This window comes from Capsicum annuum, chromosome 11 (genome assembly GCF_002878395.1).
Source record: "Capsicum annuum cultivar UCD-10X-F1 chromosome 11, UCD10Xv1.1, whole genome shotgun sequence".
In the NCBI taxonomy this organism is placed as follows: Eukaryota; Viridiplantae; Streptophyta; class Magnoliopsida; order Solanales; family Solanaceae; genus Capsicum; species Capsicum annuum.
Window position 1 is genome coordinate 190544814 of NC_061121.1, and position 72089 is coordinate 190616902.

Consider the following 72089-nt stretch of genomic DNA (forward strand, 5'->3'; position numbering starts at 1 on the left):
AAGAAAGTTTTACACCCTAGTGATGCATTTTAAATCCATACAGGCCTGGGCCCAAAGCGAACACTATCACTAGTAGGTTAGGGATTTATAGGGGTATCTCGGGCCTTCATAGTGCGAAATGCCCATCGCGGCCAGGGCCCCATCTAGGGTCATGGTAGAATGGTATCAGACCCGCTCCTGTGTCAGCCCATTTAATATAGGCTAGAGTTCAAACTGATTGTAGGCAAATCCCGGTAAGGCAGGGCAAACCTTAGTCCTAAGTATAGGCAAATCCCATTCGATGGGTCAAACCTCAGTGAGGACACTGAGTCCATAAGGGGAGTGTATGTAACACCTCAACTTAGGAAGGAGTCCTATATTATAAAAACATAATAGGGATTCTGGGTATATAAGTAAGAAAGCCTTACTTCCTAGTGACGCATTTTAAAGCCGTACGAGCCTGGGCCTAAAGCGAATAATATCACTAATGGGTTGGGAATTTATAGGAGCATCTCAAGCCTTCGTAGTATGATATGTCCGTCGCGGCCAGGGCCCCAACTCGGGTTATGACAACTCTACATAGAGGACTAGCTAAAACAGCCTCTCCAAAGCCTAAAAGTTATGATAATGTAGAGGATTATCAGACTGATGGTTCTAAACCAGCTTAGGCCCCTTAGGGTTTGATTACTACCCAATGTTATAAAATTTGTTGATTCATCTTTTTGGCCATCTGGATGACATTACTTAGATAGGTATTTCACTAAGTTTTTTGGGATTTCTCAAAAGTAGGAGGTATTTAGCTGTCAGGAAGGGTTCTTACTTATGGTTTTCTGGCTCTAGGGGTACAACTAACTTCTGTGGTAACCCCTCATATTGACACCTTGTCTAATAGATTTGTTGTTCCTTTTATTATTTTTGGTCTTGTGATACATTTTGATGATCAAAAGAGATCTATGAAATTAACTTGAATGGTTTCTCCTAAGTTCAGTAGCTCCATTTGAGAGGCTGCCTATGAGTTTTTGCTTATTTTCTAGAAGTAGTTGTATAACCTTAGATCCCTTGAGCCCTATAGTGTTGCCTAAACTACCTACTAGTTGACTGATCTAGCTAATCAATGGTAAATTACTATTGTTAGTTGAGACCATTGGGTTCTGTTAAATAAACATGGTTCTAGGTTTTTGAGGTTTTTTGGAGAGACTTGTTCTCTATAGTTTGAGGGATCAGATGTGAGAAGAATTCAATCATCTAAAGCATAACACCATGACTATTGCCTAGTATGAGGTATTCTTTCATGCACTATCTAGATATGCCACTACTAGTATCTCCATTGAGTTTGAGAGAAGTAGAAAGTTTGTCAAGGGTTTTATAGGTTCTTATCAATTGGCAATAACTCAGCTTGTTGTTTTGGGTGGTTCATTCTAGTGTATTATAGAGCCTTCTAAGTTGAATGAGTCGATTCATTATGGTACTTAGGGTGGTACTAAGAGGATACACTAACATGGTATGTTCAATAGATATGTGTACTGAGGTAAGGATTTTTTTTATAGAGGTTCTCATAGTTACCATGGTAGACCAATTCAGATAGCACTATAGGATTCAGGTAGTAAGTCTGTAGTTTTTGAGGCTTCAGGCATCTAGGTATCAGGTCATGTGGGTATAGGCTTTAATTTAGTTCATTGGGACAAAAAGGGTATTTTGGTACTTTTGGGACCTCACAATACATTTTAGGAAATAGAGAGTATTTTGTATGTCTTAAGTCTATTTATTACATGAAGGTGTGTCCATAGTGTTTATTAGGTCCTGTACAGTAAGGTTGTCACAGTCAACTTTGCCCTACTTCTATATCTGTAGTTAGAGGTGGTTCATAGAGCGGCAAAGGTAATTCAAGAGGTGTGCAAGGTGGAGCTCATAGTAATAGACACAGAGTTGCACAGATTTGGAGTGGGTATTTTTAGCGATATACTGTACTTAGGAAACCTAAGACAGAGGCCTCTGATGCAGTTATTAAGTTTTTGTCTTAATTAGCCATTATCCTACCTTAGTATTATTTGAGCTTGGTTATATATTCTCTTATTTTTCTACCTATTTTTCTATAGGATTTGATACTGCTTGTGGGTCCTTTCTATGCATATTTATATTTTATGTGTAGTGACCTTTGTTGGGCATGAGACCTAGTAGACATGATAGATTTTTAGATTATCTTGGGTCTGTATTGGTTAGCTCCTTATCATAAAATTTATTATTATTTTTCAAGGATGTGACTTTAGGTGCTCTCGATATGCCAATGTTAGCATGGAAGGGTACTACTAGTTCTGTTTCAAAGGGGATTGTATCTTTTTCTATGTGCTCATAGCTTAGTCGAGAATGGGTGTCTTTCTTATTTGGCCTTTATTTGTGATACTAGTGTTTCTTTACCACACCCTTGGATTTTTCTTGAGTTGTTAGCGAGTTGCAGGGCATGTGTCCTACAAACTTACCCAATATTCCTTTAGATTAAGATATTGATTTTTTTACTAATGTTGAGTTGGTAACCAATCTGATCTGAATTCTTGCTTATAGAATGGCCTAGTTGAGTTAAATATATTGAAGGAGCGATTGTAAGATTTGCCAGGTAAGGGTTTCATTACTTATCGTCAAGAACAAATATCATCTTCCATGCATTGATGATTTCTTTTATCAACTTCAGTGTTCTTTTACATTTCATATGTTTTACTTGAGATATCATTAGATTAGAGCTTTATATGTTCCAAAGATGACTTTATAACTTGATATGGTCATTATGAGTTCTTGGTCATGTTTTGTGGGATGACTAATTCTTCAACAACATTTATAGAGTTTATGAAATGAGTATTTTGGCCTTATCTTTATTGCTCCATGATTGTATTCATAAATGATATTTTGGTTTATTCCAAAAAATGAGGTTGACCATGTGAGGCACTTGAAGACTATACTTCAAAGGTTGCAAGATTAGAAGTTATATTCTAAGTTCTATAAGTGCTAGTTTTGGTTAGATTTTGTTCTTTCTTGGGTCATGGAGTGACCATAAAAGGCATTAAGGTTGATCTAACCAAGGTAACAACAGTTTGTAAATTGTGCTAAACCAACTTCTCTAATCAAGATTTGGAGTTTTAGTGGGGTAGCTTCCTATTATTGATTTATTGTGCATGGTTTCTCTCTGTTATAGCTTCATTAACCAAGTTTACTTAAAATAAAATTGGTTTTTAAATGTCGGGTGCTTGTAAGGAGAGCTTTCAAATGTTTAAGGAGTTGTTGACATTATCTCATATCTTGACATTACTAAGAAGGGCTTGGGATTTATTGTGTTTGTGATAATTTTATAGTAGGCTTTAGTTGTGTATTGATGCAGGAGGGTAAAGTTATTGCCAACTCTTCTCAACAGTTGAAACTTCCTAAGAAGAATTATCCTTCCAAAGATTTGGAGTTGGTTGCAGTTGTCTTTGTGTTGACGTTATTGCAAAAATACTTGTATGGAGTTCTTTGTGAGATTTTATTCGATAATTTATCCATCAATACTTATTCACCTGGCATTACCTTAATATGAGACAACGATAATGACTTGAATTACTTAAAGACTATGATCTCACAATCCTATATCATAATGGCAAGGCAAGAGTGGCAGCGGATACTGTGATCTAGAAAGCAACAAGTATGGGTAGTTTAGCTTATCTTTTGACTTAAAAGCGATCTCTGGCCTTAGTTCAACATTTGGCTAACCAGTTGGTTAGGATTAATATTTAATAACCTGAGTATTTTTTGGCTTTTGTTGAGGCTAGGTCTTCTTTGATAGAGTGGATTCAAGCTCATCAGTTTGATGATGAGAGATTGAGGGTGATTTAGGACAATGTGATCGTAGTGGGAGAAAATCACCATGGATTTTATAATTGACCTACCTCTAACCTTGGGTAAGTTCGACTCTATTTGATTCTTCATGTATAGATTAACCAAATCAACTCATTTCATACCTATGAAGTTGAATTATAATGCATAAAAGTTGGCCAAGATCTATATTATAGAGATGGTTCAATTTCATGATGTGCCTATCTCCATTATTTCTAATAGAGATACTCAGTTTACCATAAACTCCTGAAGTACTCTGCAGAGTGATTTGGGAACTAAACTTGATTTGAGCATATCTTTTCATCCTCAGATGAATGGTCAATTCAAGAAAACAATGCAATTGTTAGAGGTCATGAGTCAATTATGTGTTATAGATTTTGGTGGGTATTGGGACCAGTACTTGCCCTTAGCAGACTTTGTCTACAACAATAGTTACAATTTTGACATTTAGATGGCACCTAAGGCTTTGTATGAGAGGAGGTATAGGTCCCTTGTGGTATGGTTTGATTTATTTGAGGCGAGACCTTTGTGCATAGATTTGTTGAGAGATTCAGTGGATCAAGACTGATTCAGGAGAGGCTTGTGTCTCGCCAAAGTGGGCAAAAGATTTATGTTTATTGTTGAGTCCATAATGTTAAATTCACAATTAGAGAGCAGGTGTTGTTAAAGGTTTCACTCGTTAAGGTTGTGATGATGTTTAGAATTAAAGGGGAACTTAATCCAAGGTTCATTGGCCATTTCGAGATCTTTGAGAAGTACGGAGATGTGGTATTTAGGCTAGTTTTTCCTCCACATTTGGCAGTTGTCCATAAGTTAATCCATGTTTCAATGATGAAGAAATACGGTCTAGATGATGACCACATCATCTGATGAGATTTGATTGGATTAGACCACGATTTATCCTTCAAGAGGATCCCATTGCTATCCTAGACAAGTAGACTAGAAAGTTAAGGTCTAAGCATATGGATTCAGTAGAGGTCTATTAGAAACTTCACCCTATTGATGAGGCTACTTGACAGGTCCAGTCTAATATGTCACGTAGATACCCATTTACCACTTTAGGTACTTTATCTGCTTTTAGTTTGAGGATGAACTTATGTTTTAGTGGTGGATGATGTTACAAATATAGTTCTGAATACCACTATTTCTATGTTTTGAACATTTAGCCTTTTCTCATAGTTATTAAAGGCTATTTTTAAGTTGTAGGGTTGGTTGTTACAGTCTCTAATGCGTTCAAGAGTAATTTGAGCAAATGAAGACCCTTAGAGGCTTTCAAAAGAGGTTAGTTTGATTTTGGTGAATATTTTGTGATCCAACTGTCGGGCGGTGATTTGGTCAGTTCTATTAGATTCAAAATGTCAATTTTGGGTTTGTTGCGTAGTTAGTTTACCATTGAGCCTTGGATAATTTTTTATAAATGACCTCTTTTCATAAATCTGATGGTTCTGGATCATAATAATTAGCCTTGCAACATATCTGGTTTATTTTTGTAGGATGGAAAATGAGCTTCGTGGGTCCATTAAGACGTTTTGGAATCATCCATTTTCAACTAAGTTTCTGAAATCTGGTGTTATCAAGCCCTTCATTAAGATCACATGGACTCGTGTTGCAGTCATGGGCCTAAAAATATTATTTATTATGATTTCATGGTGGGGAACCGTGATCGTGAAGAGCAATTCTAGTGGATCATGTCAGGTTTGACCATCATGGTCGTTAGGGCGTCTAACCACGATCGCCATGAGTTACCTTTTGCTAATCACCATCAACCCTCGTGATTGCGAGGTGTGGACTGCGATCACAAAGTAATTCTCGCTCAGATAGTATAAGATCCTCATTTTCATGATTTTCACCATTTTTGCAATTAGAAACGTAGGGAAACATGACTTCAAGAAAGGTTTTTCATCAATCTTGCTTGGGTAACCTCTAAACTCTTATTTTCATCTCTTCCTATTGATTTTATCTTCAAAATATCTTTAAGAACTTAAATTCAAAATCTATGTTTTATGATTTTTGCTCGATAAAGTATAAAATTGGGTTTTCTTTGATTTACTGTCAAAATCTATTATGACCTGAGACTACCCCCTAGTTGTATCATGATTCTTAAAGACACAAGTGACTCCAAGCTAACCCATGGCATGAACTTATACTATGAATAATGAAATAAATATTGTAAAACACTAAGCGAAAGCTTAACTTAATGATAAAATAATGAATAAGCCAATAATAATGTGTGGGTTTAAAACCATAAAAGCCAAACATCTAAATGTATCTCTCAGAGCATCTAATAAGATGAGTTGTTGGGACAAGCCCCCAACCAACTCTAATTGTCTGAAACTAAAATGCAATAAAATAAAACACTGATACTAGTCCTTGAATGATAAGGAATCACCAAAGTATTATTGCTCGTATAATAGGAGATGCTATTATGCGTGATTTGAATGTTAAACATCAGAACCTTTATTATAAGATAATATAGCATAAAAGAAAGTATGCGATCAATACATTGAATACAATGAGTATGTGAGAGAGGAAATAACTGATATAGGATAAACATGATGCAAGTAACATGGCAAAATGATGCAAGACAAAGAAATAAACATGTACTGTATGATAAGTTGAATAAGTAAAAATAAGGTCATTCAAGTCTCTGAGTCTGAACTGTGGGTTGTGGATTGTGGGAGATATTGTTAACCTACATACCCTAACCTAAGCTACATGGGTCTAAACTATAATCCCACCTAGAAGGGTATCTGTAACTTGCCAATTGCCAAAGGCACGAACACTGACTGGCATGGATCCACTAAACTAATATCCAAAGGACTAAGTTATCAAGCCTTTTTTAACACATAACCCTTTCTAGATTATGATGGCATTGTAGTTCTAGGACCTAGGGACTTCTACTAAAGGTCTCAACCTATTGACGGGTGAGCCATCATCCCTACTTTCGCTCGGTGCTAAGTACTACTCCCAACTGAATGACACTGATTACTAAAATGATCAATAATAGTAAGATTATGAAAATTGAAAATAAATGCACTATCTGAGAGTAATCAAAAAATTTAAAATAGAGGAGATAATACTCATAAGCATATGCATGAAATCCTAGGTCATTGAGTATGCATAACCCATTATATCTGAAGAATGCAACTATCAGGTCAATGTCATAAACTAAGTGAATTAAGAAATTTTAAAACTCAAGTAAAACAATCATGAATTTATTACTATAATTAGAGTTTATAATTTTAAACATGTAATGGTACTAAAATTCATGTTAAAACATGGGTTTATAATTCAAGGAGATCAAGAACTGGAAGATCAAAAAACTCACCTTCATGCACCCTAAGCTTTGAGGAAGGAATTAAACTAAGAAATTGAGTAAACTTTGAGACTCAATGGGTGAAATAAGACCCATTGATGGAAATCCTACAAATTATAGATAAGAATCCTAAAGAAATCTTCGAAATCAGAATCTTGAAAAAGATGAACCCTAGTTGCCTTAAAGAGGAGAAATTGCCAATTTCTTTCTCTGTGATCCTAAATGTCGAGTGTTTTTGGAGTAATGAGGACTTAGGGTATTATAAACATTAATACTCAGCTTTGGGGTGACTTAAACAACATAGTTTTGAAGTTAAAAGAGTTGTAAAAAACTACAAATCCCCTTATAATATGAAACTGAACGTCTAAAGAATTGAGTCGTACAGACCATACCATAATTATGGGACCCACCTATGATCGTGGGTGGTAGTCGTGGTTTGGAGGATGAAATTTGGGTCTTTTAACTCCACCAAAGGAGAATTGGCATGATTGTGGGGCCCACCTATCATTATACCTTGGTTTGTAGGTTCTAAGTCCAAGTTGGATCAACTTTAAGAGTCATAATCTTACCTAAGATCATGGTTTCTAAAATGGGCATGGTTGTCTATCGTGTTTGAAAGGTATATTTGTCAATTTTTAGATATTTAGGAATGTTTTGATCAGATAGGAGAATTGTATGGTCATAAAATCTCACCACAATAGTACGTATGCTCATAGGTTCTCATTGGTACATAGTGCTTCACTAAAATGTCCATCAGTTCTTACCCGATATTACATGAAGGAAAAACTGAATGCGTTAGAAAAATAATTCAAATATCTATCATTTTGTATCTTTTAATATCAAAATACTTCAGAATCTAGGAGTTATTCTCATTTGAAGTTTGTGTATATATATATAGAACTTAATCTAGGAGTTATGCTTATTACGTATAGTTTTCTTAATAGAACTTTCATTTCATTATCTAATATAAGTTTGGTCGGTTAACCGTAGTTAGTAGATCCATTAGGGTTCTTGATTCCTTCCCTTTAGGATAATTACAACCCTTACCTAGGATCACTTAAGTTAAGTAGACCTTAAAATGAAGTATTTATTTATTTTAATCACATAATTTATAATGGCTATCCTAATTCATCGTAGAACTAATTAGGTGGCGACTTCCTGAACTTATTTAGAGATTTTCAATGTGTTGTAACTTAATTTAACCCTTGTTAAAATGGGGTATAACATATCTAATTTCCTTCTTACTCCATTCTTTATTTTCCTGTTTTGTAGTTTCAGCTTACCAACGCTAAGGTTAAATCGAGGTAGGTGTCATCGTAACTGCAACTTTTGAGTATTGCCAATTTATAAAAGATCCAAACTAATTCAAAGGAACCAATCTTAGAATTTAGGATGTCTCTGGGACAAGATCAACTCTTGGTCAAATCAAAGCGACCGCCATTAGGTCAAACATGGTTTTAGTTCATACTCCATGTTCTTAGAAAGATTTATCATTTGAAAAGAGGAAAGTATGGAGTTTTTATCTTTAGGAATGCATTGTGAAAGAGAGGATGTAGATAACCTTTCATCGAGATAGTGTTTTTTTTATCTCTTTTAATATGGGATCCATTTCAAACATATATGTCATTGTTCCTTACTTAGACGGGGTACAAGTATCTGAATCTGATATTTTAAAATACTTTTTCAGATCTATTACAAATATTAAGTAGTAGTCAAAAATTTATATTCATTTTTTCAAATGCTATGCATGAATCATGTATATCATGACAAATTCTTTACAAAAATCATGTCACCCACAGTTAAATCTATAAGTTAGACCAAACATTAAGTCAATAATCCAAACTTTGAAATTGATTACATGGACAAGTTACCCATTATAGGCAACAAAATTCAATAAAGTAACCCAAATCTTATTTTGAAATTATTAAGTCATAACTTTCTATTCTTATAATATTCAAACCCAATTTGAGAGAAATTTTCTTGGGTCAAAGATGTAAAACAATCATTTTACTTTAAAAATAGTGGATAAGATTACCATACATACTACTCATCCATATCCCACTTATTAAATTATACTGCGTATGTTACTCTTTTTGATAACAAATACCAAAGTCAAATTATTGATGTTCAAACTTTAGGTTTTGGTGTGAAAATATTCCAACTTTAGCCTCCTAAATCTCATGATTATGCATATAAAATTTGATGAAATTTTTATATACTAAATAGAATAATGTAAGGAACCCATACCATAAATTTGAGGATGAAACTCCATGTTTTCATGATTTTAAATTGTGAGCTCCTTTCTCTAAAATTATAAAATACCTGTTGGACTATGACTCAAGTTAATATACTGCTCATGCCTTCATCGAAAATGTAATGCCCCTTGCGCGATTGTAATCTTGATAAAACATTGCCTTCATGGTTGTGCTACGTACCACGATAATGCTAAACAATTGACTAAGGTTGGCCCACCTAATTCCTCTTTGCAATGGTGGCACCTTGTGCACTCAATTTTTCTTTGAACCATGATTGTGGTAGCCTGTGTGGTATCGTGATAAAGGCAACAACATTAGAAAAATATGCAATTTCACTTTGGGGTCCAATGGTGCTGAATCACCTCCAGACACTCGGATCCCTAAGTAGATATTTCTGAGAAGCTTCAAATGGTTAACTTATATACGCTCAAAAGGAGGTTGCCCTATCCATGACACTATCTTGACATTCAAAAAATGAGACAATTCAAACTGCATGAAATTTTCCTAACTCCAACACATTCTTTTTGGAATTTTTCATGTTTAAACTAGAGTTTATATATATATATATATATATATATATATATATATATATTCATTTTAAAGTGACCAAAATTTGGATAACTTTAAAAGTTAGCTAAAACTTAATTATCAGTCCAAAAAAGCGGGTGCACATTGGCCAGTTCGATTCAGTTTTTGTATTAATGGTTAAGTTTATCTATTTGTAAATGCTAAATTGATAACCAAACTAATAAGATATTCATTATCAATTTTTGGTTAATTGATTTTGGTCCGTAATGGTTCGATTTTCAATTTAACTAATAAAAAAATGATACTACAAGTTTCTTTTCTTTCTCACATTTACGTTTGTTCATATATACTCTACCTTCATGTATAAAAGTCTTAAATGTGTTATTACTAAGACGTTATTACAAAAACAAACTTATTTTTTATTAAATAGAAAACATAAATGAACTAACAATGGTAGCAATCTCTCAAAAAGAAAAATAAGGTCAATTCATAGTTTTGCAATGATGGATAGAACTTTACCAAGTCAACAACTTAAGAAAGAATGTAGCACCGGAACAACAATTATAAAATGCAAAATAATAATGGAGTATGATTTAAAATTTAAAGTCACCATATATAATTTGGAATAAGGATATAAATTAATATAATTTTACTGGATTATCAGTTTAACCATCAACTAAAGTCTTAAAATCAGAAACTGAACAGATAGTACAATGAAAAAATTTATAAAAAATTTACAGAACCACTTAAATAATGTAAATCTAATAACTTGATACCAATAAGTAAATTAAATTTGTTTATTCAGTGTATTTGTCAAACTAGTGTCTACATATTCCTAAAATGTCCCTAAGTCAATATCATTAATAGGTAGAAAACAGTATGATTGACACGTGAATGTTTGCAAATTTTAATTGATCAGTACCCAACGTGAAAATATATCCAAATATGACAAATATAGAAACTAATTATTCCATCTCCCACAACTTTTTAGTATTACATAAAATTCTAATAAAAAGTAGGTAGATACATTATGGAGAGTCGGACAGATTGTGGTTCCTAATACATAGAACAAGTAATTTGTAAAATTTAAACTAACCAAATCTCTTAATATAAGTCGAAAATCAAGAAATGTATTTGCGTTTGATTTTTTTATTATATTATTCTTTAAAATAATAAATTTATTAATTTCATTAGTATAAGACGAAAAAATGTATATCTTGTTTATATAATTTGATAGATTTTTTTTTTATTCTTTAAAATAATAAATTTATTAATGTATCTATTATCAATTTGATGTATCCAACAAACTAAACACTTAGATACATGTGTATACATTTAATTATCCAACTGATTGTTATAACATTGCATGTGGTTTAAGAGTTTGGATAGATTTGTCTCGAGGATAAGAGTTATGAAAGTTTCAATTTTGGGTGAATTTAGATGAAATTTGAGTATCGTGTAGTGTAGAGACCCTTTGTATCTTGTGGTGGTTGATACTTTGTTTCATGAGTGTGATGTGATTGATAAGGTGTTTAGTGATCTATCAAAATTTTTGGGATAAAATTTAGGCGTGTAGAACTTAAATTATAGTGTTAGCTATGATATCAGAAATCCTATTGTTCAAAAACAAAGTTTGTGTTATAAAAAGAGGAAAAACTAGAAGTTCCATCAAACTACTATTTAAGCTCTATAGTAGTGGTCGGGTGGACCACTCTAGCGGTCAACAAATTACTACAAGGGATCACTATAGCAGATTGGGGACCGTTATAGAGGAGGTCAGGCAGTTTATTGCCCGAACTTTCATTTTTTGAGGTTATTTTCTCCCAAAATATCCAAAAATTCATCCTAGGGTTGTTTGAGGTGATATTCTTTAATTTTGGATGATTTTCTTTATTGAGGCAAGTTTATTTCACCATTCTATCATAGATTAACTCCTTTAATCTCTTGAATAAGTAGAATCATGAGTTAGGAAGAAGTTCATGGATGAAGCCCTAAAAGCAATAAACTATAGAGAATTATCCAGGGGTAGGATTAAAATTAATTGTAAAAGTTTCTAGGTTGCTAGACTTTACTTTCTAATGTAGATATTTTCCCCTTTAACTTAAGTTATGGAGAAATTGTATGGAATAATGGGTGAAAACCAAGAATTGATGGTTTAGGTTGTGAACTGGGTTAAAAACTATGTATTTTAGTTCTGAATTCTTATAAATGGTGAATAAGTTATTAATTTCTCCTTATTATTTTTAAACTGAGAGTAGTTAGAAAAGGCGAGAAAAGGAAATGCTTAATCTAATTAAAGCATTTCAGACTTCGTTTGAGGTAGGTTATGATTTAAATTATAGTTGTAGATTCAATTTAATTTTCATACCTATCCATAAATTGAATAATTATGAACTACCTTCGACCGTACTTATGATTATTTAATTGACTTGGTAATTGATTTCATTCATGAAATGTTGAACATTGAATTTGACTAAGTGTCAAGATAAACTATTCCATGAAATATTTGGTGTACTTCATCATATTGTTATTGATATTGGTTGAGATATTAGCATATTATGATACTCAAAGGGTCGTGTACGACGTTCGTACGTGATACTTAGAGCTTGATATTTGAAAGGTCGGGTACCACACCAGCATGATACTAGACAAAGCTCTACTCTGCAAGTAATCACTATTGGACATGTAAGGACCCTTGGTATGCATGTACACTTTTCTTGATTGAGTTAATAGTCATGATGATTGTTTTGTATCATTCATTCACTAATTTTATAGTTGTTTTCTTTAAGTGTTGCATCAAATAGAAGTAGCAAGAGACAAATTATAAAATGGTTATATGAGTGTGACTTGATATGATACACTTGTTATAATTAGAGACTCATAGGCTTTCCTATTGTGATTTAACTTAACTTGATATGGTAGTATAATGGTCTTAATAGTCTATTAACTACATATTGTGTTATTGAATTATGTAAGAGGTTATTCTATGGATATTATTATTTTTGGTGTAATTACTTGTTATATACCGATTGTTAGGTTCTCTTATTTGATTTTTATTTGTCTACTGTTTTTAAATTAAGTTGGTCAATGTACCTACCTGTATATAGGGTTTGTATTGATACTATATGTTTTCTTCTTTTTATTAAGTGTTGAAAGAGTCAAGCAATTGAAATGAAATCTCAGATTTAGTGGTGACCAACAACTTATCATTCAAGGTTGATCACCTACCTTCAGGCCGTCATAGGATCTTCTTATTGTTCATGTCCATCCTTTCAAACAATAATACTCCTTACTTATTATTTGAGATATTTATTTCAGACATTGATTTTGTATTTTAGAATCCTCTTGTAAGGCGATTTCTTGGTCCTTAGGATAATATAATCAATAATTATTTTCACACTATTATTGATTTATCAAATTATGGAGATCAAATATTTGTTTATACAAAATTACTATTTATCATTTCTTAAAATGGATAAATGACTAGGTTGGTAACTTTGGTTAAATGGTTCTCCCATCAAAGGGTTAAGGTAGGTGTTATTCACGACTATTTGTATCACGACAATGATGGTATCAGAGCTCTAGGTTTGTCGATCTCTCCATACAAGAATGACTCTAATATAATATTTTGTAATGGTACAAAGGCGTTTGTGCTTTTCTTCGAGAGGCTATAAGACTTTAGTATATTTTGCTATTCTTTTTTATATCTTGCTAGTGATTTATCCCAATTGGCATTTTGTGATACAAATTGGTATGACTTCTATCATTCTTGTCTCCTAGATGGTGAATACACATGCAAACTAGAAACAACAATAGTAGAATTGTGCCCAAGACGGCCACTAGGGTCGTGTTTCGGGTTAGAGTCAAAGTAAGAGAGAGAGAGGAATAGGAATAGGTAAGGGTCCGACACCTGTTAGGGGTAGAGCCCATGCTACCGGAGGCCCGAGTAGGTAGAGATCACAGTTTACTCCCCTAAGTGAGGATTCTTTGGATATAGTTTAGAATAAGGAGATGGTATTAGAGAATGGAGAGGTACAAGGAGATGTTGTGCCCATGTAGGGAGGTGTAATACAAGTCTAGATAGTGATGTACAAGCTATAATACCGTCATTGCCAAATATAGTAACCCAACAAAGATTGGGGTCAAATCCCAAGGGAAAACATGGATTCGTGGCTCTCAATTATTTTAATCAGCGGGCTCAACTGCAAAAGTAAATAAGGGGTTTTTCAGTATCCGTCTCGAACAAGTAACGAGTATTAACTTTTGGTGGTAATCAGTATTAGTGAACACAAGCATTGTATTCCCCCTGGCTTCTCAACTCCATAGTCTTATTGTCATATATTAAACTAACCCGATACCTTGCATGCAGAATTGATAAGATATATACCTTCTACAGTCTTTTGGATGAGTAGAAGGATTTCACCCTTTACCTTTTGAGTCTCGGAATGTCGCCTTATTAACCCTTGTCTTAATCTTAGTTAACTATTACCTTTTGAGTCTCTAGTTTTTAGATAAAATCTTACAATCTTACTGAGATAAAACCTAGAAGTGTGGATCGACAATTAAACTCCAAATTACTGTTGTCTTTATCTTTTCCTAATCATAACTCCTCTTTTGGAGTAAGTGGCAATAATCTAGGCGAGATCCTAATGTGTGTACCCATTATGAAAACTATTATAATGAAGATAAAACAAATATGCATTGGTATCAGTTCAGAACAACAATAGCACATCCCCTACTGACCCGACCCGACCTGGGGCCTTGTTGCAATAGGCATCCCAAGTTCGACGGAGAATAGAGACCACCTTTGTCACCCAACCCAACCTCCAGCCTCCTGCCCTAGGTTGGCAGAATTTTGAGCATAAAACAAGATAGCATAACTATCCAATTTAAAAACTCAGGGATAGGTCCATTACTGAGACCGACCCAACTGAGTCCAACCGCCCGAACCCAACCAATTGTCAAACCAACGAAACCATAACCACATGAGTTCCATAATAATTATATAAAATCTCCAAAATAAAAATGAATGGAACAACCAACAATAATGTCAACCGGTATAAGCCTTAATACCAATGCCAATACTAAGGCTAACACTCCTACCGATACCCTCCCCCCATTACAACCCATAGTAGTTCCACAAAAGCCTCTAACAAAAAGAAAACCAAAATCTAGTTGGTATATGCCCCCTACCATAGACAAAACCAATATTCCTAAATAAACAGAAATATAAAATAACGTCCATGGAATGGAGCCTTTCGAAAAGGTGAAAGCTCACCAATTCAATCCAGTAGCTGATCCTGAATGTCCGATAGCTAAGCAGAAGGAGTAGAACGGTTGGTTCCTACATCTCATGGGGATAAAGCCACCCGAAGATGGGTTAGTGGATGAATGATAGCATGTGCTCAAGATAAGGAGAAAATAATACCAACTAGTAAAACCAAGTAAGCCAACCATATGTATACAAACCATACATATATATATATAACCATGCCGGGAAAGGGAATTTGGTTTAGTACACATTTAAAACCATTAACCTAGGTATGTGAAGTTTAACCATCCTTAACCACACAAAACCTATTTAGGTCCAGTGTAACCCTCTGAATAGGCCCCGATGCGTGTAGCGACATGAACTGGAGATACCATAAGAGCAAGGGATTCCCAAGTGCCCTGACCCTTCATGATACATATGTACAATATACTTAGAGGATTCCTGCGCACTTCATAGTATCATAAAAGAGTCGCCATTCCCTTCCCCTCATGTCATCAAACATTAGTTTCTAGTTTGTTCATGGAACTCACACTTTCACAGTTAGCTATCGCACCCTGCCATTATTGCATAATTAAAACCATTTCCAAATAACCAATCTATTATTCCATTCATTATTTACCAAGGCTATGAGTAGTGCTATCATCATACCAACTATAACTTGAAAGTATTGTCCTTAGCCAAGACTTTTAAGGTAATGAAATTCCCGTGTACCCCTTTACCAAGTTAACTTGGGGGAGTCCTATGTACCCCACAAGTTTTCCATTATTAAGTTGCTTGGGGGAGTCCCATGTACTCAAAGTTTTTCATTAGCATGTTTGCTTGGGGATTCCATTGTACCACACAAGGATTCCAATTAACCATAAACATGACCACCAAACCATATTATTTAAACCATTCCAAACCATTTAACCATTTAGGAATTCATTACAAAGTTTAAACCATGCATAAGTTCCATTAAAATCCAACAATGTAGTGAAAACATTGACATAGCCATTTTATCAAACACATTGTGGGCATAGTATTTCCAAAACCAAACCCAATTACCAAATAACCATTCCCATTCAACCAATTACCCAAAAACACCATTAAATTATATAAAAGTATAATTAAAACATGAAAAAACTATAACCAAGCATTTATAACCAAATCCCCCAAATTATATTTGAGAATCCAAAATCATACAATAATCAAACCATGAAAACATTTTATGAAACCATGCCTTTAGTTGGAACTAACAATGAGGGAAGAGAACATGCCTTAAAACAAGAAGATGATTGAGATAAATCACCAACACAAGACCCAAATTAATCTTTAAGATTAAACCCTAGCCTTTCCTTACCCAAAAGCTTTAGAGAGAATTGTAGAGTGTTTAAAAAAAATTTCGAAGTGTTAATGAATAGAATAATAGAGCAAATAACCTCCCAATAGGAATATAAGTAGTGGGGCCTTATTAGGTTAAGTGAGGAAATGTCCAGATTGCCCTCACTTTAACACCCAAAAATCTCTTCATATGGGTACGACTATCCATACCAGTCGTACCCTCCAATACGAGTAGTACCCACCACTCGCACCCAAGTCCATCTCCTTTGGACCCAATACTATCCAAGGTATGAATCATCCTTAACCATGTCATATCCAAGTATACAACTAGTACCCATGATCCGTACCCTTGATAGAATAGAATCCGAAGAGAATTAAACACTAACCACCACACGAACTCGTACCTTGGCTTATGGCTCATGGTGAGCCACTCATACTCAGATCCAACTTAAGTTATCAAGTCTAAGACTAAGTGAAGTAACAAAAAAACCTGTATCCATCGATACGACTCATACTACCTAAGTTGTACCCATTCCAAAAACCAAATCCAACCCAGCAACCAACACTGGTTAGCATATGACTAAACTATGCCACTTATATCCTAGTTTATGAGTCATTTCCCTAGTTGTATCCTTTACAGACACTAGAAATCCAAGAAATTTTCCAAGGGCCTAAAACCCAAGGTGTTTCACCTACTTTGTCAATCTGCCAGAAACCCTAGCTATGCGTTTGACCCATTCATACTTGTGAAGAAATGAATAACATTTATAATTGAAAGAATATATTAAATCACCATAATAAGAAATAGAAAACAAACAATCATAACTAAAATAATCTACCAAAGTCTATACAAGAGAATCCCACGATCAAAATCTAATCTTGGAATCAAAATATGTTTGTGAGTATCAAAAGTGTGTAACTTTTACTAAAAATGCATAAAGGTATCGATAGTACATGAGGAAACCCTAAAATCAAAGCTAGAACAAAAAAGGAAAAGCTAAGTCAGTGGCCACTTGTGTCATACACTTGCGGCCTACCCTTGGCTACAAGTACTACTTGTGGTCTGTAGGGTAGGCACAAATACAGACCGCAGGTACAGATCCTACAGCCTAACTCTAGGGATTTTGGATTTCTAGCATTTTCTTTTCCTACTTATGGTCCATATGTTGACTTAGCAAGTGCTGGGAGTCATCTTTTCAGCTTTTCTTCAAGTCTCGAACATGTTTTGACCACGAACAAGCCAGAAAGTTTGTTGAACATTCATAATCCTCTAATAAGTAGCCAAAAACACCATTTTCACCTTTTTTACAAACTTCGCAACCAAAACATGATTACCTGCAAAACATACCCAAAACACATTATATCAATCAAAACAACCTCAAAAACTTGTATATTTTCATCGTTTTAAGCGTCAAAAGTGCTATATTTCCATAGCACATCAACACCCTCAACTTAGAACGTTTGCATGTCCTCAGGAAACAAAATAATAATGATGCTTAACTAGGAGAATCCAACATATTCAAGGTAGTCAATCAAGACTCTAAGATCAATACACAACACTCCCTCCTAACTTATTTTTCAAAACCAATTATGTATGAACATGAAGTAAAACAATGTGGCATAATGGGATCATGTTATGGAAATTATATTAGAAACAGACAACCACTCATATGTACTAGTTACACTAGCCAAAATAAGCAAATAGCTAGCAATATAACTCAAGTGCCCTCATAACAAAGAAGTCCCACTCACTAGTATGAAATAATGCATGTCAATGTAGGGATAGTAAAGAGACTCATACTCAGAAGATATTTTCCAATCAATATACATCAAATATCATAGTCTTGCCCTTATTTTCTCTACAGTAGTTTTTAAACATCAAGTTAGGATCATTATAGGAATTTTATCAGCTTGTAATATAGGCTTGGAGGGCTAGTATGGTACATATGGACATATCAAGTGCCTAAGACTCCTTGGAGCTACACTAACTTGGAGTCTCACATATTAGCCAATTACTTTTTTATTCCATCTTTAAATCTCTATTATTATTTTACTGCACATTTAGGTTGGGTATGGTCTTTTATTCTTTCTCACAAATTTTTTATTTTTTCTTTTTCTTTTCTTTTGTTACCAAACCTAACCCTACTATCTTTTATATTTTTTTGCCCTTTCTCATATATATTTTACACTATGAACCCCTATGATAACCACCATTAACTTAGGCATTTTGCCTGATTTAAGGTACACAATGTCCAAAGTGGACTAGGGCCAAAATAGGTACATTGTAATTTAAATGGAAGGTGAATAGGAAAAACAAGAAAAATAGGCTACAAGGCTCAAAATAGGAATCAAGGGATACAATAGCCACATGGAAGGTCATTTAGGCTAAAAATGGACTAAAATTAGAAACGGCCTATGATCATTTCCTAATCGACTATCTTTCAACCTATCCAAGACTAATCGGGTAAGTTCTAAATTTAACACACAAATGGAACTAAGTAGTATCTCTTTCACACATAGCACAGATTCAATGTTACAAGCTACTATATATCTGGTTCATGCAATTATTTAGCAAGTGATTATCATATCCCTAATCCTAATGCCATAACAAGATACATAAAGTTCACACACATATATATATATTCATATAGTTCTATAACACAAATTTGTAGGGGTATGACAAATCAATAAAAACATGACTACTGCCCTAAATACTTAAAAATCTCCTAATTACACAAAAACAAAACACATTACAAAATAAAAACCAATACAATAAAAATTATCCTAGATATGCCGATTCTACAACCATATTGCAGCCGACAAGAAAAGAAGGATGACAACAAAAATTGTCGCAGTATAGAACATCCCCACCCGAACTAAAAAATTATACAATGTCTTTATTACATAAAAAGAATATAAAAATGGAAGTGAGAACATACCTGGGATGCACTGACCGTCTGTGTCTGGAGCATCCCCAAGTAGGGGCAAATTAGCTGGCGGAGGTGGAGGTGGTGGCGGGTTCTACTAGAGGATGCAACTATTTCTAGATCTATATACCTATGCCTATCAACAATAGAAGTCTTCATCAAATCATTTCTAGCCCTTTTAATGGCCTGGTTATTGGTATATTAGGATCCTGTAAGTCTCTAATGTGACCACTCCTGGCCCCAACTACTGGGACCTCTTTATTATCCTCCAAAACGAAATAAAACTATCCTAATATGCATGGAGGTAATATCTAGATCACCAGAGGTATAACTAAGGCAGTGGCTACTACATAGCTCTTTGTGAGGGAGCGTGCCTCTTCTCGTAGTATATCAAAATTTGCTCTCATCTGGGCTAGATTTGGTGTATTTGTCTCTATGAATCAGGAAGTAATCCATCTCTCAAACTCTTAAGATATTCCTTGAAGTCGACACATAGCTCAGAATATGAAGCTCTCTGTGTGACCTCCTATCTAGCCTCTACCTGCTAAAATCTAGTCCTAACCTCTGATCTTATCTTCTCATAGAGGGTAGTCATCTCGATCTCCAAAAACCTCAACCAATCATTAGTGGCCCTCTGGATGTCCACTAAGATCTGAGAAAACTCTCTATATATAGTGATCATACCTATAGCAGGAGCTATCATAGATGGGGAAGTAAGCTCTAAAGATGCATCAACTGGAGCAAAGGTCAAAGTCTAGGCTAAAGAAGATATAGCTGGTGACCCCTCGCCCTGCGTACTCAAATATAGAGCCTCTATATACTCCCCTATCTCCATATCAATACCAATACCCACATTGCCTACATGTGTATCACTAGAATCTGTGGAAACTGTAGAGGCCTAATTACTGATGTTGGCTCCATAGATCTCCTAGGAAGGCCTGTGGGTGCCTTATATACACTTCATACTCTTGGTTTGTGCAGTAAGTATAGAACAAACCCACTCATCTATGCTTGGTATTTTAGGTACACTGGCCTTATTGCATAGTCATTAAATCATGCAAGGAAATAACAGATTAGTTACCTCCCCAAATGATCTGTTATGGATCTCACACCGGAGGATATCTACAAAATAAATCAAATATCCAGTATCCATACAAGAAACCATTGCTTCTCCCTCCCAAGTTAATAAATTAACTAAAAAGTGGGGAACAGTCAATATCTAATTATCAACCACCATAACTGGTCCTCAAAGGTCAATGTGCCCTTCTGGATCACACATTTCCCATTAATACATGGGGTAGAATCAACCAAAAGTGAAATATATCTATCTATCCACCTATCCATCTTGACCCCCTTTCATTTGAACTAGCCTCCCACATAGTATGTCAATCATGTACAACCCTCAATTTGTGGTTGCACTTAGTTGTAGATAGGGAAGTGATATAATTTTGACCAAAGATGACCCAACAGATAGTCTCAACTAACAAATCAACTCTAACCTTTCTAATAAGTGTATGATCAAGCTATGGATGCTCCAAAAATCTTCACAAAGCCTAGAGATATACACATCAAAAGGAGTACTGTAGCTCGGTAGGATACATAAAACTCACGTACCATAAATGGGCTATAATAATTGAGTGGTCTAGTTATCCACTATATCTGATATAGATCAAATGCAGCCCATAGTTCTAGTACTTGACTCAGCCCAGATAGATCAATCTAGCGCTCCTCATAAATAAGACTTCTATTCTTACTTACCTCCATAATATGGCTATCCATATTAAATATCCCTCATATGCCTTCCACACACAACCTTAGAGGTACCTCTATGGCATATGTAGGTGCAGGACTCTACCACTATTGAATTGATGCATTGTGGGAATCCTGCTCTATACCTTTCTCAAACTGGGGTACCTCTAATGACTCCTCCTACTCAATATTCTTAGATGAATCCTAGGATCCCTCCTCAGATTGGGGGTCCTGAGCTACAACCTATGGCATAAACTTAAAATCTATCTTCTCATCATCATCATCATTAGGTAGAATAGTGTGTGGGGTTAACATCCGCACTAACTTCATCTGTTGTTAAGCTACAACATCCTAAGAAGTCTAGCGCATTTGCCATCTAGTAACTCTGTGTGTCACCCTAACCATAGTGTCTCTATATATCACTGCATAGGGTACTGCTCCACTCATTCACTAGGCTCGGGATACTTTACCTATTTCCTAGAGGTATCGGCTTTCTTTTTCATCACAGGTTTAGGTGTCATATGTACCTTAAAAACTAGTTGTTAGTTTCCAACAAATATGAGTGGTAGAAAAATTTAAAGAAAAAATCAAAATTCAAAAAGTTTGAATTTTTTCTCAATTTTTACATCCCTATACTTTATTAGAAATCTCAACAAGTCCAATGTTCACACACCTATCTAAAATCATGGATTTCGAAGAAAACAAACATTCTTAACAAGTGATATTACTCTATTCATTCAAGTTCAACTTCCTATTGGGGCCTAACCTTAGATTTTAATGCAAACAAGGCCCTACATTAAGATTTTAGGTTACTTAAAGGCTTCTACATAGAAGAATGATAGATTTTATATATTTTTCATGGGAATACACATATCAACTTGTTTACATAATGATTAAATAAATACATAACCCTGTGGAGGCAAGAAAGTTACCTCTTTTATGATGAACTGAAAGTGAACAATGAAGAATTCAAGGTTGGAATAAGTTGGTATCTCAAAGACTTGTCAATTTAGACTTTACTTAAGTGTCGGGTTAGTTTGTGTTTTAAGAGAGAAGTTTGAATTCACAGAGAAAAGTGAAGTTTTAATGATTTAAATGAGTTGGAATGATGTTAAGAATGTTTAAATAAGGATTGGGGGCTTTTAGGCCATATATAAATGTTGGTGGCCCAAAATTTGAATTAAAATTTGGACCCACTAATGACCTAGCCACGAAAGCCACTTGAACCTGCCATCTGCGGCCAGGCTTAGGGCACAAGTGCCATCTGCGGCCAGCAGGTTCAAGGCGCAAGTGCATGGCTAAAATATTTGTCCCACTTTCCTGCACTTCAATCTTGGCTTTTTAAAATTTTTCTTACTACTAATGGTCCCGAAATGTAAAGTTATAGTCCATAACGTATGAATAGGTTCCAAAGTCCACAACTTTCCATTTTCCTTCTCAAAATGTTATCTTTTCAATTTATTACTCAACTTACCTTGTTCGTTTGGGACTTGTGATCATGATCGGTTTGTCATATAATTCTATTACTTAGAAATAGATGAATTTTATCTTCTTACCATATTTTGAGCAAGTCCATAAGCTAAAACCTTCAAAAGAAAATCAACAAAAATGTGAACACTAAAATAGTGGTTGTCTCCCACTTAGTGCTTGATTTAACATTGCGGTACGATGTGGCTGTGTTGGTTACTCAGACTTAACCAATAAGCCCATAGGTTTCATCCTATGTGGTGCTTTATTTATTATCGTAGCACAACGTGGGTATCTTGATTACTCAGAATTAATCAAGATACCCATAGAACTACCCTCCAGGGTCATCTGTACAATTAATCATCGATATTACTCTCATGTCGGTATGCTAGTTCATCAATATTCGGATGTTAATATTGGCTCCTCACCATTGACTATAAATTTCAACTACCTTTTCTTCATGTCAACAATAAATATACTTGTGGCCATAAATAGTCTTCCCAACATAATGCGCATCTCGATGTCAACCTTACATTCCCGAATGATAATTTCATCTGGGAATATAAAATGATCCACTCACACTATCACATCAAAAGAAATGCCAATAGGTTTCTTCACTATGCTATCAGCCATTAATAGTTGCATTGAAGTTAGTTCTAGAGGGTTCAAACCTAATTGCTTGAATACAGCTAACGGCATCAAACTAATGTCTCTTCTAATTCATAGAAGGCTCTGGTGAATAGGGATAGCCCAATAGTACATAGTATAGTGATTGCTCTGAGGTCACCTTTTTTTGAGCCAAAGACCTCATAGTTACTGAACTACAATGGTACAATCCATCAATATCCTCAATTGTTGGTCTTTTCTTCTTTGTGACTAACTGCTTCATAAACTTGGAATATCCAGGAATCTACTGCAATGCCTTAAGAAGTGGAATATGCAAGCTTAATTCTTTCAAAATCTTGATAATTCTCTTGAATTTTCCTTCCCCTCTTTTCTTCTTCACTCATTTAGGAAAAGGTAGGGGTGGTCTCAGAATCTGAATTATTTCTTACTTAACAATCGAGCCCTTATATTTTTCCTTAAAAAATGCATCATCACCACCTATTTCTTTTTCTATCTCCATAATAGATGTCTTATCATCATCAGCTTCCACAGTAGGTAGTGGGGGATCCATAGTAGTAATACCACTTCACGTGGTAATGGCAAGGACATGATCATTGTTTCTCAAATTTTGCATAGTATTGCTCAAAAGAGTTCGTAGCTGCCTCTAGTTCAGAGTTGTTGATATCTGCCTAAACTAGTACTCCAACCATTTGATAGCAGTGGCATGAGGTTCAACCTTTTTGGGTCAACCCTAAAATGTCGGCCTTAATCTCCTTAAGGATAATGTCCTGATTTTCCAGACCCTTTATTAGCTTTATCAACATCTCTTCTATTCTAGATTTTGCATCTCTTTTGTTAGGCATAATGTATCTATCTCCTTTCTCTCTATACTCGTCTTTTTTCCTCCAATCACTCTCTTATTCTCTACTATAGTCTCAATTGTTGTCATAGTAGTTCCAACCTTTGTTCCCTTTCCCTTAGGCTAAAGGCAACTAACGATCTAGATAATTTGTTTCCTCTTCTAATTCTAACTCATGAGCCTTGGAAGTTGAACCCTCTGCTGCTACTGCATTTACTTTCTCAAAAGTCGCTATTGTAAGATTCTTTGCTAGTACCCCTAGATTAGTTCTAAGAAATGTAATCTCTTATGCTACTAAGTCATCAGCTATTCTCTGGTTACAGGAGACACTAATAGCATAAGTCAGTTACCTCCCAGCCTCCCAAGTTTGCCACCCTCAATGAAATACCCTGGGTTTGGGACCTTTAGAAAATTTCCTAAATTTCTAGATTCAGGACATCATTTGACTTGTGGGTACCAGTCATATGATGGGGTACAGTTGGTATGCTCTTGGTTGTATGGTAATGAGTGTTGGTTGGTGGGTTGGATTGGTTTTTGGAATGGGTACGGCTTGGTGGATATGAGTCATATGGTTAGTGATGGGTCATATGGTTCGGGTTTTTCCTTTACTTAATCTGAGACTTAGTAACTTAACTTGGATCTGAGTACGAATGGATCACCATGATCTGTAAGTTAAGATATGAGTTGTACAATTAACTTGTATGGTAGGCAATGTTCAAATTTTCTTTGATGATATTCTGCCAGGGATACGATTTATAGGTACTAATTGTATGGTTTGGGTACAACTTAGTTTGGATAAGTCACATAGTGGACAATATTAGGTCCTAAGGGGAGGCTTTGGGTGCAAGTGATGGATACCAATCATATTAAAGGATATGACTGATATGGGGGAGTCGTACCATTTGAAGGGAATTTTAAGTAGTTCAAGTGGGGGTAATCTAGACATTTCCCCACTTAACCACTTAAGGCCCCACAACTTATAACTATTTTGGGATAATTACCCTATTTTCAAATCTAAAATACTTAGAAACTCTCCCTAATTCTCTCTAAGGCTCTTGTGTAAGTGAAGGCTAGGGTTCATTTAGAGGATTAATTTGGGTCTTGTACGGGTGATTTCTCTCCATCATTTTCATAATCTAAGTGATGTACTCCTCTATCATTGTTAGTTCTAACTAAAGGCATGTTTTATACAATGTTTTCATGGCATGATTATTGTATGGTTTTGGGGTTTTCAAATATATGTTGGGATTTTGGTATTAAATGCTTGGTTATGATTTTCCTATGTTTTAATTATGTAAATACATGCTTTAATGGTGGTTTGTAAATTTGGTTACATGGGAATGGTTAATTGGTAATTGGATTTGGTTTTGGAAACACTATGCCCAAAACATGTTTGATAAAATGCTTATGATACTTTTGCTATATTATTTTACTTTTAATGGAACTATTGCTTGGTATGGTTTGGTAATAGAACCCTAATTTGCATAAATGATTTAAATGGTTTGCAATGGTTAAATGGAAAGGTTTAGTGGTCATGGTTATTGTTAGTTAAACTTCCTTGTGGGGTACAAGGGAACCCCCTAAGTAAATATGCTAATGAAAAACTTGTAGGGTACATCGAATTCCCCCAAGCAAACATAATAATGGAACACTTGTGGGGTACACGGGATTCCCCTAAGCTGACTTAACCATGTAATCTATGGGTACATAAGAATCCCCCTACATTAAAAGGTTAGGTAAGGACATTGCTTGCAAGCTATATCCAGTATGACGATACCACTACTTATAGCCTTGGTTAATAATAATGTAATAATGGTTTGGTTGGATGGTAATGGTTTTAAATGGGCAATAATGACGGGGTGTGATAGCTAACCATGAAGGTTCTATTCCAATGGAAGGACACTAGAAACTCATGTTTTCCGACATGAAGGTTGGTCATAGAGACCATATATGATACTATAAGGTACATGGGAATCCTCTAAGTACACTGTACATATGTATCATAGAGAGTGAAGGGTATATGGTAATCCCCTACTCTTATGGTATCTCCAGTTAGTGGGGATACATGCATCGGGGAACGTTTAGGGGGTTACACTGAATCCATATAGCCCATGGCTTGTTCTAGGATGATTCAGCTACACATACCTACGTTAATGGCTTTAAAAGCATGTTAAACCTGTTTCCCTTTCCCGACATGACTATGTATGTATATATATATATGGGGTTATGTGCATGTAGTTGCTTTACTTGGTTTTACTGAATGGAATTATTTTATCCTTATCAATATTTCATGTTAGCATTCACCCGCAAACCCATCTTTGGGCAGTTGTATCCCCATGCGATGCAGGAATCAACTGTTCTATTTCTCCTGCTTAGTGATTGGAATCAGGACAAACTATTGGATCGAAGTAGTCAGTTTCCATATTCCAAAAGGATCTATTTCATATCATGGATGTCTTTACATACTTTAGTTAATTTATGGATATTAGTTTTATCTATGGTTGGGGCATGTCCTAATCGAATATTGTTTTTCTTTTGGTTAGATTCTTTATGGAACTGCTATGGGTTGGAATGGCCAGTGTCGATATTAGTGTTAGCCTTACTATTAGTATTGGTATTGGGGCTGATACTGTTGGATTTTATTTATGATTGTTCCATCCTTTTATGTTATGTTATGGGTAGGAACTTGGTTTTTATATTAGCTTTGTTATGGTAGTTGGATGCTATTAGATGGTTGGAATGCCTTGGGTTGGTCCTGGTTATAGACCTATCCCAGAGTCTAGGATTGAAATAAATGTTATCTTATTCAATATTCAAAATTCATCCAACATAGGGTATGCATATTTGGAGTTTGGGTGAGTAATGGGGGTGGTCCCCAGTCCTGGTTGGACTTGGGATGCCCATTACGATAAGTCTCTAGTTCAGGTCATGTCAAGTTGCTATCAGAGCTTTTGGTTCATGGTCAATTAGGATTCCACAAAGACGTGTCGAGTAGTCTCTTTTAATGGTGTGTAGCGCGCCGTAATTATAAAAGAGAGGCAACAAATCATTTAGGAATGTTTCACTTTCTTAGTATTTTATTTTAAATCTTGGAGTTTAAGTCTTTGAATATTCTCTAATCTTGGTTTATTCTATTTTTAGATGATTCTTCAACGGTCTGACATGCAAGGTAACTCTTCTGTCCCAACTAGGGACAATGTTGAAGGGACATGTGATAATGCTCAATTTATACATCACTTTGGGTAAAAGGCGGTCTTCGTCATTGTATTTACCCAACTTTGAAGATGGGGTTGAATAAAAGAAGAACAATGTGAGTGGCGATCAAATTAATTTGAAATGATAGTTACAAGTTAAATTCAAGCAAATGGTACAAACAGATAAAATGGGGGAGGTGAGTTCCTAACTAATGTTTCTTTTGGGGATTTTCTTGTATAAATTTAGGGCTGTAAGTTATTAGAGTTTTAACAATTATGCATGGATCTTTGGATTATACATTACTAAGGGAGTGACATATGGGAGTTAGTCATCAACATCGATTTAGTAAGTCAAATATTGGTAGGTTTGGTTATAGATTTTAATGCTAGTCTTTTAACAAAACACCAAAATTTCACCCATTGATCCTTTTGAATACCTAATGGATGTGTTCAACAATTAGCAACCACAACCTTAATCAAGGCATCCCTATTTATAGGATGACACCCAAGGCATAGTCAACCTCCTTGTAATACCCCATATATTTCTAAGCTAGAAAATGAACCATTGTTCCTACGCATGAAACCTCCTATCCTATGATTCATATTTGGGTACATGAATTAGGATGAGTATCCTAGTGAGAATAGAGCTTATGATGTGTTAAGAATGTTCATAAGAGTCACTTAGAGTAAGCCAAGCTAAGAACTTTTGAATCCACCAAATTTTCGTGTGTGATTTCATATAGGTATCCTTTGAATGAACATAAATTCGTTTATAGGTGGTACTTTGGCATATTTATACCCTTGAAATTTTGTAGAATTGAATAATATTTCCGTTGATACCACATTCGCCTAAAATGGACACCCGGTTAAGAAATTATGGGAATTTAAAGTTTCAGCAGTGTCATTTCAGTCAGTGGTGTGTCGCGCCATAAGCCAAAATGATGTTTGTCAATTTCCAGTATCTCTCCACGATTCCACCATGTCGCGGTGAGTTTCCAGGTCATAATCAAGTGTCAACGCAATGTCTCCGCATTGCGCCGAGGGCCTAAATCGGGAAGTTTTCATAGAAATTAAAAGACGCATCTAGATGGGTGTTTGGGTCATCTTACAATCTCTATATATATTCCATAAACATGGAATTAAGCCATTATTTCATCAAAAAATACTCTAAATCAAGAACTAAGGTATGTGTGTGTTCATTCATGGACTCCTTTCGTCCATGAAGTCCATGAACCTTATTTTAAACTATATGCCATGATTTTTATTTTTTGATTTGATTGTTGATCTTGTTTATGTGTTGAATGATGTCAAGATAGAATCTTTATGGGTTTGTATGAAACTAGGATGGCATGTTAGTTGAAATATATGAACTATGGGAGATTTGGATGGTTGAATTCATGAATAAACCTATGACCAAAGTGGTGCATGCAAGGTGTTTGATAAAATACCTAAGATCCTAGAAATCGTGTATTTTAGCTAAATAGAACCTAAAAGACAAGACTATGCTCTATCCCTTATGACTCAACATGAATTCCATGTAAATTGTCATATATTGTTGTTGTACTATGGAATGCTCATGAAATTAGAACCATGGAAGTATGTACATGTTATATGCAGTATCTTCCATGTTCAAGAATATGATAACCATGTGTAGTATGAAATCCCCTACATATGGTATTATGAATTTTTGAATGTTATTCTTACGATCAAGTTGGTCGTGTGTGTCAGTTTCTTTCCATCGAGTCCTGGGGGTACTTGTACTTGAAAAATATAGTTGTGTGCCTAGAGCTATGTCATTTTTTCATGATACTCTCAGTTAAGCCATGATCTATCGAAATCAGTAAGTCATGTGACTCAAGAAAACTCAGAAATCTCAGTAATCTCAGTAGTCCAGTAATCTCAGTAATCTCAGTGCTCAGGAAACTCAGCAACCTCAGTATTCACAGTTAATCTTAGTAACTTCAGTACTCTCAATCAATCCTTAGAACTCAGTACATTCCATCAGTCATCGAAATCTAGTAAACTCATTTTAGCTCCGCTAAAAAATCCCACTAATATCGGTTCAGTTAATCAGTTTAGTGTCTTTCAGTTGGGAGTAGGATTCAGCACAGAGTGAACCAAAAGATGGGGAATCACCTACCACAGTCAGAGGGTGAGATTTCTAGAAGCAATCCTTGCATTCCATAACTACGTAGCCAATGTAGATTAAGGTGTCCCTACCCATAGGGCTAATGCATCTCTTTTGAGTTTACCAGATAGTAGGGCAGACGAAATGAGCACCCTAAAACATAGGGTTACTCACATGTTGTCTCTACCCGTGGCACGGTTTTGACACCCTTTTAGCCGAGGTTACAGGTTACACCCCAACCAGTTTAGTTCTGGGGCATGTCGGTTAGATGATTACCTCCCACAGTCTCAGTTTTAGTCTCAGTCTAAGTTTCAGTAATAGAACTCAGATAGTTCTTTAGAATATCAGGACTGTCAGCTACAGCCAACTCAGATACAATACGAAACTCAGGTAATTCCATCACATTCATGACTCTAAGATATAGTCACTTATGTTATCATTATTACCAGTTCTCTAAATTCATATTACTACCATCCATCTTTATGACTGCCAGATACAGTCAAGCATTTTAGTTCGTCAAATTCATGGCCACCAGATACACTCAATCAGATTAATACTTTATAATTAGACTGTCAAATACAGTTGACCAGACCATCCTTTATAGTTATGACTATTATAGACAGTTATTCATGTATCAATAACATAGCACTAGCCCCTCAGTATTTAGTAATACATTGTCAGTTCCTTACTTATTAGTGATTTTTATACTCAGTATTCAGTTTCAGGACTATTAGACACAGTTAAACAGACCAGTTCTTCATAATTCAAACTTTCAAAATGGTCATTCATCTATGTAGTACCTCAATGTCAGTAATGTAGTGATGTCAGTATTCAGACTCAGTAGTCAGTATCATCATGAGTTCAGTTATAGTCTCTCATGTATGTATGTATTCTTACATTCATATCAGTCAGCATTGTTCATGCATATAACCCTTTGCATTTAGCCTACCTCACTCGTATACTCAGTACATTTAGTAGTACTAACGTATTTGTGCTATGGTGCTTTCTCTTATGTTACACCATAGGTTTAGAGGTTTCGAGCTCCAGATCAGTAGTAGATTCCAGTATCAGTAGTCGCAGTTAGAAGTAAGTCCTCATATTTCGAGGACATGATGATTTCATTACTACTTCAGTTTTCAGTTTATTTCAGTAGTTGGAGTTAGTTGGGGACATGTCCCATCAGCTCCTTATTCAAACAGTTTAGAGGCTTTCCAGACTATAGCATGTCAGACAGTTATTTTAGATTTAGTTTGGTATTGTTATACCGTTTTCAAATCTTATTCTTATTAGATGTTTATTCAATTGAACCTTATGGACATTCAGTACATGTTTTCACATTTTTATTTTATGTTATGTAGTATACAGGTACATATAACAGTCATGGGTTTGCTTGTGGTTCTTCGGGGTCATAAAAACTATGTAGCATTTTGGTTAAGAAAATCGGGGAGTTACAAACTTGGTATAAGAGCCTAAGGTTCAATAGAGTCATAGGATGTCTGAAAGCCGCATCTAGTAGAGTCTTGTATATGCATGTGTTGTGCACCACATTTATGTGTAGCAAGATATGAGATGTTTTAGGAATAATTTCCCTTCTTTCATGTCTCAGATCGTTCTACAGCAAGGTTCTATAAGGAACCCATACAGATTCATATCATGCTCCCCTCATGTCAACCTTACCTTACTTCCAAGGTAACGGAAACAGTGAAGCTCAAGTCCTAATGATAGGGCTTTCTCAGATAGTATCCCTCAGTTTCCTTATGTTCCAAAGTTGTGCGGATCTTATTCATGATCATGAGAACTTGTTCTCGAACCCAGATTTAGATATTCCATCTATTCCTTTCTCAGAACCGTATGACAACATAGACCTAGAATTTTTAAGTATGAAATCAGGAGTTAACAGTGGTAGAGTTGGGATAGTATCATCCATTTTAATCAAATTATATATTCATGGGGATAGCTGTGACAGAATGAACAGTAGGCTTGAACTGTGTGAGTTAGAAATTTAAGTTTATTGACTTAAAATTAAGCATGAAGTTATGAATGTGATATTGGTAGTATATGAGGGAATAGAGGCAGATAATGGGCTTAGTAAGGCAAGCATATGTTTGATAGAGTGTAAGTATATGTTTAAGATTACAGTTTAGTTCAGAGATTAGTTTAGTGTTCACAAGCTTATGATGATAGCTTTAAGCTAAGGGAAAGATGATAGATCAAGCAACCCAGTTAGGCTCTCGAATTTCAGTAGTAGCGTCAGTATGTATAGAAAATCAATTAGGGAAGACGATTACCGACCCACCAATATCTCAGCGTAAAGCTTTGTACTTCAGTCAGCATAATGGCTATGAATTCTTCATGTCTTAGATTCCATAAATACGGCTTATGTTCACACGCCTCCCATAGAATCATGTGTGATTTTAGTTCCCAACATAGGGAGTTCAGTTCCAGCTCACTCAGCGTGATGAATCATGTTCCACGAACTCAAAAATTCCAAACTCAGGTCATGTAGCTCATGAATCATTTACATGTATGATGCTCCCCTGTATACTCAGCTTCCATGACTTATACAATTCCCCCACTAATCAGATAAGTCCAGACTATGTCATGTATATCCTAAGTCCAGACCTTTTAGGTAAATTTATGCCACAGACATTCCATTCCTTAATTTTTAGTCATGTGTAAAATTCAGTCGGTATCCATTCATGTTTCAGGTCCTCCTGATTTAATCCTTCAGTAAGCTCTCCTTGTGGAATAGTGTAGTGGTGAGAAGTCACTTAGATGGGAGAGAGTTAACTCCATGTTAAGGGAAGACTGTTTCATGCATGTTTTATGCGAGGGTGTAGATATGGAGATAGGATTGAATATCCTGTTAGTATGCAAACGAAGGGATAGCCAGAGGTAGTAATTAGAGATTGGGAAAGTTTAGAGTGCGAATGAGTATTCAGATCCTTGACTTATGTCAGCCTTCATTATGAGACTATCCTAAATCAGTTGCCATCATTGTTACAGTGTCAGTACTCAACACTCAGTAATTAGTGTTCAATCTCAAAATTAAGCACTTCAGTATCAGTCTAAACCTGAGTTCAGTATTCAGTTATTAGGACCCAACATTTAGTTCCAGTATGGATCCCAATTACAATCTTAAGTTATAGTGTTAGCTTCAGATTAGTATTCCGCTCATAAATTTAGTTCGCTTTTAGACTTTCTTTACCATAGCATACAATTATCAGCTACTCAGTTATAGGTATTTGAATACCTCAGTCAATGGAATGTTTCCAAATCATGCAATATGCTTGGTCCTGTATTTTTTAAAATAGTATAGATTTCACGAAATCCATGATCAGTTACCTTATGTTACTTAGTCACTCCCTTCTCATATGCATAATGCTTTATGGCCTTAGCCAAACTATTCAAATTAAGTACAATTCATTCTTGCATACCTAGCTTTCAGTTATCAGTTACTCAGTTAATCAGATAAGTCAGTATGTCTATGCGTTTGCGCATCACGCTTTAGTTTCACATCTCAGATAATCAGTCACAATTTTGTTCCTAGGTGCCTTAAGGATCGCCTCAACTTCATCAATATCTCAGTAAGGTCATATCAACATCCTTTAAGGGACATAGTGTCCCAAGAGGGAGATACACTACAGCCCCCAAACTTTTATGATTTAAACATGCCGTTTTCTTTGATGAATCTGTCTTGGAGAAAGTATTACTTACAAGTCGACCCTCTAAATTCAAACTCAGCAGTAAGCCATGTAATCAATGTCTCGGTTCAGTTTATGTATCACGTTCTAGACTCGGTTTTGTGCTTATGTTCCCGCTCATGGATATTGAGTAATTAATCTCAGACTCATCAGTATTTTCATTTCAAGGTAATAGTCTTGTTTGAGCTTAATCATCCTCATGTTCAAATTTCAGTACTAAACTTGGTATCCTATTCCATGCTCATTTTTCAGTTCAAACTTGTTACCTTTACCATTGCATATTCAGTTGCATGTTCATGAGTCAGTTCCGCCATGTATTCACGCATTACATATGTGTGATCAGCTTATCAGTACTTCGAGTCATGCATTCATGTATCATGTCAGCCATATAATCATGCATCAAATATTCATGGATTCATCTTATCAATTTTTGCATCACATATCCATTCTCATTCTAAGAAACTTAGTTAATCTGAACACTCAATCCTTCATTCATGAATCAGTTACCCATGCATCAGATATACATGTTCAGTACGATATGCTTAGTTTTTAGTCATGTCAGTTATGAACCCAGGTTTCAGTAGTGTATGTCTTGTACGTACTTTATTTTATCTTTTCTCCCTTCTCAGTAATTCGCATTCGAGGACGAATGTTCCCAAGGGAGAGATATTGTAATACCCCATATATTTCTAAGCTAGAAAATGAACCATTTTTTCGACTTATGAAACCTCTTATCCTATGATTCATATTTGAGTACATGAATTAGGTTAAGTATCCTAGAGATAATATAGCTTATTATGTGTTAAGCATGTTCATAAGAGTCACTTAGAGTAAGCAAAGCTAAGAACTTCTGAATCCACCAAATTTTTGTGTGTGATTTCACATAGGTCATATTTGGATTATAGTTGGTATTTTTGCAGACTTATACCCTCAAAATTGTAAATAATTGAATAAGCTTTCCGTCCATACAAAATTCAGATAAAACGGACACCCGGTTAAGAAGTTATGGCGATTTAAAGTTTCAACAGTGTCATTACAGTCAGTGGCGCGTCGCGCCATAAGCCAAAATGACGTTTGTCAATTTCTAGTGTCTCTTCCCAATTCCACCATGTCACGGTGAGTTTGCAGTTCATAAAAATTTGGCAACACGATGTCTCCTCATCACACCGAGGGCCCAAATCAGAAAATTTTCACATAAATTAAAAGATGCATCTAGAAGGGCATTTGGGTCATCTTCCCACCCCTATATATATACCATAAACATGGAATTAAGCCATTATTTCACCAAAATATACTTTTTTCATAAAAATCCTCTCAAGAACTCATTAGGGTTTCAATTGGGGAATTCAAGTCCAAGCAAATTCTACCATCACATTCCAAGAATCTCTCTGTCAATCTTCACTAAATCAAGAACTAAGGTATGCGTGTGTTCATTCATGGACTCCTTTTATCCATAAAGCCTACGAACCCTATTTTAAACTATATGCCATGATTTTTATATTTTGATTTGATTGTTGATCTTTTTTATGTGTTGAATGATGTCAAGATAGAATCTTTATGGGATTGTATGAAACTAGGATGGCGTGTTAGTTGAAATAAATGAACTTTGGGTGATTTGGTTAGTTGAATTCATGAATAAACCTATGCCCAAAGTGGTGCATGCAAGGTGTTTGATAAAATACCTAAGATCCTATAAATCATGTATTTTAACTAAATAGAACTTAAAAGACAAGCCTATGCTCTATCCCTTATGACTCAACATGAATTCCATGCAAATTGTCATGTATTGTTGTTGTGCTATGGAATGCTCATGAAATTATAACCATGGAAGTATGTACATGTTATATGCAGTATCTTTCATGTTCAAGAATATGATAACCATGTGTAGTTTGAAATCCCCTATTTATGATATTATGAATTGTGAATGTTATTCTTACGGTCAAGCCAGTCATGTGTGTCAGTTTCTTTCTATCGAGTCCTGGGGGTACTTGTACCCGAAAAATATAGCTGTGAGCCTATAGCCATCAAGAGATGATCTTTAGAAATCAGTCATTTATGTGACTTAGGAAAACTCAAAAATCTCAGTAATCTCAGTAGTCCAGTATTCTCAGTAATCTCAGTGCTCAGTAAACTCAGTAACCTCAGTATTCACAGTTAATCTCAGTAACTTCAGTAATCTCAATTTGTTGTCAGAACTCAGTACATATTCTATCAGTCATCAGAATCTAGTAAACTCGATTTAGCTTTGCTAAACAATCCCACTGACATCTATTCATTTAATCAGTTTAGTCTAGTTAATAAGTTCAGTGTCTTTCAGTTGGGAGTAGGATTCAGCATCGAGTGAACCCAAGGATGGGGTATCACCTACCACAGTCAGAGGGTGAGATTTCTAGAAGCAATCCTTGCATTCCAGAACTACGTAGCCAGTGTAGGTTGAGATGTCCCTACTCATAGGGCTAATGCATCTCTTCTAAGTTTACCTGATTGTTAGGAAGACAAAATGAGCTCCCAAAAATAGAATAGGGTTACTCATATGTTGTCTCTACCCGTGGCACAGTATTGACACCCTTCCAGCTAGGGTTGCAGGTTGGACCCTAACCAGTTTAGTTCCGAGGCATGTCGGTTAGAGGATTACATCCCACAGTCTCAGTTTCAGTCTCAATCTCAGTTTCAGTAATAAAACTCAGATAGTTCTTCAGAATATTAGGACTCTCAGATACAACCAACTTAGATAAAATACGAAACTCAGCTAGTTCAACAACATTCATGACTGATAGATACAGTCACTCATGTTATCATTATTACCAGTTCTCTAAACTCATATTACCAACATCCATCTTCATGACTGTCAGATACGAACAAGCATTTCAGTTCCTCATATTCATGGCTACCAGATACAGTCAAACAGATTAATACTTTATAATTAGACTATGAGATACAGTCGACCAAACCAGTCCTTCATAATCTGGACTGCCATACACAGTTATTCATCTATAAGTAACATAGCACTAGTCCCTCAGTATTTAGTAATATAGTGTCATTTCCTCACTTATTAGTGATTTATATACTCAATATTCAGTTTCAGGACTGTTAGACTCATTCGAACAGACCAGTTCTTCATAATTTGAACTGTCAAAATAGTCATTCATCTATGCAGTACCTCAATGTCAGTAAAGTCATGATATCGGTATTCAGACTCAGTAGTTATTTCATCACGAGATCAGTTATAGTTTCTCATATATGTATGTATTCTCACATTCATATTAGTCGGCATTATTCATATATATAACCCTTTGTATTTAGCCTACCTCACTCTTATACTCAGTATATTCAGTCATACTGACTCAGTTGCGCTATAGTGCTTTCTCCTATGTTACACCATAGGTTCAGAGGCACGAGCTCCAGATCAGCAGTAGATTTCAGTATCAGCAGTCAGAGTTAGAAGTCAGTCCTCATATTTTGAGGACACAATGATTTCACTACTACTTAAGTTTTCAGTTTATTTCAGTAGTTGGATTTAGTTGGGGACATGTCCCATCAGCTCCTTATTCAGATAGTTTAAAGGATTTCCAGACTATAGCATGACAGATAGTTATTTCAGATTTGGTTTGGTATTGGTAAATCGTTTCCAGATATTGTTCTTATCAGATGTTTATTCAGTCAAATCGAGTGGCCATTCAGTACATGTTTCCATATTTTTATGTTATATTATGTAATATACAGGTACAGATATCAGTCATGGATTAGCTTGTCGTCCTTCGAGGTCATAAGCACCGTGTCGCATTCCGATTAAGAAAATTAGAGTGTTACACTCACTGTCACCTATATCTCTAAGATAGTGAAAATTTAGCAAACTGCGCACATAATTGTCTATCGTTGCTTTGGTCTCCACATCCCTCTTTCGAGGATGATATAGATTGCTAAACTTCACCCAAAACCCTTCTTTTGAAGATAGCGTTAGGTTTTTAAGAGCTTGGAACTTTTACCCATCAAGCCCATATGGGTATTTGGAGATTTCACCCATCAAATCGTAACCAAAATAGTACAGTAATAAAAGAACCCATAAATAAGAAATACTAAATAGATGCTAACAATCACAACCCACACATATTGTAATACCTATTCACACATAACCCCAAGAGGGAGATTTAGCTACACATAAGATAAATAAGCATAGATATACTCATAATCTCCATTGAATTAATTTATAGTAAATCTAAGCGAATGTTACTTCAAACTTGGCTCCTTCACAATATCAACAATGTATGTGAGCAAATCTTCCACTTGGAAAGTCTCTAGTGTATTCTTCACCCAAAATTTATACAATATTTTCTTCTCCAAACATGGAGGCTACAAAGTCACAAGATAAACCTAGAAAAATTGGGGAAGAAGGAATGTGATGGAATAATTCCTTCATAAAATTAGGGTTTGAGTCTTTTTGTTCAAAGTGGGATCAACACATGCAATTAAAGTTTTTCCCTTGGTCTAAACATTCCTCCAAGCCACGATTATGCAAGTCTGGCTGCGACCGCAGCTATGCGACCGCAATTGACTTCTGCGGTCGCAGTTGATTAACAATCTTGACTAACCACGACCGCGGCCCATGGACCGCGACCACGGTAACTGAGGATTGTTCATTGTAAGTTTTCAGCTACACTTTTTGGGTTCCCTTTTGATCATTTGAAGCTCTAATCCACATCTCTTTGTCTTTTCAACTCCTATACCTGCAACGAGCGAATATTTGTTTATTAGATCACAATTATGACTTATTTACACATTTGAGACAAGGTATGTGCATGAAAAATGAGTGAAAATTAGTAGTAAAATCACCACTCATCAACACCCCATAACTTAAGACAGTGCTTGTCCTCAAGCAACACTACCGCTTTACCATGAGCCACAATCATATATGCCCACATTTTATTCCTTAAATGCCATACCGACCTCAACTTGAGTCACAACCACAAGTAGCTAATTGCACATGTGCTAGACTAACTTCTCAACACCCCTCATTATAAAATGAAATCATTAAAGAATGCATAAGACTTAAAAGAGCAATTAAACAACAAAGACCAATACTCAAGAAGTGTCTCATCTTTGACAAGAACTAACCCATGCTCCATTTGCCTCACTGTTTGGAAGGTGACAAAGGGTCACACACCTCAACTTATTTACATTCCATCCTGACAAGAAAGAGAATTTCTACACACCATACTACCAAATAGGGAACAAGGAAATTTAAGTTCAAGAACTCTCACCTCACAAGAGAAATTTTAATACAACAAGTGTCATTCCATACACTTGCCCCTAAATCACCACTACAAAGAAGGTAAGTGGTTGGAGATCAGAAAGGACTTTCTAAGATTGTGACATAGATTTCGATTAGGGTAGGATATTATTTAGGGAACTAGGTTACACGCTACCTTGAACATCTACATCACACTTTACAACAGTCCTCCTTTTGACTAAACTCTACTATGTTTTCTCTCATTTCTTATGCCTACTTTTCACTTTCTTTGTCCACCAATTTTCTTTCATTTCATTTTCTTACAATTTTCATGCAAAACTTTCCTTTGTTGTACTTCTTCCTATTTTATTCTTTTGCTTTTAAAGCTTAGGTACACTAGGCATTTCACTTATAACTTCATGGCCCTAAACTCACTTCCATCAATCTTTACCACCCTAAACTTAGGATTTTTGCCTCATATTATATTTTAGAGTTCAAGAAGGGTATGGTTCAAAAGAGAGATAAAAAAATGGTTCATGGCTTGTAACGTATTTGCTAAACAATGGTAAAAAGGCTCAAAGTGGGTAGTAGGGATTACAATTATGCATGGGTAGGCTTTTTAGGCTAAAGTAGGTTGTAAAATAACAAAGAGGGCCTAAGATTGTTTCTCCAACAAAGCATGAACAAAATTAGTTTGGAAAGACTAATGGGGCAAGTTCTAAATAACACAGGTGTACACGAGATGAATATCAAGTAGCCCATCACATACGACATGTAAAATTTTGTTAAGGGATCTCAAATGTCCCTCATGCGAGAGACATAATTGGAGTATTTATCACTATTCACAATTCAAAAATTTATGGAACCATAAGAAGAGAAAGGGATTTTTTACAACATTGCTCATGTCCATGCACTTGATTTTTCAAAAATTATGGACGGAGGGGGTTTCCTGATTTGCCATAGCACCATGAACAAATTGATAATATAAGGCTATGGCAACAACCAAAGCCTTAGACTCACATCTTGTCTCAAAAATGGGCAAACTAGCCATATGGCAACTCAGACTTCACCAATGGTGTACAATCTAATCCCAACCTTATAAAACAAACTAAAATGCCACATGTACTCAGGATTCCCTTGCATTTTATGAAATTTATGCTACGGGTACTCAGAATTCCCTTGCATACTTGTCCCAGCATGACTAAGATCCATAATAAAATTTAAAGCATGTATAGAAAAGAAAAACTAAAAATAAAAGAAAAACATGATAATCCATAAAACTTCGGCATTATTTGGGTACCCCCAAAATATAGTATCCACGGCATAAACTAAAAACATTATCTAAAAATTCATCCCAAAAGAAGAAAAGAAAATATCCAGGGGGCACCCTCAACTATAAGAATGTTGTGGCCTCACTGCAAGTGCAATCAAGTGAAAGTAAAAGAAAGTCTCCCTGGATATACATCACGAGTTGCTCTCCTTTGTTGACTTTGAATCTTCATCACTATCCTTAGAATTTTACCACTCATTAGGTGACTCATCATCACTGTTAAGCGTGGAAGATGGGAGTTTAGCATTAGGATTCAGGCCTTTCCATAGGCCCTTAACCTCTTTCCACAAATTGTTAAAGAATTTTTCCCTTTCCTTCTCTCGCTTTAGCATCTTATCATTTGAGGCCTTGAGGTATCTATGAGAAGAGGCTAATACTGAGTCAGCTCTCTCTCTAGGCTAGCAATTATGGCACTCTGCGTCTCTTTTTCATCTTTGTATTGCTTATAATCTGCAATAGACACATATGAATGATGCCTAGTGGATGGCTCCCCTATTCCTTGAGATAAACCTACTAATAGCTCTCTAATGGCTATGGCATCAACATTAAAATCACCCAAAGGTCCAGTGGTGGATGGCCTACAAGATTTAAGCTCCTTAGCTTTTGACCTATCTGAGTCAACTTTTTGTTTCTTGCTATACCCAGGTGCATTCTAACCCTTTATTCTGAGTGGGGTGATATAAGTACTTGGTTTTACCCAGGTATCTATAGGATATTCCTCTACCCCTGCTGTTTTGCAAAATTTAGTAATAAGTGAAAGGAAAGGAAGAAGTGTACCACCCTGAATCTTGTATTGTCTCAATTCTTTAAGTACAATCTGGCCGATATTCAAATCAATCCCAGTCATTAGGCAGGCCACTATACGAGCTTGCAACTCATCAATAGATGTCATGTGGGTGCATGGTAAGACCCTACTACAAATAATATGTAACTAGATTTTAGCCTCTTCAGAGAATTTATTTGTAGTGATCCCTATCTTGGTAGTAGCCCAGGAAACCTCTCTATCTGGGTAGAGAATGTTAGCCATCCAGGTGCATTGTTCATGACTCTTTTCTTCAAAATCTACCGTGTTAGTATCTTGAAGCACATGTACTTCATTAACCTGTTGCACTCTAAAATGCATATGCCTACCTCGAATCTTCATCACTGAGTTCTCAAGAGAAATAACACTCAGATTTGCGTAAAACTCCCGCACCCATTGTTCATTAACCTAACAAGAATTTGGGAAAAAGCATATCTATCCGAACACAACAAGCCTGTCAAAAAAACAAGGATACTATTCTGGGACCCCTCAATGCTAATGCCTTTCTCCAATAATAATTTGGCTCATCGGAGCTCATTTTCATACTGTCTTTGACATACTGGGGTCATGAACCGGATGTTGTTGTAGTCTTCCATTATGAGTTTTAAAGCATGTAAGCAAGTTCACTCAGCAAAATATTAGTATTATTGCTCTTAAAACATGCTAAAACAAATATATAAGATTATGTGGTAGTGTTATGGATGGTTTTAGGGTCAGCAAAGGCTATACAGAAAGTTTACTTCCTGTCAAAGCATGCTCTTGGGTATTCCAATCGTCGAATGTCAATCATCGGGACAACGATCATGGTATCTGAGATCAAATTTGACAAGTTCTGCACATTGTTTTCAATTTAAATTTTAATCTCAATCCCGCTTTCTAACTAGGAATAGCAATATTTTAAATAGTGAATTTAAGCTTAGGGTATGTGATCATAAGCTCAAACGCAAAATAATTCATCAACTAATTTGTAAGGGCATTTAATCGAACACATAGTGTATACTTCAATCTAAGCCATTTAATACTCAATTTTGGGTACATCAAGACTTCTCCAACCCTTTGTAATCCAACTATAGCAGCCAATCGCAACACCAACCACTGATACGCATGCATTTTCTAGTGGATACATTAATTAAGGCCATTTTCTATACTACAAGTTCTAAACATGCAATTTTATATCAAAACTAAGGAAAGTTTGACAACTTACCGATTTAGTTAATGCAGAATAATAATTTGGTGCTAAAGTATGCAATGGAATCCCAATAACTAGACAAAATTTTGATAGGAATTTAAAAAAGAGATGTGGTATAAAATGGGAAAATTGATGGTCTTTTAAACTGAATTGACTGCGGTCGTGGTCCTAGTTATGCTATTGCGGTCATGCGGCCTACCTAATTGTTGTACCATAGACTGTGGTCATAATAATTAAGACCTATCAACCATGTTTTCTTCTTAGTTCAAATTTCCAATTCCACACATTTCTTTCCAAATTCAACAAAAATTTCCCTTGGCACCCCAAAATTCTATAGATTATGCATGCACACAAAAAAGAATTTATTCTACTTTAAAATGTATAAAAAGGAAAGGATACGTGCCGCTTTTGGTGGCATGATGGGTTGCCTCCCATTGAGAGCTTAGTTTAATATTGTAGCTTCACGTTTACAGCACTTCCTTTTATGTTTCCACTTAGAAGATTTGAATCTCTATCCCAAATTTTGCTCAATATGCAATGAGCCGCAGAGGACATAAATTCAAGTCTTCGAAGCTAAAATTTAGAAGAGGTGGTAAAATGGTCAAAAGGATGGATCCCTATCACATTCTCTATGCCCTATGTTGAAGAGTGGGTTGAACAAGGTCCAAAACCTAACTTTGGGTTAGCTTCCTCCAAAGCATTGTCACCCCGAAATGAGCTAGAGTCATCATAAGAGGTTTGCATTCCCTCTTCTTTTGACTCTAGTCTCATTTTCTTTATTATGGCTTCTTCTCCCTCATATAAGTCAGATGATTGGGAAGACATTGAGGAATCTTCGCTACTAAGATCTTCATCATAGCTTGGTTTCTCTTCTCGATAACACTCCTCTTGAGTATTGGGAAATGTAGTGACAGTTTCAAGTTTTTCTTTTTTACCAATAGCTTCTTCTTGACATTTGTACATTATTTGTACATGCATTCCATATTCTCCACCGTTGCATCTACCCGATTCAAGATGGCTAGTAACCTTAGGACACAACTATTGGACTCGGTGCATTGTTCTTCTGATTTTTCATCATATGATCTAATAAAATCATAGGAAGAACTAGCAATTCAATTAGTACGATAGGGGAGGGGGTGTTTAGAAACTCATCTCAATGTCCTTGCAGACAATCACACATGGGTAAACCATACTCCCAATCGGATGGAGATGGTAAAATCTCTCCTAGGGGAGCATACTTACAATCTCTCCTAAAGTGTGGTCCATAACAATACGAACATGGGAGGTTACGATATGACTTCCAATCATTAAACTCATATTTATTAGAAGATTCCATCAAGAAAAGTAAAAATCAAATAAAATCTACCTACAAATAAAAATCACAAACAAATATTTACAAGCTTTAATTCAAGCAAGTAACTAAGATTTCAAACTAACTTAATAGCCAAATTATTTCCTGGCAACGGCGCCATTTCTAATAATGCTCAACTTACACGTCAGCTTGGGTGTAAGGCGGTCATCATCAATATATTTACCCAACTTTGGAGTTGGAGTCTAATCCATGAGGAACAATATGAGTGGCGATCAAATTAACTTTAAATGATTGTTACAAGTTAAATTCAAGAAAATGGTACAAGAAGATAAAATGCGGAGGTGAGTTCCTAAACTAATGTTTCTTTTTTGGATTTTCTTGTATAAATTTGGGGCTATGAATAATTAGAGTTTTAACAATTATGGACTAATATTGTGATTATGCATAACTAAGGTAGTGACATATGAGAGTTAGTCATCAACGTCTATTTAGTAAGTCAACTATGGGTAGATTCGGTTATAGATTTTGATGCTAGTCTTTCGACAAAACACTAAACTTTTACCCATTGATCCTTTTGAATACCTAATGGATGTGCTCAATAATTAGCAACCACAACCTTAATCAAGGCATCCCTATTTATAGGATGATACCCAAGGTACAGCCAACCTCACTTTCACCGTTATTTCTTATATAGTGAGAATTTAGCAAACTGCACACATAATTATCTATCATAGCTTTGGTCTCCACCTCCTTCTTTCAAGGATAACATAAATTCCTAAACTTCCCCCAAAACCCTTTGTCTGAAGATAGCCTTAGGTTTTTTAGAGTTAGGAGCTTTCACCTATCAAGCCCATGTGGGTATTTGGAGCTTTCACCCATCAAATCCCAACCAAAATAGCATGTCAATAATAGAACCCATAAATAAGAACTACCAAATAGATGCTAACAATCACAACTCACACACACTTAAATCCCTATTCACACATAACCCCAAGAGAGAGATTTAGCTACACATAAAATAAATAAGCATAGATATACCCATAATCTCCATTGAATTAATTTGTGGTAGATCTAAGAAAATGTTACTTAAAACATGGCTCCTCCGCAATATCAACAACTAAAGTGAGCAAATCTTCCACTTGGAAAGTCTCTAATGTATTCTTCACCCAAAATTTATACAATATTTTCTACTTTAAAAATAGAGGCTACAAAGTCTCAAGCTAAACCTAGAAAGTTGGGGAAGAAGGAATGTGATGGAATGATTCATTCATCAAATTAGGTTTTGAGTCTTTTTGTTTAAATTGGGATCAGCACGTGCAATTATAGTTTTGCTCTTGGTCTAAATATTTCAGCCAAGCGGTGATCACATATTTCTAGTTGCGATCGTGGCTACACAACTGTGATTGACTTCACCAGTCATGATTGATTGACCATCTTGACTGACCGCGACCGCATCCTACAGACCACGACCACGGTAACTGAGGCTAGTTCACTGTAGGTGTACAATTACACTTTATATTCTCCCTTTTGATTATTTCAAGCTCCAATCCATATTTCTTTGTCTTTCCAACTCCCATACCTGCAATGAGTAGATATTAGTGCATTAAATCATAATTATGACTCATTTATTCATTTGTGACAAGGTAATATGCATGAAAAATGAGTAAAATAAGTGATAAAATTACCACTCATCAATATGTAATACTCAAGGGATCCATAGTCATTCTAGTGGTCCAGTTCCTAATATTTTTGGAGTTCCACTAGTTCGTTCTAGTCCTCCTCAAGGTGAGGTGACTAATGTGATATTTCATTAATCAATTCCTGATATTGCTCAGCTGGTTATTCCTCAGGCTGAATGGGATACATTTGGTGTTTCATTTGTTGAGGAAACAAGGGTTGGCCAGCTTAAAAAGAAAAATCTTCTTATTTTTTATTGGTGTTAAGGTGGAGAAGGATTCTTAGGGTTTATTAGATTACATGGAGAAAATCCGTAAGGTGATGCAGGCCACAAATTTGGAAGGGGTGAATTTTGCTGCTTATCAGCTTAAAATTTTATGTACTATTAGTAAGAGGAGTAGGATAGAATGAGAGGTGATGTTGAGGATTTGAATTTATGGGAGACTTTCTCTAAGACTTTTTTGATCACTTTTTTCCTCAGGATTTGAAGAAATCAAAGGTGGGGGAATTTGTCAATCTGGGATAAGGGAAAATGTTTGTTAAGGAATATGCCTTGAAATTTCATCAGCTGTCTAGGTATACTCCAGAATTGGTGTCTAATATGAGGGCAAGGATGAGAAAGTTAACTACTGGACTTTTTGAGGATGATAATTGAAAGAAATATTGTGCTGTTGATTGAGGATATGGGCATTTCTAGGTATGTGGTTCATATGCAACAAGTGAGTAAGGCTCTGGTTGCTTCATCTTTTACTCTCATACCAAAGGGTGTTGCTTCTATATCTATTTCTACTTTTGGTACCTGCGCTGGTCAAAATAGGTTATATACTCTTACTACTCGGCAGGAATCTGAGGCATCACTTGATGTTGTTACTGGTATGTTACAACTCTTTTCTTGTGACATGTAGTATTTACTTAATCAGAGGTCTACTCTCTCTTATGTTACACCATTTGTGGCTGTGTATTTTGGTTTTGATCCTGAGGTTATTTTAGATCCTTTTTCTATTTCTTCCCCAATAGATGACTCTATGATTACTAAAAGGGTCTATAGGGGGGATACAGTATCTATTGGTAGTAGGAATACTTTGGTATATTTGTTTGAACTTGGTATGATGGATTTTGATGTTATTCTGCAGATGGATTCGTTAGAATTTTGTTATAAGTCCTTAGATTTTTGAACTCATAAGGTTGTATTTAGGTTCCTAGTGAATTGGTTATTGAGTGAAAGGTGGTTCCCTAGATTCTAAAGGGGGTTTATTCCATATCTTAGAGCTCAAAAATTAATCTCTAAAGGGTGTCTCTATCATTTAGTCCGAGTTAAAGATTCTAACTTGGAAGCTCCTTCTTTTTATTCAATTCTTGTGGTGAATAAATTTCCTGAGGTCTTTGTATATGGTCTTCCTAGTGTTACTCAAAATAGGGAGATTGAGTTTTGTATTAATTTAGTTTTGAAAACTTTTTCAATATTTACTTCTCTTAATAGAATGGATCCGGCTGAGCTGAGGGAACTCAAGGAGCAACTTAAGGATCTTTTGGATAAGTGTTTCATCCATCTTAGTGTATCCCCATGGGGTGCACTGATATTATTTGTGTGAAAGAATTATGGCCCCCTTCGAATGTGCATTGACTATCATCAGTTGAATAAGGGGACGATTAAGAACAAGTATCCTTTCCCAATGATAGATGACTTATTTGATCAATTGCAAGGTGCCAAATTTTTTTCTAAGATAGATTTTTGATCTGGGTATTATCATCTTAAGATTAGGGAGGTGGATATCACTAAGACAACTTTTAGTACTCAGTATAGGCACTTTAATTCCTTGGTTATGTTATTTGATTTGACTAATGCACCGCCGGCATTTATGGATTTGATGAATAGAGTTTTCAGACAGTTTATGGATCTTTTTTCAATTATGTTCATTGATGACATTTTGGTTTATTCTAAGAGTAAAGTGGATTATGCCAATCATCTCCGTATGGTGTTGTAGACCTTAAAAGAGTAGCAGTTGTATGTCGAATTCTCGATGTGTGATTTTTGGTTGAATGCTATAATTTTCCATAGTTATATTATCTCTAGTGAGGGGATAATTAGGGATTTGCAGAAGGTGGTTATGGTTAAAAAGTGACCTAGACCCACAACTCCAACCGACATTCAGAGCTTCTTGGGTTTCACTAGGTATTATAGGCGGTTTGTGGAAAGTTTCTCAATGATAGTTGCCCTATTGACTAAGTTGACTCAGAAGAAGGTAAAGTTTTCTTAGTCTGATGCTTATAAGGGGAGTTTTGAGGAGCTGAAGGATAAGCTAACTTCGGCTCTGGTTTTGAAATTGCCTGAAGGTAATGCGGGGTTTGTGGTTTATTGTGATGCATCCAGAATAGGACTTAGTTGTGTTTTGATGCATCATGGTAAGGTGATAGCCTATGTTTCCAGGCAGTTGAAGGTGAATGAGAGGAATTATCTAACTCATGATTTGGAGCTTTTAGCGATAGTTTTTGCTTTAAAAATCTAGTGGCATTATTTGTATGGAGTGCACGTGGACATCTTTTCTAATCATAAGAGTCTACAGTATGTGTTCACTCAGAAAAATCTAAATCTTATGAAGAAAAAATGGTTGGAGCTTCTCAAGGACTATGATATGAGTCTTTATTACCACCCAGGTAAAGCTTACATGGTTGCTCATGCTCTTAGCGGATTGTCCATGGGGAGTTTAGTTTATGTGGATAATGCAAAGCAGGAATTGGTGAAGGATATTCACCGTTTGTCTCTTGGTCTCTAATGATGGTGGTGTAATTGTAAAGGAAGTGGTATGGTCATCTCTTGGGGAAGAGACAAGGAAAAACAAATATTAGTCCTGTCTTGGTGAAAATCAAGGATGATGTTTATGGAAAAAGGGTGATGGTATTTGAGATCAGTGGTGATGGTACCTTGAGGTACCAAGGGATGTTATGTGCTCTTGACATCGATGGTTCGCGACAAAGGATTTTTGATGAGGCACGTGAATTTTTCTATGTTGTTCATCCCAATTTGATAAAAATGTATCATGATCTTATGGAGACGTATTGGTGGAATGTGATGAAAAGAGATGTGTCTGATTTTGTGGCCAAGTGTATGGTGTGCCAAAAAATTAAAGTTGAGCACATGAGGCCTAGAGAGTTGTATCAGTATATTGATTTTCATGAATGAAAATGGGAGGTAATCAATATAGATTTTGTTATGATTCTTCCTTAGTCTCAGAACTACTTTGATTCGGTTTGTGTCATCATAGATAGGATGACAAAGTCTACTCACTTCTAATCGATGTGGACTAACTCTTTGACTGAAGACTGTGTGAGGTTGTATCTTCATAACATTGTGAAGTTGTATGCGGTACCTATTTCAATTATCTCTGATCATGGTATATAGTTTTTATCTCACTTATGTGATCTTTTCAGAAAGAGTTGGGTACTATGGATAGTCTGGGTACTACTTTTCATCCATAGATGAATTGGCAAGCAGAGAGGACTATTCAGATATTAAAAGACATGCTTCATGCATGTGTGATTAATTATGGTGGCAATTAGGTTGAGCATCTACCTTAGGTAGAGTTTTTCTACAACAATAGCTATCATTCTAGCATTAGGATGCCCCCTTTTAACGCATTGTATAGTAGGAGGTGTTGATCTCCTATTGGGTGGTTTGAGCTTTGTGAGGTAGATATGTTCGGTCTGAATTTGGTTAATTAGGTATTTAAAAGGTAAAGTTGATTCAGGATAGGCTTAAGGCTGCCTAAAGTCGCCAAAAGTCTTATGTGGATGTAAGGAATAGAGACTTCAAGTTTGAGGTTGGGGATAAGGTGTTCCTAAGGGTATCTCCCATGAAAGGTGTGATACAGTTTTGTACAAAGGGGAATCTCAGTCCCCAATATGTTGGTCGTTATGCTGTTTTGTGGAGGGTTGGTAACATGGCATATAAATTTAAGCTGCCTTATAGTTTGAACTCCATTTATCAGTATTTCTTGTCTCTATGTTGAGAAAGTATCTTGATGATCCTTCTTTGGTAGTTCCTTTGGAAGGATTGGATATCTTGGATTCTCTGTCTTATAAAGAGATCCCATTGAGATAATAGATTAGTATATTCATCTATTACAGACCAAGGATGTGTCCTCGGTTATGGTTCTATGGCGAAATCATAAGGTGGAAGAGGCTACATAGGAAGCAAAAGTGGACATGAAGTCCAAATATATACATTTTTTTTTGCTCCAGATATTTGTGCAGAAGGTATGTGTTTTTAATCATATCTTTGTTTTATAACTTGGTTAAAGGTTGGATTAACGTTTGATAACATAAATGAATTGTGCTTGTATTTGACCTACCTTATTCGTTATTCGGGAATGAATGATCCTAGTAGGGGAGATTGAAACACCCTGGGTTTTGGACCCTTAGAAAATTTCCTAAATTTTTAGACATTGTACGACTTGTGGGTACCAGTCGTATGATGGGGTACGGTTAGCATGCTCTTCGTCGTATGCTAATCAATGTTGGTTGGTGGGTTGGATTGGTTTCTGAAATGGGTATGTCTTGGTGGATACGAGTCGTATGGTTGGTGATAGTTCGTATGGTTTATTTTTTTTCCTTCACTTAATCTAAGACTGAGTAGCTTAACTTTTATTTGAGTACGAGTGGCTCACTATGAGCCATAAGTTAGGGTATGAGTCGTACCATTGGCTCGTACGGTAGATAGTGTTTAAACTTTCTTTGATGCTATTCTACTAGGGATACGATTTAGGGGTACTGATCATATGGTTTTGTTATGACTTGGTTAGGGTAATTTGTAAGGTTGACAGTGTTAGGTCAAAGGGATCGGCCTAGGGTATGAGTGATGGGTACCACTCGTACTGAAAGGTACGACTGGTATGGGGGAGTCATACCATCTGACGGGAATTTTAGCAATTTAAGTTGGGGGTAATCTGGACATTTCCTCACTAAACCACTTAATACCCCACGACTTATAACTCTTTTGGGACATCAATTACCCTATTGTTCTAATCTAAAACACTTAGAAACTCTCCCTAATTCTCTCTAAGGATCTTGCGTAAAAGAAGTCTAGGGTTTTATCTAGAGGATCAATTTGGGGCTTGTATAGGTGATTTCTTTCCATCACCTTCGTAATCTAAGGCATGTACTCATCCCTCATTGTTAGTTCCAACTAAAGGCATATTTTATACAATGTTTTCATGGCATGATTATTGTATGGTTTTAGGGTTTTCGAATATATGTTGGAGTTTTTGTATTAAATGCTTGGATATGATTTTCCCATGTTTTAATTAGGTAATTACATGCTTTAATGGCGGTTTTAAAAATTGGTTGCATGGGAATGGTTAATTGGTAATTGGATTAGGTTTTGGAAACACTATGCTACCAACGTGTTTGAGAAAATATCTATGATAATGCTTTTACTATTTTATCAGACCTTTAATGGAACTATTGCATAGTGATTTGGTAATGGAACTCTAAATGGTTTGAATTGTTTGGAATTGTTAAATGGTAAAGGTTGGATGTCATGGTTATGGTTAGTTAAACTTCCTTGTGTGGTACCAGGGAACACCCCAAGTAAACATGCTATGGAATAAATTATGGGGTACATGGGATTCCCCCAAGCAAACATAATAATTTAACACTTGTGGGGTACATGGGATTCCCTCAAGTTGACTTGATGATGTAATCTATGGTTACATGGGAATCCCTTTACATTAAAAAGTTAGCTAAGGATATTTCTTTCAAGCTATAGTCGGTATGATAATACCACTACTTATAGCCTTGGTTAATAATAATGGTTTGCTTGGATGGAAATGGTTTTAATTGGGAAATAATGGCAAGGTATGATAGCAAACTGTGAAGTTTTGAGTTCAATGGACGGACAATGGAAACTCATGTTTGTTGACATAAGGGTTTGTCATAGTGACCATATATGATACTATGAGGTACATAGGAATCCTCTATTTACACTGTATATATGTATCATGTAGAGCGAAGGTACTCAGGAATTCTCTACTCTTATGGTATCTCAGGTTCATGCGGCTACACGCATCGGGGCCCGTTCAAGGGGTTACAATGGACCCATATATCCTGTGGGTGGTTCTAGGATAGTTACACTATACATACCTAGGTTAATGGTTTTAAATGCATTCTAAACCTGGCTCCCTTTCCTGACATGGTTCTGTATATATATATATGTATGTATGTATGTATGTATGTATGGCTGTGTACATATGGTTATTTTACTTGGTTTTACTGGATTGCATTGTTTTATCCTTATCCAAAGTTTATTTCTAGCGTTCACCCTCTACCCATCTTCGGGCGGCTGTATCCCCACGTGATGCAGGAACGGGATTGTTCTACTCCTAATGCTTAGTGATCGGATTTGGGATCATCTATTATATTAAAGTGGCAAGCTTCCATATCCCTGAATGCTCCATTTCATATCATGGATTTCTTTATATACTATGGTTATTTAATGGATATTGGTTTTGGCTATGGTTGGGGGCATGTCCTAACCGGATCTTATTTTTCTTTTGATAAGAGGCTTTGTGGAACTACTATGGGTTGGAATAGGTGGTGTTAGTATTAGTGTCAACCTTAGTTTGGTATTGGTATTGGAGATGATACCGTTGGATTGAATTTTTTATTTTTCCATCCTTTTATGTTATGTTATGGACGGGAGCTTGGTTTTTATTTTGGTTTGGTTATGCTTATTGGATACTATTGGATGGTTGACTTGCTTGGGTTGGTCCCGGTTATAAACCTTTCCTAGAGTCTGGTATTTTAATAAATACTATCTTGTTATACGTTCAAAATTCATTGACATGGGTATGTGTATTTGGATTTTGGGTTGGGTAACGAGAGTGGTCTCTAGTCCTTGTTGGACTTGGGATACCCATTACGATAAGGCCCTTGGTCAGGTCGTGTCACTTGGTTAGTGAGTAAGATATGATCTTACATCTTCAATGCTGCCTCCCAGTTTAGTCTCATAAAAGCTCCTCCAAATATAGTGTCTACCACTTCTCTAGAGATGATGGTCAGGGCTCAGTAAAATATTTCCAACAACCTCGTCCCTGACATTTAATGGTTAGGCACTATAATCACCTTTTTCTTGAACCTAGACCATGCCTCGTACATAGATTCTAAATGCATTTGCCTGAAATTATATATCTCATTCTTATGTTGCAGCCTCCTGGATGGAAGAAAGAACCTATTCAAGATTTCCCTGCGCAACTCATTCTATGTAGTGATAGAGCCTCTTGGCAGTTCCCCTAACAATAAAGATGTTTCTCCTATAGGTGAGAAGGGGAACAACCTTAGTCTAAGTCCTTCTTGATTCACCCTTGAATTTGTATACGAACTGCATGAACTAATGAAATTGGCAAGGTGCAAATGCATAATCTGTAGGAAGACTTGCAAACACACCCTTTAGATTTAAGAGCTCGATCATTCCGCTTGTTACATCCAACTTGATGCCTGGGGATAAAACAAGAGGAATAATAGCCCCAGTGTCTGTTGAGTCAATGTATTCTAGAGTTTCCTCATAATCTATATATGGATGCACATAGTGATATGTTGGGATCACTTGAATACAGGCACCACTCAGTCTGTTTTCATTTCCACCGAGTGCTGCTCGGTAGTCTACTTCCTGTCTCTGCTCAGCTAACTCTGCATCTTGAGCTACCCGCTGAGCTTCTTCTATTTCCTTTCTCTCATTCTCAACTTGAGCTAAAATCTGACCGGCCTTTTGATCAACAATATCATGTATTCCTTAGGCAGGGGGAGGAGGTACAACATCACGATCCCCTACAGGATTATAATCTCTTTTCTGTTCCATCATCCTACTAGGTGTTTATAGGATCCTTTCTAGATTTGGATTGACTATGAGTAAGGGATTGCCTATACTACTTTTTCTAGGAATACACCGTTGTATGCCCAACTAAGAACCAAAAAAAAAGAAAAACCTAAAAATTGCAACAACTTTAAATCTCAAATCAACACCATAATCCGCGGCAACGGCGCCAAAATTTGGTGACGTCCAAGTTGCACCTCCTCTGAGAAGATGATATGGTGCTGAACTGGGAAACATAGATTCACAGCTTTCAGTTTTTGTAATCGTTGGGCTGAACTAGAAAGGTAAATGGAGGGTTCGGGTATCAGTCTCGAACAAGTAACTAATATCAACGTTCGGCGATAATTAGTATTGGTGAACACTAGGATTGTGTTCCCCCTGGCTTCTCATCTCCATATTCATATCACTCTTTGTTGAACAAACAAGATACCTTGCATGCAAAATCGATAAACCCGGATAATAACAAGGGAACACAAAATTCATACCTTAAGTTCCTCAGTCCGGCACATGGAATAATAATGGGTACTTAACCCCCATATCTTCCTCTGTTTCCCAAGTGGCTTCTTCTACCTTATGATTCCTCCAAAGGACATTTACTGGAGCTTTCTATTTAGTCTGCAACATACGAACTTGCCTATCCTAGATCTCCATCGGCATCTCCTTATACAATAGGGGATCTGAGATACTAACAGTCTCAATAGGTACCACTGAGGAATTATTACTCACGCATTTCTTCAACATGGACACATGAAACACAGGGTGTATGGAACCAAAACTTGTAGGCAGTTCTAACTCATAGGCAATATTTTTACTCTCTTCAATATCAGATAGGGTCCAACGTAACAGGGACTTAGCTTCCCTTTCTTAAATCACATCACTCCCTTAATGGGAGACACCTTTAAGAACACCCAATCACCAACATCAGACTTTAACTATCTTCGCCTCACGTCCGCAAAGAACTTTTTACAACTCTGGGTAGTCTTAAGTCTATCCTAAATCACCTTTACCTTCTTTATAGTTTGATGGACTAAATCTGGACCCAACAACCTTGTCACCAACTTTGAACCACCGAATAGGGGATTTATAGCTTTTACCATATAACGCCTCAAATGGGGCCATACCAATGCTAGAGTGATAGCTATTATTTTACGCAAATTCTAATAGAGGCAAATAGTCAACCCAGCTGCCACCAAAGTCAATTACACAAGCTTGAACCATATTTTTTAAAGTCTCAATGGTTTTTTCCGCTTACCCATCTGTCTGAGGGTGGAAAGCGGTACTAAAGCTCACCTTAGTTCCCAAACCTCTCTGAAATGAGTTCCAAAACTAGATGAGAAATGGGTACCATAATCAGAAATAATGGAAACTGGAAAACCATGCAACTTTATAATCTCTTAAATAAACAACCTTGAATAGTCCTCCACAGAATAATTAGTCCTTGCCGATAAGAAGTGAGCAGACTTAGTCATACTATACACGATGACCCAATATAATGGAACTAGGTTTGGTTCCACAGAAGACCAATAACAAAATCTATAGTTACCACTTCTCATTTCGACACAGGCAACTAAATTTCTTGAGACAAACAACCTGGCCTTATGTGCTCCACCTTTACTTGTTGACACACCATGAACTTAGCCATAAAATTATCCATATCTCTCTTCAAGTTATTCCACCAATAGATCTCCTTAAGGTCATGGCACATCTTTGTCAAACCAGGATGAACCGAATAACACGACTCATGAGCTTCAACAAAAATTCTACCTTGCAACCTATCCATATCGGGAACACACAACCTCCATTGGTACCTCATGATACCATCATCCCCAATGTCGAAATCCATCACCTTCTGCTTACCCACATTATCCTTGATTTGAATCAAGATAGGGTCCATACCTGCTTCTCCTTTACTCAGCATCAAGAGATGACTTCGTCACCTCATACACAAACACACCACCATCCTCAAAATCTAAAAGAAGACCAAAATTTTCAAAATAGGGAATATCCTATACCAAGTCCCACTTTTCCTTGTCTACATGGGATAGAGTCCTCATAGATAACCTGCTAAGAGAATCAACAACCACGTTAGCCTTACATGGGTGATAGTGGAGGTTCATGTCATAGTCCTTGAGCAACTCAAGCTATCTGCGCTGCCTGAGATTCAACTCCTTTTGGGTGAATACATATTATAGGCTCTTATTATCTGAATAGATGTCAACATGGACCCTATATAGATAGTGTCACCAAATTTTCAATGCAAACGCCACAGCTAACAACTCCAAAACAAAAGTCAAATAATTCTTCTCATGAACTTTCAACTATCTAAATGAATATTCTACCACCTTTCCATGTTGCTTTAATACACGACCAAACCTTACAAGGGATGCATCATAGTAAGCTACGAATCCACCACTACTATCGGGCAAGGTCAAAATCAAATCAAAAGTTAATTTAATCTTTTAGCTTCTCAAAACTCTCCTCACAATCATCGAACCATAAAAAATTCACCTTCTTCTAAGTCAACTTAGTCAAAGGTGCAGCGATCAACGAGAAGCTCTCCACAAACATCCTCTAATAACCAGACAAACCCTAGAAATTTAGAATATTGATTGGAGTCATGGGTCTAGGACACTTCTTAACCACCACAACTTTCTTTCGTATCAACCATGATCTCCTCACTAGAAATAACATGACCCAAAAAGGTTAAAACATTCAACAAAAATTTACACTTTAAAAACTTAGCATACAAACGTTGATATTTTAGGGTCTACATCACAACATATAGGTGATTGTTATGATCTACCTCACTCCTTTAATATACTAAAATATCATCTATAAACATACTAACAAACAAGTCCAAATACTAATGGAATACCCAATTCATGAGATCCATAATACTGTCGGGGCATTGGTCAACCCAAAATACATAACCAAGAACTGAAAATATCTATACCGGGTACGGAAGGTTCTCTTAGGGATATCCTCCTCCCTAATCTTCAACTGATGGAAACTCGATCAAAGGTGAATCTTAAAAAAATACTTAGCACTCTGAAGTTGGTCAAATAGGTCATCAATCCTAGGAAGAGGGTATATATTTTTCACTGTTGCCTTATTCAACTAACGATAATCAATACATATCCAAATAGAGCCATCCTTTTTACACATGAAAAGAATAAAAGCACCCACAGAGACACACTAGGGCGGATAAAACCTTTGTTGAGAAGGTCTTTCAACTGCTCCTTAAGGTACTTCAACTCAGCCAGAGCTATTCTATAAAGAGTGGTAGAGATAGGATAAATGTTCAAAAAAAGATAAATCCAAAACTCAATTCCCTATTGGGAGGGACATCGGGGAGATCAACAGGGAAAACCTCAGAAAATTCACTAACCACAGGAACAAATGGTAATAAGGGAACCTCCGAGTTAGAATCTTTAACCCAAACCAAATAATAAAGACACCCCTTGGAAATTAATTTCTGGGCTCTAAGATATGATACTAACCTTCCCTTAGTCTCTAGGGAACTCCCCCTCCCCACTCAATAACCGGGTCATTATGTAATTTGAAAATGATATTACGGGTTTGGTAGTCTAAGGAGGTATCGCACGCAATTAATTCATCCTAAGATAATATCAAAATCTAGCATGTTTAATTAAAATAGATCCATAAAAGTTTCCCTACCATTAATAGATACCACACAACTCCTATAGACCTTTCTAGGAATGACTGAGTCATCCATTAGGGTAGAAATAGAAGAGTTTTGAAATACACTCTGGACCAAAACCAAAATGCATAGTCACAAATAAAGTCATATAAGAGATATTGGATCCTAGGTCTAGTAATCAAAACATATCACAAAATAAGAGTTTCAACATACCAGTGACGACATCAAAAGATGCCTCGAACACCGGGCGAATGGTAAGAGCATAGAGATAGTTCTGACCAGTGTCGATACTAGAAGTGGAAACCTTTGGTGCAGGAGATAATAAAAAGGCAACAGGAACCCTGTTCACCCCAGAAGATCCTTAGAAGGGTAATAACGCAGCATATGACAAATTTTTCTACAACCAAAACACCTATTCCACCCCTTCTCACATAGACCATGGTATAACTAACCATAGAGTCTACAAAAAGGATATGATGGAGCTGATTGGGCCTCATTGGCCTAAGACTGTGCACCCTATTCCCTATAACCATCACTATTCTAAAAATAATAATCTTCGGGAGGCTTTGGGTATGGTACACTAGCCGTCAAATAAGAGCCCAAGTAACCCCACTACTTCTTAGACTATTTTTCACCATCTCTGTTACTCTCCTGCTGACCTCAACCTTAATCTAAATACCAAAACTTCTTACTCTATCTTTCCCCAACCTCGGCTTGTTTTTTCTTTTGCTCATCAACCTACTATATATATATCACTACTCAAGAGATATCCATATCCTTATTTAAGAAAGTATCCTTACTCTCTAAAATCATGTCACAAGGTAAACCGAAAGTGAATTTCCTTATTCTAGCCCACATGCTTGACACTAGTTCAGGACATACAACAATAACTGGTGGAATTTTAAGGCATATTCCTTCATTGTTATCCTTTCTTGCTTTAAATTTATTAAATCCTTAACTCTCGCCTTTCTCAACTTTTGTGGAAAGAAGAAATCAAGAAAAGCACTAGAGAAATCCTCCCACAAGGCGAACTTTGCATTATCACCCCTAAGTTACTCCCACTTTTTTACCCAGTGGTATGCTACATCCTTCAAATAACATATAAAAAATTCTACACCGTCTATATTCATAGCATTCATAACCCAAAAAAACTTCTCTATCTTATCTATACAATCTTAAGGTCCCTCCTCAACCGTAGTATCAGTGAAAGTTGGAGGGCTCAACCTCATAAATTGGCAAACTCTAGTGACCTCAGATGAACTCCCTATAATACCATTAAAACCAGTCTGATGTGACTGAGGTGTCACCACCTGGGCCAACAAGTGAATGGATTTATGAAACTCAGCATTAGTAATATCTCCCTGATGTAACTAAGTATGAGTGTCACCAACTAGGGAAGGATTAAGGGAGACAGGTGGAACTCTATGGGTACAATCAAAAGCAGTAACCCTAGACTGAGTTTGTACTTATAAGTCAGATGAGATCCATTCATATGGTCCTTAGGCGAGATAAATGAGTTTTCATGAGCTTCAGATTATCTGGGGTCATGGTCTAAAAGGTGAATAAATGGGAGTTGTAGGAATCTTAGGCCTTACACTCTATAGCCTGAATGTAAGACAACAGAAAAAGGAAAATACTCATAAATTCCTCGTAGCCTCTCTCTTATAAGTATGGCATGCTACACACCCATAAAAAACTCTACTTGACATGGCTTTGTGGACACATAATTAGTAATCCACAAAAGCCTCTACATGACTAAATGACAATAATAGTTGGTACATGCCCCCAATAATAGCCTAAATAATTTCAAAGGAAAGATAAAATAACATAAAGAGATCCAAATCATGAAATGAGGACTTCCTAAATATGGAAGCTCATCACTTCAATTCAACTCACAAGCTATCCCACAATCACCTAGTCATGGAGTAGGAAGAGTAGAAGTATTTTTGGTACCTATATTGAGTAGTTTAACCATCATATAATAGTACTCAAGGGCTATATGGGCCCTAAATTTCACCCCTTGGTCATAAGCCAGGTCACTCAAACTCTAGGCCATTTCGATCCCTACATTGGCAAATGCGGTTTTAAATATTGGTCCCTTGGGACTGCTACTTTTACAGCCTAGCTACACAACCCTCTTTGAAGCCCAATTAAAACATTTATCACACATTCCCATTTATTGAACAATTTAAACATTTAGGCATAAACTGTTGGTATCATTATACCAACTACACTTGCAAGGTAACATTAATATGCCAAACCAATTATCATCACTTGGGGGAATTGACAAGCCCCATTGATCAATTTAAATTCATTTTGTTTCATTAGTTTTTCCAAGTAGTTGAAGAATAGTTCAATATACATACTTTTTATACTTAAAACCAATTTCATAATATGGGATTGAGGTCATTAACACTTCAATTGTCAATATTCACAAATTAGGAAAATCATGACCCCTTAGTTTATTCATCTTTCCCATGCACCCCACAAGTTCAAAATTATCAATAAAGCATGAGTAATTTTATATAAACCATGGGAAAAATAATTACATTAATAATATTTCAAAAATCCCTTAACCATATTTAAAATCATCAATAACATCACATAAATACATGTTTTGATAATATAATAATTGGGAAAGAGTAAACATTCCTTAGAAACACAAAGATTTGTGAGAAATGATGAATTTGTAGTTCGAATAATGAACGTAAGTTGAAATCCTTATGCTTTCTTAGGGTTTGGAGTTTGAGAATATGTTTATTTAATGTTTAAAGGTTGTTTATATATGATAGGACCTCATTACCCTTCATCCCAATTAAAATAGAATAAAACAACCAAAATTTACATAGGTTCATGGCACAGACCTCATCACAAAGATTAACCTCTATTTTGAGAACCTTAACGCTATGAATAACCTTTATGTTACAGAGGCTATCGCAGAAAGACAGCCTCCGTGGCACATTAATATCGCGGAGGCTTACTACCTCTGTGACCCAAAACTATCTTGAACTCCATTCAAAAAATCTAAAACTCTTTTGGGATACCCCTTTAACATACTTAAGTATGATTTAAGTCAAAAATTTATGTTTCAAACATAGGGAGGGAAAAAATAAAAATGCTCAAATTTTAAGGGTGTAACAGTATTATTAGAGATTTGTGAAGATTTTCTCTTCTACTGCATCTTCATTGACAAGATTGACTCAAAAAAAGGCTATGTTTTTGTGTTCTATCGAGGGTACTGAAGTTTTTTTTTATCTTATGATGCATCCCATGTAGGACTGGGTTGTGTCTTAATGTAACATGGTAAGGTTGTGTCCTATGCTTCCAGGCAGCTTAAGGTTCATGAAAGGAATTATTCAACCCATTATTTAGAGTTAGCGGCTGTGGTTTTTGCTTTGAAAAGTTGGTGCCTTTATTTGTATGGGGTGTATATGGGTATCTATTCAAATCATAAGAGCTTGCAGTATGTGTTTACTCAAAAGAAACTGAATCTCAAGTAGAGGCGGTGGTTCGAGTTACTTAAGGATTATAGCATAAGCCTTCACACCCATCCAGGTAAAGCTAATACTATTGACGATACTCATAACAGGTTTTTTATGAGGAGCTTATCTCATGTTGAGGAGGATAAAAGAGGATTAGTGAAGGACATTCATAGGTTGGCAAACTTGGGAGTTTATTTTTTAGACTTTGAGGATAGAAGATTCATTATTCAAGAAGTGGTTAAATTATCTCTTGGTGCTGAGATGAAAGAGAAGCAAAATTTGGACTCTGTACCTATGCAGATTAAGGATGATTTAGGATAGCAAAATGTTATGGCATTTAAGATTTGGGGATATGGTATTCGGAGGTGCCAAGGCAGGTTATGAGTTTCTAATGTTGATGGACTACGGGAAAGGATATTGACTGAGGCTCATGAGTCTAGATATACAGTTCATCTAGGAACAAATAAGATATATCATGATTTGAAGAAGATCTATTAGTGAAACAATATGAAGAGAGATGTGGCAAATTTTGTTGCCAAATACATAGTTTACCAGTAAGTTAAAATTGAACACTTGAGGCCTGGTGGAATATCTCAAGACATAGAGTTGCCTATATGGAAGTGGGAGATGATAAATATGGATTTCATTATGGGTATTCCATGGTGTTGCAATTAGTATGATTTTATTTGGGTCATTGTGAATAGAATGACTAAGTCTGCTAACTTCTTGCCTATGAGGACTAGCTACTCAGGAGAAGATTATGTTAAGTTAATTATTTCAGAGATTGTGAAGTTTCATGGTGCACCAGTATCGATTATTTTACACTGAGATACATAGTTTTCTTCTCACTTCTAGTATTCATTTCAAAAAAGTTTAGGTACTCAGGTGAACCTTAGCACCACTTTCCACCCTCAAGTAGAAGAGTAAGTGAAACAGACAATTAAAACTTTGGAGGATATGCTAAGGGCCTATGTGATCGACTTTATGGGTATTTGGGTTGATCATTTACCTCTTACTGAGTTTGCATACAATAATAGTTATCATTCAAGTATTTAGATTGCTCTTTTTTAGGCTCTTTATGATAGGAGGTATAGATCTCCTACTGGATTATTTAAGGTTGGTGAGACTAAGTTGTTTGGTCCTAACTTGGTTCACCAAGACATGAAAATGGTGAAATAATTAGAGAAATACTTAAGGCTACCCAAAGTAGCCAAAAGTCTTATGCAGATATGAGAAGGAGAGATATAGAGTTTGAATTAAGTAATTGGGTATTCTTAAAGATGTCTTCTATGAAGAGAGTCATGAGGTTTGGGAAGAAGGGGAAGCTCAGTCCTCATTACATTGTCCCATATCAAATTTTGATAAGAATTGGGAATGTTACTTGTGAGTTGGATATGGCTGCGAGTTTAGGTTCTATTCATCCCATGTTTCATGTGCTATGCTAAAAAATTTTGTTTGTGATCCTTCCTTGATAGTTTCGATTGAGGATATTGGTGTTCTGGATTCCTTTTATTATGAGAAAGTCCCAATTAAGATATTGGATATGCAAGTTTGTAGGATGAGGACCAAGGGCATAGCTTCAGTGAAGGTTCTTTGGAGAAAAAAAGGTGGAAAAAGCTACATTGGAAGCAAAGGAAGATATGAAGGTCAAATATCCATTCTTGTTCCCCGGGTTAGATAACAGTGTGTAAGGTATGAGTTACATGTTCCTCTTGTCATTTTCTAAGTTTGTCAATTGATTCTAGTGTATTGTTGTTATTCTCATACTAAAAGTGTCCTAACTTAGCATATAGGGACAAATGATCCTAAGGGGGATAATGTATGACCCCTTAAAAATTTAATCATTTTATTTTTACCTTCCCATATTTGCAATATCCATTTTTGACATGAATTTTGTTTAGGGATGTCAAAAAGATAATTTTGAAAAGTTTTGTAATTCTTGAAGGGTGTTCGGGCTATTTTGGAACTCCGAGGTAGTGTACCTTCATGATATCACCATGTCATGGAGGTTATGCTCCACAATATTTGCTTGGCATGAAGGATAACCTCCGCGATAAAGACATACCACGCTAATTTGTAAATTTCATTTAGTTTTGTTTTTTTTCACTTAGGGGTGAGGGGCTTTTGGTATTTTCACCCTTTTAATGACATATAAATATAAAATTAACCATTTCCCCTTTAGTTAAAAATATCAAAAACTCTTCATTTGTTCCCTAACACCTAAACTAAGAAAGCTTAAGGATTTCATTGAGAATTCATCATCTAGGCTTCAAACTTCAAATTAACTTTAAATATTAAACACCCGTGGTTTTGAACCTTGGAAAATTTCTTGGTTTTTGAGTCTATATTGATTATAGGACTCACTATATGAGCCTTATGGGGAGGATATAAGTTGTGTAACATAATTTGTATGCTAACTAGTGTTTGGTAGTTGAGTTTCTAGTTTGTTGCTATAGGTTATATGGTTGGTGATGGGTTGGTATGTTGATCCTTTACTTAATATAAAACTTGGTGATTTTGCTTGCCTCTAAGTACGAGTGGCTCACTAAGAGCCGTAAGTATAGGGTACGAGTAGTATGATATAAATCATATATCATCCAGTATTTAGCCTAAAAGTTTTTTCCTAGGATGTGGGTTGAAGGTACAAATGTTAGGATCATGGTACGACCGAGGCAAAGGGATTCATATGGTAGATAGTGCATATTGTCCAACATCTTGTCCAGTGTATGAGTGATGGGTACCACTCATATGATGTGGATACAATTCAAGGGAGAGTCGTACCTTTCTACAGGAATTTTTATAGTTTAAGTTACAGGTATTCTGGAATTTTACCCTCTTAAGGCCTTATGACCCCATGACCTAAAAAACTATTGGAATATCATTTACCCTATTATTCTAATCTTAATCACTTAGAAAATCTCTCTAAACTCTCTCAAACTTTTAGGTTAACCAAAGGCTAAGGTTTGCTTCAAGGTGGACAATTAAGGCTCGAAAGGGTGATTTCTCTCCATATTCTTTGTAATCTAAGGCATGTTACTCCTTCATAATTATTAATTCAATCAAAGGCATGTTTAGTGAATGGTTTTCATGTCACAATTGTGATATGGTTTTGGGCTTAGAATTATATGTTAGGGGCTTTGGTTATTAATGGTTGATTTATGTTTTCCCATATTTTTACTTATAGTTTTGATAGTACAATAGCTGTTTAAGCACATGGTTGTATAGAAATGGTCAATTGGTACTTAGTTTTGCTTTTGGAAACTATATGCCCTCAACATGTTTTATAAAATGCTTATGAAAATGCTTTTATTTCATAGTTGGACTTTTATTGAAAACTTTGCATTGTATAATATTGTAATGGAACCTAAATTAGTTAATTGGTTTTAATGGCTAAATTGTAAGGCTTTGGTAGCCATGGCTTTGCTTAAAAAACTTGTGAGGTACACGGTAATCCCCCAAGTGAACCTAATAATGGAACCTACGGGGTACATAGGAATCACCTCGGTGATTGACCAAAGTCATCGTTTGCAAGCTATAGTTAGTATGATGATACCACTTCTTATAGCCTTAGTTAATAATATATGGACTTGGTGGTTTGGCTGTGCGCTAATATTTTTAGTTAGGCAATAATTTTGGGTTGTGATAGCTAATCATGAAGGTGTGAGACCAATGGACGGACACTGGAAACTCATGTTTACTGACATAAGGGTTGGTTATGGTGACCATATACTTGTAGGGTACACGAGAATCCCTTATGTAATACTTAAATATATGTATCATGAAGGGTAAATGGTACATGGGAATTCTCTGTCCTTGTGATATCTATGGTGAGTGCGGCTACATGCATTGAGGCCCATTCAGGGGGTAACAATACACCCATATTGCTCGTGGGTGGTTCTAGGATAGTTAATCTACACAAACCCAGGTTAATAATTTTAAAGGCATACTAAACCTGGTTTTTTTTCTGCATGTATTTTATATATATGTATATGTATATATATATGTATGTGAATGCATATGGTTATTTACGTAGTTTTAAATGATGGTATTACTTTATACTTATCCTAAGTGCATGCTAGCGTTCACCTGCTAACCCATCTTTAGACACTATATCCCCATGTGATGCAGGAACCAGCCATACTAATCCTCCTACTCAGTAGTTGGATTTGGGAACATCATAAAGTTGGATTGAAGTAGTGAGATTCCATACTTTGAAAGGCTCTATTTTATGTTATAGTCTTGTCATCGTACTTTGGTTATTTCTTAAACTTTGGTTTTGGCTATGGTTAGGGGCATGTCCCCATTAAATACTATTTTACTTTTGGATAGAGGCTTTGTGAGACTATTATAGGTTGGTATAAGTGGTGTCGGCATTGGTGTCATTATTTGTATTGGTATTGGTATTATGGTTTATATCGGTTGACTATATTTGATTTGTAATTATTCCATCTTATTAAGTTATGGAATGGTTATAGATTGATTTACGTTATGGTTATTGGTTCGGTATTAGATGGTTTGACTTGTTTGGGTAGGTAATCGTAATAGACCAATCCCAAAATCTTGTATGGTACATAACTCCATCTTATTATATGTTCAGAATTTATTCAACTTAGGATATGTTTTTGGAGGTTAGGTTGGGTATCAGGGGTGGTCCTCATTCCTTGTTGGACATAGGATGCCTATTATGACAATGCCTTAGTTCAAGTCATTTCAAGTTGGTATCAGAGCTTTAGGTTCATGTTCTATTGAGAGTCCACAAAGCCATGTCAAGTAGAGTCTCTTTTAAGGGTGTGTAGCGTTTAAGAATGTTTTTTTTTGTGTTCTATTTTTAAGCTTTGGAGTCTAATTCATAGAATAATCTCTAATGTTCGTTTGTTCTTTTTTCAGATCATTTCTCAAAAATCTGATACTCACAAAAACTCCTTTGTCCCAACTGGGGTGAATATTGATGGGACACTTTATACTCATGGGATCTGTACTCGATCTAGGGGTCTAGTTGTGGATCATTATGGAGTTCCATTAGTTTTCTCTAGTCCTTGTTAGTATCCTTAGGATGATGTGACAAATGTTGAGTTTTGTCAGTTTATTCATATGTTGGCATAGTTGGTAGCGACTCAATCTGAGCATGGTGTTCCCGTTACTCCATCTTCTAAGGGCACAAGGGTTGTATAGTTCGTAAGTTTTAACCCTCTGACCTTTATGGGAGCTAAGGTGGAGGAGGATTATCAGGGTTTTTTGGATAAGATAAAAAGTATTTTCAGGGTTATGCATGCCATAAATATACAAGGGGTAGAGTTTGCAGCCTACTAGCTAAAAGATGTGGCATACCAATGGTTCGAGGAATGGGATCAGGTAAGGGGTAACATTGATGAGTCATCACTATGGGAGGATTTCACTAATGTATTCCTGGACCGCTTCTTTCCTCAGCATTTGGCGGAAGTGAAAGTAAAGGAGTTTGTTAATCTAAAGAAAATAAAAATGTCAGTCAAGGAGTATTCCTTAAAGTTTTACCAATTGTCTTGGTATGCCCCAGAAATAGTGTCTGATATGATGGTTGGGATGAGAAAGTTTTCTTTGAAACTATCTTGTGAGTTGATTCTTGAAATTAAGGCTGCATTACTGATAAAGAACATGGATATCTTTAGATTGGTTTTATACATGCAACAAGTAGAGAAAGAGAAAAAAAAGAATGCTGAAATAGGAGAGAGGCAGTGCAAGAAGTTTAAGTTCTTTGAGCAGGGTAGTGGCTAATAGCAGAGTAGCAGGGATGGTAGTAAGTAGCTTAAGTTGAAGTGGGGCAACTCTGGGTCTTATTCAACGGATAATTCTCCCTACCCAAAGCCGATGGGTGATAGAAGTTTCTATGATGGTGATAACTTCAGGGCATAGGTGCCAAATCTCAAGCTAGCAAGGCTTAGTTGGCTCTATCGTGTCCTCTTTGCAGTTTCTTTGGTTGTCTGCAAAGGGGTTTCTATGATGAGGAAAGGGATAGGTGCTTCAGCTATGGTCAACAGGCCATATGTATAGAAATTGTCCTATTGGTAAGGTTGGCTTTAGGGAAAATAAGGTTGCGGTTGCTTTGTCTTCAGCTCCAGCACCTATGGGTGCACCCTTTAGTTTCGGCACTGGTTGAAACCATCTTTATGCACTCACTACTCGACAGGAGTCTGAGGCATCGCCTGATATCATAACTGGTATGTTGCAAATCTTTTCTCATGATGTGTATTATTTACTTGATTTGGGGTCCACTCTTTTTTATGTGACCCTCTTTGTGGCTATGCATTTTAGATTTGGTTCGGAGTGTATTTTGGACCCTTTTTCTATTTCTACCCTGGTAGGTGACTTTATGATTACTAATAGAGTCTATAGGGGGAGTGTGGTATCTTTTGGTTGTAAGGAGACTTTGATTGATTTGTATTAATTAGATATGGTTGATTTCGATGTAATTTTAGGGATAGATTAGTTGCACTCGTGCTATGTATCCCTAGATTGTTAGACTCATAGGGTTGTCTTTAAGTTTCCTAACATGCCTATTATTGAGTGGGAGGGTAGTTCCCTAGCTCCTGGTCATATTATTACTAGTGAAGGGATCATGGTAGATCTTCAAAAGGTTTCAGTGGTTAAGAAGTGGCCCAGACCTATGACTCCAACCAATATTTAGAGCTCTTATATTTAGTTGGCTTCTATAGGAGGTTTATGAAAAGCATTTCTTCTATAGTTATTGTGTTGACTAAATTGACTTAGAAAAAAGTTAAGTTCCTGTGGTCAGATGTGTGTGAGGGTAGTTCTGAAAAGCTGAAGGATAAGTTAACTTTTGCTTCAATTTGACCTGGCTTGAAGGCACTAATGGGTTTGTGGTTTACTATGATGTGTCTCGTATGGAACTTGGTTCTAACTCTGTTGTGTTTTGATGTAGAATGGAAAGGTAATAGCCTTTGATTCTAGGTAGTTGAAGGTGCATGAGAGAAATTATCCTACTAATGATTTAGAATTATTAGTTGTGGTGTTTGCACTGAAAAGATGGCGTCATTATTTGTATGGAATGCATGTGGATTCTTTTTCAATCATAAAGGCCTACAGTATGTGTTCACTTACAAAGAGCTTAACATCAGGCAAAAAAGATGGCTTGAGTTTCTAAAGGACTATGACATGAGTCTTCACTACCACCCAGGTAAAGCTAATGTGGTTGCTGATGCTCTTATCAAGTTATGTATGGGGAGTCTTACTCATATCGATAAGGAGAAGCAGGATTTGATGAAGTATATTCACCATTTGGCTAACCTTGGAGTTCGTCTCTTGGACTTTGAAGATAGTTGATGTTCATTTAGAAGGTGGCATAGTCATCTCTTAGTGCTGAAATCAAGGAGAGTTATATCATGTCTTGTTGAGTATCAAGGGTGATATTGGTGGACAGAAGGTGATAGCCTTTGCGATTAGTGGTGATGGTACATTGCAGTACTAAGGAAGGTTATATGTTCTCGACGTTGATGGGTTGCGAGAAATAATCTTCACTGAGGCGTATGAATTATGCTATGTTGTTCTTCCTAGTTTGATGAAGATGTATCACAATCTTAAGTAGTTATATTAGTGGAATAGTATGAAGAGGGATATGGATAACTTTGTGGCCAAGTGTTTAGTGTGTCAAAAGTGAAAGTTGAGCATATGAGTCTTCGAGGATTGTAGTAAGAAATTGAATTTCCTGAATGGAAATAGGAAGTTATCAACATGGATTTTGTTATTGGTCTTTCTTGGTCTCGGAATCAATTTGGTTCAATTTGGGTTATCATGGATAGGATGATAAAGACGACTTACATTTTGCTTGTGAGGACTACCTTTTCAACTGAGTATTATGTGAGGATGTATCTTCAAGAGATTGTGAAGTTATCTCTATCATCTCTGATAGTGGCACAGGGCTTATATCTCACTTTTGGTAGTCGTTTCATAAAGGGCTAGGGACTAAGATAAGTATAAGTACTATTTTCCATCCGCAATCGCATGGGAAAGCAGAGAGAACTATTTAAACATTTGAGGACATGTTGTGTGTGTGTGTGATTGACTATGTTGGTAGCTGGGTTAAACATTTACCAATTATAGAGTTTGCTTACAATAATATCTATCACTCTAGCATTGGACTGGCTCTATTTGAGGCCTTGTATGGTAGGAGCTTTAGGTCTTCTATTGGGTGGTTTGAGGTCGGTGAGGCAGAGATGTTTGGCCTGTATTTGTTTTACCAAGCTATGGAAAATATGAAGGTGATTCGAGATAGACTTAAGGATGCCCAAAGTCACCAGAAGTCCTATGCGGAAGTAAGGTAAAGAGCGTTAGAGTTTGTGGTTGGGGATAGAGTATGCTTAAAGGTTTCTACCATGAAGAGAGTGATGTGGTTTTGTAAGAAGGGGAATCTCAGTCCCTGGTATATAGGTCCTTAATTAATTTTGCAAAGGGTTATTAAGGTTGCATATGAGTTGGAGTTGTTTCTAGTTAGAACTCCATTCATTCGGTGTTCCATGTTTCTATGTTAAAGAAGTGTATGGGTGATCAATCTCAAATTGTGCCTATTAGAGATATTGGTATCTTGAATTCTTTGTTCTATAAGGAGGTCCTGGTTAAGATCTTGGATCGGCAAGTTCATCGATTCTGGACCAAAGATGTAGCTTCATTTAAGGTCCTATGGATAAACCACAAGTTTGAAGAAGCTACTTAGAAAGCAGAAGAGAATATGAAGTCCAAATATCTGTTACTATTTTTCGCTTTGGAAATTTGTGTTGAAGGTATGTGTTCTTCATCATACTTTCATTTTCAATTTATGTTAAGGAAAGATTGATTTTCTAACTTAGTTAAAGGTTAAAGTCTAGGTGTTGGGGTATAAATCGTGCTTGTACTGCCTTGTTCTATCATTTGAGGATGAATAATCCAAGTGAGGGAGAATTGAAACACCTTAGGTATTGGTCCTTTGAAAATTTCCTAGGTTTTGAGTCTCTATTGATCATACGACTCACCATATAAGTCGTATGGTGAAAATATAGGATATGTGACCCAATTTATATGCAAACCAATGTTTGATGGTTGAGTTTTTTATTTGGTTATGGTTTGGTGGCATTGGTCATATGGTTGGTGAAAGATTGGTTGGATGATCCTTCACTTAATCTTAAACATGGTGATTTTATTTGCCTTTGAGTACAAAGGGCTCACTAAGAGCCGTAAGGATAGGGTACGATTGGTATGATCTAAATTGTATGGTGTCCTATATCCAGCCTAAATATTTCCTCCTAGGGTGCAGGTTGAAGGTACGGATTGTATGATCATGGTACGACTGGGCCAAGGGGAGTCGTATGGTGGACAGTATGATATGTCCACCATCCTGTCCAAGGTACGAGTGGTGGGTACCACTCGTATGATGTGGGTATGATTCAACGAGGGATACATACCTTCCTATAGGAACTTTTACAGTTTAAGTTGGGGGAATTCTGGTTCTTTTCCCTCTTAACCCCTTATGACCCTACAACCTAAAACACTATTGGAATATCATTTAACCTATTATTCAAATCTTAAACACGTAGAAACTCTCTCTAAACTCTCTCAAGCTTTTGGGTTATGCCAAGTCTAGGGTTTCCCTCAAGGTGGGCAATTAAGGCTTTAAAGGGGTGATTTATCTTTGTCTTATTCGTAATCTAAGGCATGTTACTCCTCCTTCATTGATAGTTCAATTAATGGCATGTTTAATGAATGGTTTTCATGGCATAATTGTGATATGGTTTTAGGCTTTGAATGATAAGTTGGGGATTTTGGTTATTAATGGTTGATTTACGTTTTCCCATGCTTTTACTTATGGTTTTCATATTATAATGGTGGTTTGAACATGTGGTTGCATGGGAATGGTTAATTGGTAATTAATTTTTGTTTTGGAAACCATATGCCCTTAACATGTTTGATAAAATGCCTATGAGGATGCTTTTATTTCATAGTTGGACTTTTATTGAAAATTTTGCATGGTATAATATGGTAATGGAACCTAAATTTGTAAATGGTTTTAATGTATAAATTGTAGGGCCTTGGTAGCCATGGCTTTGATTAAAAACCTTATGGGGTACATGAGAATCTCCTAAGTGAATCTAATAATAGAACCTATGGGGTACATGAGAATCCCATAGTTAATTAGCTAAGAAGATTGCTTGCAAGCTATAGTCGGTATGATGTTACTAATTTTTATATCCTTAGTTAATAATGTATGGAATTGATGGTTTGGTTGTGTGCTAATGGTTTTAATTGGCAATAATGGCGGGTTGTGATAGCTAACCATGAATGTGTGAGTCGAATGGGCGCACACTAGAAACTCATATTTTCCAACATGAGGATCAGTGTTGGCGACCATATACTTGTAGGGTACATGGGAATCCCCTAAGTTATACTTGTATATTTGTATTATAGAGGATGAAAGGAACACGAGAATCCCCTGCCCCAGTGATATCTCTGGCGCGTGCGTCTACACGCACTGGTCTCGTTCAAGGGGTAACACTGGACCCATATAGCCCGTGGGTGGTTCTAGGATGGTTAATCTACACTAACACAGGTTAATGATTTTAAAGGTATACTAAACTCGGTTCCCTTTCCTGACATGAATTTTATATATATATATATATGGGGGGTGTATGGATGTGAATACAAATGGTTATTTAATTAGTTTTAAATGTTGGTATTATTTTATCCTTCTACGAAGTGCATGCTAGCGTTCACCCGCTAACCCATCTTCAAGTGTTGTATCCCCACGCGATGCAGGAACTAGCCTTATTTCTCCTCTTAGTCATTAATCAGATTCGTAAACAGCTTAGATTTTGATTGAAGTGGTGAGCTTCATTACTTCGGAAGGCTCCACTTTATGTCATGGTCTTGTCATAATACTTAGGTTATTTTTTAGACTTTGGTTTTGGCTATAGTCAGGGGCATATACCAATCGGATACTATTTTACTTTCGAATAGAGGCTTTGTGAGACTACTATGGGTTGGTATGGGCAGTGTCGATAGTGGTGTCAGACTGGGCATTGGTATTGGTATTATGGCTAATATCGGTTGACTGTATTTGATTTGTGATTATTCCATCTTATTATAATACAAAATGGTTATGGATTAGTTTACGTTATGGTTTTTGGTTCGGCATTAGATGGTTTGACTTGTTTGGGTTGGTCATGGTCATGACCTATCCCAAAGTCTTGTGTGGTACATAACTCCATCTTGTTATATATTCGAAATTCATCCGACTCAGGGTATGTGTTTAGAGGTTGGGTTAGGTGTCGGGGGTGGTCCCCGGTCCTTGTTGGACTTGGGATGCCCACTACGACAAGGCCCCAGCTCAGGTCATGTCAAAATCCATGTGTGTTTCAGGCTAATTCCTCTTTCCTAAACTTAAATTATACATTATGGCATGAATTGAATGGTTTTTCATGTGATTTCAATTGTGTGTTTTGAAAATAGGTTAAGCGTTTTGGTTTTTACTAATTGAATTACTTTCCCAGTGTTTCGAATTAATTATTTATGTTTTTAATTGATGTTTTTTCGGACTGAATTGGTACCTTATTTAAAAGGATGGAGTGGGGGACATGGGTTTCCCCAAATTTAATAAATTTTGACATAAAATGTATGAACCTCAACCCATTTTGTAAATTTGATTTTAATTATGGAAAAACAGCATGGTTTAACTTGCTTTCGAACCCAATTCAATGTATTAATAAATAAATGATTATGTAAATGGATTTGGATTGCCTTGGTGGCCCTGGTCTGGATTTTACTGAAACTTGGGAGTCAAATTGATTTAATTTTATCGGAATGATATATTTGGACTTACCTTGCAAGCATAATTTGTATGACGATAATAATAGTATATGCCTTTATTAAAGACTCTTTGGTTAATGATTGAGATTATTAGTTGAATGGTTTTAATATGGGCATAAAGAGGTTTCTAAACCTCATCGTTTAGGTGGAGGTCCCTGGGGTACCATGTAAAATCCCGCAAAATTTCCTCATAGTTTGAGCCTTAGAGCATGTTAAGTGTCATTCTCGCCTTAAAAGTTTGAGAGGTGTCTTCCTAAGGGTGATATATTTTGAACCGTGTATAAATCCCTAATATTGACTTTTTGTCATGTAGAGCATTGAGTTATCTTTCCAACGATACTAATTTTGTCAAAATCCGATTTTGAATGAGGAAGTTATGGTCGTTTTACTAAACATTGTCGGAATTGTCCAGGTTTGATGGATGATTCGACGGACCGTCAATCGTCCCATCAAAACCAAGGCAGTGACCTCTTTTTCTGGCCATCGTGTGACGGTGAAAATGGCAGACTGCCAAACTTTTATCGGATCATAGCTGATATCGTCGCAGTGAGGCA